Source organism: Pinus tabuliformis, chromosome 8, assembly GCF_031772625.1.
Source record: "Pinus tabuliformis cultivar Carrire ecotype Pingquan chromosome 8, CPIR1, whole genome shotgun sequence".
Taxonomy (NCBI): domain Eukaryota; kingdom Viridiplantae; phylum Streptophyta; class Pinopsida; order Pinales; family Pinaceae; genus Pinus; species Pinus tabuliformis.
In genome coordinates, this window is record NC_142294.1 from 1,018,028,734 (window position 1) to 1,018,100,822 (window position 72,089).

The 72,089-nt window shown below is 38.0% G+C and overlaps 1 protein-coding gene and 1 pseudogene across 1 annotated transcript; both read right to left on the reverse strand.

Moving 5' to 3' along the window:
• Nucleotides 1-8,474: 8,474 nt before the first annotated feature.
• On the reverse strand, nt 8,475-21,742 carry LOC149238847 (zinc finger CCCH domain-containing protein 17-like). Its single transcript, XM_089369681.1, has 3 exons — nt 21,530-21,742; nt 17,315-18,168; nt 8,475-8,535 (listed from the first exon to the last, which is right to left on the reverse strand). Exons 1-3 carry the CDS (start codon nt 21,740-21,742, stop codon nt 8,475-8,477), a joined length of 1,128 nt encoding a protein of 375 aa, XP_089225807.1.
• Nucleotides 21,743-23,120: 1,378 nt separating this feature from the next.
• LOC149238848 (zinc finger CCCH domain-containing protein 17 pseudogene) lies at nt 23,121-31,404 on the reverse strand (annotated as a pseudogene).
• Between the last annotated feature and the right edge of the window lie 40,685 nt (nt 31,405-72,089).

Below are 72,089 nucleotides of genomic sequence, written 5' to 3' on the forward strand. Positions count from 1 at the left end.
TTAGATATGGCACAGGTAGTGCACGATCTAATGTACTTCCCAAGATCCTGACAAAGTTTCAGGCAATAAAAATACTTCTACAATATCGCCACTATTTTCTCTACTCCTAAATGTCCAGTGACCTGACTGTATTGTGCCTCCCAAAGAATCTTGGCACACTCAATTGAAGGAACGTAGATGTGTCCCAAGTGGCATAATAGTGCATCCTGAAGATGAAAATTTGGAACTTCCTTCCCTTCGAGGAGTGTCTGGTATATTCTGTGAAATTCTCGATCGCTCTTCTAAATATGTGGCCACCCCGATGTCTCGTGCCCACAGGAGTCGAGCACAGTGATCAGCGCAATGACCAGTGGTCGGTTGAGGAAATCAACATAATTATTGGTGTTGTCCTTCTTATACTTAATGTTCAATTGAACTGTTCCAAATAGGTGGATCATTTATGATGGTGATCGTTCTACAACTTCCCCTGTGTTTGTATGAACTATAGAGGTTGGTGGTTTTTGTGGATGACCGTTTCCTTCCCCATAATGTAATGCTTCCATTGATGGCAGGCTTGCACAATGGAATAAATTTCTTTGTCGTAAGTGGGGTACTTTCGAACTATGTCTGAAAGTGTCTCACTATGGTAAGCCATTGGATGCCCATGTTGAGTAAAAACCAGACCAATAGCATAGTCGAAGGAATCTGTCTCAATCTCAAATGGTTGTTGCAGGTCTGGTAGTGTGAGCACTGGTGCACAACAAAGCTGATTCTTCAACTTGGAGAATGATTTTTGTTGGGTTTCCGACCAAAAAAAAAAATCTTTCACTCCTCCCTTGGTGACTTGACTTAAAGTCCAATGGTAGAAATTGGCAAGACCAAAAAAGCTACGAAAATCTATTAGAGTGGTTGGGGCTAGCCAATCCCAAATGACTTGTATCTTGGATGGGTCCACATGTACACCCTACTCATCAATGATGTACCCCAGATATTGAACTTGGGTTAGGCCAAAGGTGTATTTCTCCAAGTTAGGACATAACTTGTGTTGGTGCAGGGTTTGAAGGACCTGTCGAATATGGTGGAGGTGCTCTTCCCAGCTCTGGATTAAGATCAAGATGCCATCTAAATACACCACCACGAATTAATTGGTGAAGGGTCACAAGATGTATTTCGTAAATCTCATGAAGGTTGCAGGGGTGTTCATAAATACGAATGGCATGACCAACCATTAGAAAAGGCCCTCCTTGGATTTGAAGGTAGTCTTCCACACATCGAAGGGTTCGATAGGTACCTAGTGATAACCTGACTTTAAGTCAATCTTGCTGAAATATTTGGCCCCCTTGAGCTGGTACAAAAGGTCATTAATCCGAGAGATTGGGTACCTATTCCAGACAGTGATCTTGTTCAGTGCTCGATGGTCAATACAGAGCCTCCAGGTTCCATCCTTCTTCTATACCAATACAATCGGGCTCCCACAAGGTGATGACCTTGGCCTGATGTGCCCTTTATGTAATAGTACCTGAATCTGCCTCTTGATCTCATCATTCTCCAGAACAAATCGTCGATAGATTGGTCCATCGGACAGTGGCGCTCTCAAGATCAGATCGATGGAGTACTTCACCTAACAGTACAAAGGTACCCTTGTGAGTGAGGCGAAAATATCCTTGTACTCCTCCACGACGTTGTCCATCTACTATTATTGTGTAGAGGAGCCCTACCTGGAAGACGTGGCCACAAACTTCTTCTTTCCCTGGGGGCTAATCTTAAGGAAAATAAATTTCTTGGTCTAGGAAATGATCTAATTGCATTTCTTTACAGTGATCAAAGAGATGGAAGTAGGCGACGCTACCTCCGGTATCTTGCACAACTTATTAGCCAAAGTAATAATCACAGAGCGAGGTCTAGACTCATATACAACATGTTGCTTCCATAAGTATGGTTGTCTTAACAATACATCACAAACTTCAAGAGGAGCATCGTCACATAGTACCTCATTTGTGAATGGCTTCATGTTGTAGGGAAGGTGACACTGTTGGCTAGCACAAAGATCGCGTCCTTGGTGAAGCCACCCGATAGTGTACAGTTGTGGATGTGCTATAGTATTTAGGCCCAACCACTTCATGACCTCTACTGAAATGAGGTTCTTTTGGCTCCCGCTGTCGACAATGAACTGCAGTGGAGAACCCTTCACCCACATCTGTGAGTGGAAGAGGCGTTCCTCCTCCTCTTGATCTGCAAGTTCAATCTTCTGGATATTCGTGGTGGCCACGGTGGCACTGGGCTATGCATCAATGATCTGCTTCTCTTTGTCAGCTCCCTTATCGGGTTCTAATTCAGAGTCTAAACCTGCGTCTGATTCAGAAACCTTCAGCTCGGTCACTAGTGACTACTTGGCCCGACACTCACTGGTATTGTCAGTGGAGGTCTTATGGAATTCACGCCATTTTCCCGTGTCCTTCTTCATCTTTGGGGTCTTATTCTTTGCTTGTGGCTTTGATGGTCTGTCTTGGGTAGCGTTGCTTTGGCTTGGTCCATTGTTTTGTGGTTTGGGGGTGCCTTTTCCTTGCTTTGGATTCACATATCCAAAGTCCCACTTCTTCCGTTTAAACTTCTGCTCAATCTTGACAGTGTATAGATACGTCATGCTGACTGAGGAAATGTCTAGGAACTCCATCTCATCCTAGATGTACTTGTGTAGATAGTTGGGATACTTGAGCACCAAATTCCACTTAGTATCCTTGATACCCAGCTTTGTGCGAAGCATATGGAAATTATTTATGAACTCTCGCACATCTTGGTCCCTTTCGTTTCGTAGCGTGGTCCACTTTATGTATTTTTCTTCATAGCTCCCAAAAGGGTAATATTGTTCCTTGATGGCATCACGGAAAGAATTCCAAGTGGGTGCAGCTGAAACCAGCGAGGGTTCACTCTCGTCCTTTTGTTCATAGTAGGTTTCCCACCAATCCTTGACGTGTGGGGCGGCTTTAAGAAGTGAAAAAATAATCGTTTCTGAATTGGAAAAGTCATGAACTGAAAAATATCCTTCCAATAGATTTAACCATTTATCTACGATGTTTACATCTATTAGGCTTTCGAATATGGGAATATCGAAATTAACTTGTACCTTAAAAGGAGTGGCACCTCTGGAGTGGCTTCTAGATGAATATGCATCACTTGTGGGTAGTCGTCAAAGGATCTGGGCAAATTTATCCATCATCTCATTCCTCTGTCACTCGAGGGCTTCCTCGAGCAACATATTTAAAGGATCTCCTTCCCCCTCGTCTTTATTTTCTTCCACCATGGGAGGTTGTAGTGTTTTGTGAGGCTGATCTTGAAATGGTTCAATGAGATCAAGCCCTAACTCCTTATAGCTTGATCTTGTTGGGGACATGCAAATAAAAACAAAGAAAGAGAAGACTGCTCTGATACCAATGATCTAAACTTAAACAGGAATGCAATAACTTACATATATAATCATAAACACATAGATGTAGTAGAAAAACACTTCATTTCATTAATAGAAAAATATTGTACTATGCTTACAAATAGAATGGAAATAAGATAGCTCGGGCGATGGAAGCTTATCTCTGAGAAGAGATGTGGCAGCTACATTCCTCTGCACTATGTTACAATGAGGCTCAAGGGCCTCTTTGTTATTGGAAAACATGAAAAAACCCTAAACAACCAAAACCCTAACCCCAGGAGATGTAACACCAAGAATTTGTGAGCTCCATTGGGGTTAGTTGGGTAGCCAAATTCCCAGGGTCGTAACTTGGTTATATTATCTCTATTTGGTGCGTATGATACCTTGTTGGAAAGATCTCTTTGAGTACTAAAAGTTTCACCATAGGCCCTTGCCTATGGCTATGGGCCTGCTGCGGACCCCAAAAAAATGTCACTTAGAGGGTCAAAACTGATCCGGAAGTTCAGGACCTGAAAAAATTGATAAAAATAGTAAATGTTGAAATGAACAAGAAAACAGATGAAACTGACTAGGGGGTCTAGATGGAATAGGTAGGTGGCCACCAATATCCACCCGGATCAACTCGTGCACCCCAAGGGGATACAGTGGGTCTGATGTATCCTTTGTCCAACATTTCCTTTAGTTGCAACTTCAACTCTACCAACTCAAGTGTGCTCATATTGTAAGGTGTTTTCGATGCTGGATTTTCCCCTGGCACTAACTCAATAGAATTCTACCTCCTTGTGAGGTGGAAACTCTGAAATTTCCTTGGGAAATACATCCTGAAATTGTTGCAATATTGAGTACCTTCTCAACACGTCAACATCATCAACCTCCTTACCCTTGTCACTATAAATGCGTACTATAAACTTAACACAACCTTTTCTGCAACTACACTTAGCCTGCATAGCAGTAACCATCCTCACTGATGTAGGCTTCTTCTTTCCCTGCAAGGTCCTCTTTTCCCCACTATCATCCACACACTCAATTGCCTTGTCGAAGAAATCCACTTTGGTTCTATGAAGGTATATCCAAACCATACCCAAAAGCATACTATATGATCCCAATGGTGATACATTCAAATGTGATGTTGTAGGCATACCATTTAACTCAAATGCACAAGCTATTACCCAATGGTGAACTCACTTCTTCGTCAACTGTACCAACCAAGATTTTGCATGCACTTATTTTCTCAAACCACACTTATCCACTAGGTCAAGATTAATATAACTATAGTTAGATCTAGGATCAATCAAAATAGAAACACCTTGATCACAAAGCTTACCGTCCATCTCAATCATCTATGCTTGATGATCCCTCTGCCTGGATTCCACAAATGCATAAATTTGAGGAATGTTATGACTAAAATCATCAACTATATGCACATCTTGATCACTATAGATTTTGGGTCTACCACCACTCTGATACTGTGGACAATCCCTCTTACTATGATCCTTACTGCATATCCAACACTGTAACGGCTCCTTACCGGCACCTCTATCCTTCTTCTCTCCATGTCCCTTCTTAGTCTTGTAAGGGCATTATCTTTCTCACTTGCATCTTGAGGTATTCCTCTCTTTGGTGGCCATTTTCCTTAGCTTTGTCATTTCTTTTCAAGTCATGTTTACGCTCAACTTTGCGCTTTGACTGCTCATAACAATGCTTCAACTTTTGGATGGCCTCCTCCAACAATCTAGGCTCATCGAACTCAATCTAATCTTTGTATGAAACTAGAAATCCATTGATGAATCTCTCAACCTTGGCCTCCTCCTCTCTGAGGTAAGGAAAATATCTCAACAACTCCAAAAATCTGCTAGTATACTCCTCAACTGTCATAGAACCCATCCCCAACTCATAAAACTCCTTAGCTCTACCATCATAGTACCTCTTAAACAAGTACTTTTCTTGAAGAGCCTTCCAAATTCATGCCAATTGAACTCATCCTCATGTATTTCCTTGGCATTCTTCACGTCTTCCCACCTTAATATTCGATTTACCTTTGAGACTGAAAAGGGCTATCCTTTCTTTCATGTTTTCTGAGTAATCATGCAATCTAAAGAATTTCTGCATGCCAAGAAACCAAGCATCCACATCCTGCAATTTCTTCATCTCTCCATCAAAGGTAGATGGCTTTTCCTTCTTGAACTCATTCGGAAAATATCCCCTGTCATTCCTCATGTACGGATGATAATGATGACGATCATGATGCCTATTAGAACCAAAACTAGAGTAATACGTGTGTCCAGTACCTCTCCTATCCGGAGTGTCCAACCACCTGCCATCTCTGATAGTGTCATATATGTATGACCTATATCTACTATGAGACCTACTTCCATATTCCCCATTAGTTCTATCCTTGTGTCCATGGCTGATATGAATAGGTCCCTGTCATTGCAAATTTGACAAACTCTGAAGTAATATCGCATTCACCTCTGCTTGTTTCTCTTGTGCCTGCATGATTTTTCCATTGTCTTCTTTTCAAATCCTTATTTCTTCCTTCATGCTTCTCAAGGTGTATGCTAAGCCTCTGCTTGTTTCTCTTGTGCTTGTTTCTCTTGTGCCTGCATGATTTTTCCATTGTCTTCTTTTCAACTCCTTATTTTTTCCTTCATGCTTCTCAAGGTGTATGCTAAGCCAGAAGAGAGCCCCACACCACACTGCCCATCTTATTCATAGGGAGATTCTATGTAGTCTACCACCTTGCTGGCCATTTGATCTCTTTCTTGCAAGGCATGCTATGTCAGCTAAACCAAATCACCATAAATCAAATGTACCTTAGCATACTTCAAGGAGGATACCTTGTCTACAAGATCATTAAATTAGCGTGATGCATGTACAACATAACAATAATAACATATAGACATATATCAATAAGTGCATCGACGCATAACCATCATACTAGCTAGGGTCTATTCATCAATGCAAGGCCATATCAACAATGCATGTTATTGCCTCATGCAACTGTCAACCTGCATAATAAATGCTTAATCAACTACACATACACATAATTGCATGTAGTCGAGAATAAGCGATGAACTCTTGTAATCAGCCTACAAGACTGATGAATGTAGTTAAATAACCAAGAATGCAACCAAACATACAAGAATGTAATCAAGCTGCATATAATTGTATAACCATTCATATACCCATGACGATGCATTCCATAAAATCGACATCAAGTTACTCATGATAACCTTACTTGTACCATGATCAATATGATGCAATGCAATAGGCATATGGAATGCAAGTGTAAGAGCCACACACGTAAAAGAAATGCATGCATGACCAACACATTCACCATATCTCTAGCACCAGATATGACCCAAAGAGAGTGTAACCATTCTCTAATACTAATTTGTAACACCCCCTCCCAGGGCTACCTAAAGTAACCATGTCAATCAGGGTAGACATGAGGAGAGATGCTAGTACAATCATATTTGACCTCCTATGTCACCTTAAGGAAGTGGAAACGATGAAACATCACATACAGTCATCCAACATCATCAACAGACCCCTCAAGAGACAAGTCAGCCACTCAAACACCATGTTCCTGGGTCCCACCGCTATTTTGTAGCTCTTAACCCTCAGACACTCTCATGCTATGGGCAAGGGAGTGATCAACAAATCAAAGTCACTCTCATTGGCCTGCCTGCCAATGACTATGGTCCAGAATTTCTAGTTTTGTGCTAGTAACCCCAGGATTTAAGCCACTTTTCTAGCCCAGAATCCTAGCCTCTGCCCAGAACTTGTTATAACTTTTAGAAATCATTAAAAACATGATAAAAATGTCGATCAATCAAAAATCAACCTCAGGAATAAGCCTGAGCATCCCCAACCGAGACTGGCATTCTGTCAAAAACTTGGCGTCAATTCAACCTACAGGTCTAGGATACAAGAAAGAGTATAAATGACTGAAAAAACTTATGAAACATCATCAAAATGATCACCTCCTTCTCCATTTAGCTACTATATCATCAATTAGGTCTTGCATCCATCCATTTAATAGTTACAATTAAATACATGAAATAACCATGACATCAACTAGTCACATAACCATGCTTATAACCAACATTAAACCATGTAAATAGTAGAGCTAGTACAACCATTAGATCCATATATAAATCAGTGCAAAAGTAAGAGAACTTATCTTTTATTATTCATAGGAAAATCTTACTAAGTTTGAGACATCCACATACCACCCGACCATAGACATGGCTGAACCAATTCTCTTTTTCATCCAGTCACCCTCGTGCCACATTCCAAGTATGAATTTGGGATCTCAGAGAACAATCAATCCAAGAAAAACCAAGGGAATCCAGAGGTTAAACCACCTCCACCCTCATCCAACCATCGTCACACCAAAATCAATGCTCTGATCACAATTGAATAGAACTTGGATTGCCATCCAGAAACCATCACTATCCTTGAGGAATTTTTCGTCTCCTTGTCTCTCAGGATTTACTGCAATCCAAACCCAAATCACTAGGCCCTAAACCGAGACTGCTCCCTCAGGCTTTACTATGTATCCCGCCAAAACTAGTCAAGGTACTCCTAGGCCTTTGGGAGTGAACCTTGATACCACCTCTGCCCTAGATTCCAAAATCCATCCTACAATACCAAAGTTCCAAAACCAAAATCAACATCCCAACATACCATGGCATCCGGAAAAAGGATAGGCTAGGCTAGAAACCATTGTCCTAACCTGAAAAGACCATTCCACTAACAACAAGAGAACCATACACCAACATGCAAAGCCATGCATGTCCAAACCAGCTAGGAAATCACACTTGAAAAAGGTTACCTGCAAGTATTCCTGCTAAATTTGCTTGATCATGCTTTCCTTTCCTTGTTCCTTGCTTGATTTCCTTTCCTTTCCTTTCTTTTTCCTTTCCTTGCTCCAAACTAGAGTGCTCCAAGAAAACTCTGAGTGACCAAGAGAGTGAGAGAGAGAGAGAGAGCTCCAAACTTGAACTTGACAAAAGCCATGAACTGATCCTCAGAAGCATTTTTATGCATGAGGCCTCTAATTTCTTCATTTTCCATTATTTTCCTTCAATTTCCTCCTCACATGCAACCTGTGACCTTTTACCTTCCTTTTCTCCTAATTTCCTTTATTTTCATAAATAAATGTGTCAAAAATGACTTTTTTCCTTTTAATGTCTTTGCCTTAGCCTTTGCCAATTTCCTTAGCCAAAACACACATCTAGTTATTCCCACTAGGATATATTTGCCCAACTTTCAGCTTCGAATAAGTGTCCTTTAACCGTGGTCTTATTTTGCCTTTATTAACTTTTATTACATGAACTTTTCGCCAGGGATGTTACAAAAGTTATATATGGATAATTATTAATGATAAAATCCTTTAGATTAGATATTATGTTGACATCTTGTAGGAGTGTGAAAAGGAGATAACATCCAATGTAGATTTGTACATCAAGACCATGAATGCCACTCTGCAAGAAAGATTAAAGGATTTTGACTTAAGCATTGATCATCTCAGTTCACTTAAAGATGAAGCATTGAAAGGTTCAATTTTTCCATAAAGAGACGAATGTATTTTAAGTGTTTCATGACTCAAAGAAATATAAAGCTTTGTGTAGCATATGAATAACCAAATTTCCAAGTTTAAGGAAGTCATTGATAAGTTCTGAATGGAATGGAATGTCGATTTGGTATTCCTTCTCTTTGGACTAATAATGGTTGGCTACTAGGAGAATAGGTTTATGAAGAGGACTTAAAGAAAACAAAGGGATATTTTGGAGGCCCTCCTTCTACTGGGGAAGAAGTTGTTTCAAGTGAGATGGCAGTGGATTCCCTACTTAGAGAGTTCAATATTTTGTCACTTCCTAACAAGATAATTCAACAAATACCCACTCCCAAGTATAAAGTCAAGTCATAGGTTATATTGGCTCGAACAAAACATTAAAATATGCAATGGTTATCGAATTCTGAATAGGAGAAATTTGTTAAGCTTAAAGGTGTTTCCCAACAATTGAACCTTACTACAACCACTCAAGGATCGGTGGTGATTTCACCTTTGCAAGTCAATGGTTGAGCAGTTCAACGAAATTGATAATGAGGTTGAAGTCACTATGGTGTTTCCAAAGCCTAAAAAGAGGAACATGCATATTCCTCAAACTCAAGTGCTAGATGTCATGCTACATTATTAATTTTATGGTTATGAAGACAATTATTAAGATATTTACTAATTTTTTTGTATAAAACGATCTCGTTTCTCAAATTAATGGGTTGATTTTCAAGGGGACAAGAAACTTATATTTTTACGATCTCAATGCATTTGATGGATTAACCAGATCATGAAGGTTTTATGATTTTTTCTACGCAGTTCAATATATATAGCATGCTTTCAATATCTTCTTAATTATCTTGTGTTGTCGTTGCTGAAATAAATAGCATTTCATTCTATTGGCATGATCAATAGCTTGATTTGCTATTATACATTTAGTTTGTATTACTTCTAGAGGTTATATTGTTTGGTGGACCAAACTAAATATCACCAATCTATTACTAAATAATGTAGGTGCTTGAAACTATTGATTGTTGTGGTATTTTACTCTATCATTAATTTCAGTAACATTTTTGTCATTTCTTTTGTGTTATATACTTTTACGTTAATATCACGATTTTGTTAACAATATTATATTTGAATTGATTAACATTATCTTATTACAATCATTAATGAACTTGTATGTTATTTTGTATTCATATTATCGAAGGCTATATGTTCATAGGTTTATCTTTGCTTAGTAATTGGAATACAACAGTACATGATATTTTGTCTTCTGGGTCCTTTACTTGGATGATAAATCTCTATTTAATGGTATAAATAGAACTATATCAGTTGATTTTTGAAATTATTTTTATTAACGTATAGTTAATCTTCCTTTGTGTTTATGTTATGTGATATTTATCTGAACTTATGCATAAATTATATATGACTTATTGGTCTTTTAATCGCCTGTGAGTTTCCTCCACCTGGAACCCAAATTTAAACACTTTTTCTACATGTTACCTATAATCACTTGCTAAATATCTCTACCAATGAAGACCTAGTATAGGCTTGATTGAAAAGTTTGATATCAAATTTTTGAAGATTGATGAAATATTCAATGGCGTTTGTGAAAAATGTTAGATATTGATCTATAATATGAAAGTCCTATAGATATTTCAAGTGGAAATGACATCATAAGCCTTGAATTTGGATAACTAAGTGCCAAGAATATTCGACTTCTTGAAGGATAATAAAAGAGGATAACTAATTCTTCTAAAATTTGATAATCTTATGATGTGAATCCAAGAGTGGTGCAAAACTTGATGTAATATAAACATGAACCTTATGGAAAAATGAAGACAAGAAGTCACACTCTTATCTTGTACAAGTTATTGTGAGATTAATATCAGGGTCAAAACTGATTCAAGGAATCTCACTAACAACTCTATTGCATGGGTAAGATCTAATTAAGGAATATGTAGTATTGGTTCAGGACTCGAGATCTAGATAAAGGATCTCATTCAAGCCTATTTGTACAAGAATGAAAGACTGTTCATATGAAGTTCAACAACCATACAAGACAAGGAGGTTTTGATTATCAATAAAGAAGCAGATGAAACATTCCTTGAAAACAACCTTATCACATATACAGAAGCATGGAACCACATGGCACATTTTTATGGTTTGGATGATCTATCCCATCTACATTAGCACTTGACAAATTCGATGACCTGTATTGTAGGAAAATGATGTAAGTTTACTACTTCTCACACATGAAGACACAGTAGCATGCAAGTTGTATTTCAAGAAGGATATTCTTTGAGTATGTATTGAAGAAGCAGAGATATAAAGTCTCTAGAATACTAATACCAGATGTTGTACTACTGTGAAAATACCTAAGGAAGGGTTTTTGTTAAAATATGTCTTTCTTTGTACTGATCATAATTATATTGGTTGAGATATGATGCAATGTCATATGATTATCTGAATTTTTTCTAGGAGTTGTAGCTAATCCATAGGTCGATAAAGCTTGAAGAAATCCCCTTTCTCAAAATGTATCTTAGGTAACTACACATGAATGCTAATCAAGCATGTTAGGAATGAGCTATGTGAAATTCTCATACCTATGCCAAAATTATTTGGAAAACTGAAGTGTTATACATTGGATTGAAGTTTTTTGGACTTATATTTCTTCTGGAAATGTTTCATTTCATTTCAGAATGTGTTTCAAGTAGGATATTTTATTAATGACGTGAACCTTGAAAGATGCCCCGCATATGCTGCTAGTTGAGATATGTTTCCCTATAAAATATTGATAAGAAATCCCTACGGTTTGTGGATAAAACCCTAGATCTATACCTAAATCCATGTTTCCTCTAAAACAAGTAAAACCTAGCTTATGCAAATAAGGAATAACATCATGTTGATCGAAGAACACGTAACTAGTCATCGATAGAGTAGTTATGGTTAAACCTAAAAACATGTTCAAGAAGAAGTTCTAGATCCAAAAACTCAATCTGTCATTCCAAGAATAAAAACAACATGATTCAAGAAAAGGATAGCTTCTCTTAATGTGAGTTTGTTTCGTAAATGCGAGTTTACAAGGAGCATGACTAGAAATATCAATGTAGAAAAAAGTATTGGCTACATTAAACAAGAGAAGGTAATTGAGGTAGAAGACTCATATGAGCAACTTAGATGAAAAAACAATAAACTTATTAACTTGATTTATATAATATACTTGAAATGCACTAGTAAATCTCCATCCCAACTTATTTGATGTCAAACATGGGATGACAACAAATAAATTGAGAATAAAAATACATGTAATTCACATAAATAGAGTTAAAGGTAGACAAATAATCATCAATATAATAAAATAAATTAAAAAACATTTATATGAGTAAATATTAATTAAAAATACTCTAGTTCATGAATACCTTAGTGAAATCCTCTTGGTTTCAATAATAATTTATTAGAGTAGTATAATCTTGGAGCAAGAGTCCCTTGATTTGACATAGCAACAATGAACTCCACATTGACTTTATTGTTGCTTTGTTGGAATGAGGGAGGTTTGCTCCAAGATTATCCAGATCATGTTTTTTCTCTATTGAACAGGGCCAACCACATGAAGGTGGATTCCCTTATGCCACCCACCCCCCCCCCTCCCCCACATCACTCTCAATTCCCCAGTACCCAATATATATACTAGAAAATAGTTGAAATAAACAAACTAGGATTCATGCAGAGACGCTAGCAAAAAAAAAAATTCATGAAGAAACATATGTGGTTTTGTACATAAATAAACATATAACAATAATTCATTAACCTATAACATTCATTCATTCATTAATCATAGACACAAAACACTTATCTCAATAAATTGTATCATAAAAATATGTTTTCATAACATGGTATGTGATGTTGTTGGAAATAATACTGAGAGGGGGGGGGGGGGGGGGGTGTGAATCAGTATTATCAGATCAATAAAACTTTCTCCAATTTTCATGCTCAGAAACATATACGCGACTTTAGTTAAGTGAACCCGCGTGTACACGCGACTGTGTCTAAAGCAACTAGCATATATTCAGAGATCTTATGATTCAGTTAGCTTATCTTCAGTAAATGCATCAGAACATTATTAACCATATTAACAGTAAACAGGTGCAGTATAACAGAGCAGATCATCACACATAAGGCACACACATGAACACATAACACCATGATATAAGGTGGAAACCCAATGTGGGTGAAAACCACCTGCTGCTGCCATTTGTTTCTATCTTCCTTTAATAAAGACTTCTTTTACAATGTACTGGTGCAGTCCTTTACCAGCACGCAGGCTACAACCTGCAGCAGAGGCTACAACCCTCATAGATCTTGTACTAGACTACCGATCCATTTACTAGTACGTAGGTGCCTACCTACAAGAATGCTCCAACCTTACTACTAGTTCCAACTTTACTCGTTTTAGCTGCTCCTAGAAGGGAGCTACAACCCCCGGCTCTTGTACTGGCTGATATGTTTACCAGTACGTAGGTGCCGCCTACGATCTTCCCGGGACCACGTTTCATACATTTTCATACTGGATCCATGAAACTATCACCATTGTAGAACAACCTGCATCATCAATCTCTGAATCACCCAATACTGAATCACTGAAACCCTATCAAGAAACACAGATAACATAACAACAACCAGATCCAACTCCATCTTCATACTTCACATTGTATACGCCACTTCGACGAACCCAACCTTGCGTGTATAGCTCGCTCTTTTACCAAAGCCAACCCGCGTACAGATCTGCAAATTCAGACTTAAAACTCCGCAGCTATATCAGATGTTATCACAAAATCAAGCACTGAAGGGCTGCTGATCAGGTAGACTCTGTGTAACTATTTCAGACCAAGCTTTTGACTAAGGATTAGCCTCCCTAGCCTGAGAGGGCTCTCTCAAGAAAAAGTTATTGATTTTGAATGTTGATAAGAGGGCTAACTCTTGTATAATAGATTTAATGAACTTGCTGGCTGGACAAATATACAAATACATCCATTGGGCTTATTATGGAGTCAAACATGCTACAATAAACAATGATATTTCCTCTACATAGAAGTCAGGGCAATGTGACATTTAAATGTTCAAAATATAAACTCTTAATAAAACCACAGTTCATAGAAGAGTACAGGAAGTCAGAGCAACATATGTGAATTCTGAGTGATTACTCCTCTAAAGCAACTGAAAAAAGACATGAAGGACAAAGTAAAACAATACATCTTGAACATGGAAATGCTGTATGAATCCTGAGAAGAAAGGCATATATCTTATATTACTGCAAACTGTTCTTTACACAAGCCAAAATAGCACTCTGTTTTCATAAAATATCCAACCCTTTCTACATCTAACCTTGGCCCATATATAGGCAAGCAAACTAAAACACCTCGAGCTTCCTCCTCCAGCATGAGGGGAGCCTCGAAGGTGGCTATTAACTATTCCTATATGCTACTAACTAATGCATTAATTACAAACATGCTGAACTATAATTACACACAATCCTAATCAAACTAAAATACTAATTTCATTCTCCTCGCAGGCTTGATGCTTTCTTGGATGCTGGACAGCTGTATGATTTCCATTATGGCTAAGATATGTTAAGGGAGCATTCACCGAGCAAGCTGGTCTCGGATGCTAGCTGTAAGACAGCCTATTAATTGATAAAATTAATCATCCTATATTCACGGTCCCCTGTCTTCCATTCCTCTTCATCATTTAAAAACAAGTCTGATGTTCTTTAGTTCTTCCCAAACACCGCATATCACCACACCTTTCAAATGAGCTGGAAACTTTATGAGCTGAAAAGGTGTCTGCAGTTGCTTGTTGGCCCTTAACATAATATGTTTTCCATCGCCCTGAAATATAGGGAGCTGTTCCTGTTTGTCGGCCTTTTGTCTCCCAACATTCTCCTAAAATATAGCAGCCTGCTCCCAAATCCTTTAATGACCCCAAGTATGGAGTGATGCCAGGTTTCTGATGTGCTGTAGGTGGTCTTTGATAGACATCTGTTCCTTTCCCTCAAACCCCCGCTCACCGTGTCACACTAGCTGCTCTGCGCTTTTAAAATCATCACCTACAGCAGTTTCGTAGCGCGCTACGAAACTGCTGTGTGATTAAAAGAAAACACAATCTCCATCAATAAATTTAGCTGTCTTTGATTAACCAGGAAGAAAAGATGTATACCAATTATTGGTAATGAAGACAAAATCTTTCCCAAAAGATTCACTAAAGTGTTTACTGTTTGAAAGATTCAGAATCCTTGAAGCTTCAATGGCTGTCTCCATTCAATGCCATCATTCTTCTGTTCACATTTCTGGTCTTCACTCTGCCCCAACTAGATTGCTTGTCACTGCAGCATTATAACTAGAGCTATCTGTTTTCCTGAAAGTACTTGTGACCCAAGAAAAACAAAAACTTGCTAATTAAATGGCTCAAACAACCTTGATGAATGCCTCCAAACTTAATTTCTGAAATCTTTTCACTATATCAATAATACGCATTCCTCAAATATAAAACCTTGGAAAAGTCTGTATAGCAGCTCCACATGATCATTCCTAATTCTCACCATGCTTCTCTCACAATGAGGTTTCTTGTAATTATTTTGCTCTTCTCTCACAGCTTGGTTTTTCTTATAGAAATCCAAATCTTTTCCAGCACCTTCACAAAAACTATCCTTCTAAGCGGATGGTTTTTTCAATTGAACTTCCATATTATCAAATTTAGAAGTGTCCTCCTGAGAAATACTCTTTCTCTTCAAAGGACTAACCCGTTGACTATTGATGCTTGTTTGCATTCCATCCCCAGGATCATAAGGCTTTATTGCCTCTTTATGCAATAGTCGAGCTTTCCTATTTCCTCATGAGATACCCTCAGAACCTGCTCCAATGTAAAATTTAGATCCTGGACAATCTTGACACAGTCCTTAAATCGCCTATACTTCTTGGAGATCATCATTTGCAACACATTTGAGTAACTCTGAATATTTGCCTCACCAGTAAATGTTAGTTGAGACATACAAGGAAATCCTTTGAGTTTTTTGAAAAGCTATAAACCAAAACTGAACAGAGCATTTGAATTATGCCAGTATTCTAAATGAGGTCGCGCGCATTTCTTTCAGAAGTAATAGGAATAAAGATCGATCCCTAAGAACCGAGCAAAAGAACATAATTCTCCCACAGGATTTTGAAGAGAAGTGCCACTGAGAGTACCATGCTCTTTCTTAACTTGATGTGTTCCTTGAGACCATGTGGACTGCCTTGCAGACATCTTTCTGCTTCGAACCCTTCTATCCTTCAAAACGCTGTCTCATTCAGCAAAATTTTCATCTTCCATACAAAACAAGTCTTCTAGCTCTGCCATGGTATAACGATACAGAGAATATTGCTAATCTGGATTGCATTCACAAAGTCATTTTTGCATGTTGTAGACAGACACAAGCACCTGGTGTTAACTGTACACAACAACAGAAAGATGTAAAAATATCAACATATAATACATTCTGGATCCTCCTCAGTACCGCCAACATGTTCAGGATACTTTTAAATTCACATCTTCTGCGCAATTCAATCTACAATTGAAACCCTTGCTGTTGTAATTTGAACTCTGAGATATACTCTGAACCTTCTCCTTCCGGGCACTATTATGCAAATCTGACATTGATGCTCTCTGCGCGCCTCAGGCAACCCAAAAACACAATAACAGAAACTGAAACATGATAATGGAAACAGAAATCTTCATATCCCCCGTTGTTTTCGAATCACGCATAAATACTAGCCCTTGAATGTCTCCTTTCACTCCATCCGCTATTAAAATCTACTTTATAATCTCCCTTTCCAGTTGTCGTTGTGATTCTGGTGATTTTGCTAATGTATATGGCCATCTGAAGCGCCACATCTCAATCCGGGTGTCAATAATAGTGGCGACCTTGTGGCAATCAAACCCTCATAAAAGCCACTTGACATTTGGCGGTTAATCACTACATTTCGATAAAGAAAACTCTAAGACTGAAATTGTCAAACAGTTAATGCGCATTCCCCGTGGCAATATAGAGCATCCAACAGCACCTCATGATCAAATGCGCCGCCTTCTAAGAGACCACGAATTCTGTATTTCTGAATATCGACAATAATGCCAAACTGGATTTGATTCGGGCTCCAACTTCAATAACCGTCTTATGGTGCTCTCGACCTCCCTCATTCACCGGTACCATGATATGCTCCATTCCATTACCAGTGAAAAATAATCCACCAGGTCCAATCCGAAGTGCTCGCACTTCATTTCTTGAGAATACTCTACCTCGTTCATGAAACGATGGCAAGTCATAAAGGCGCACACTCTTATCATTGCATGAACAAAGCAAAATAGGTTTGGCTTGTTCATCATTCATTATGCACAGCGCAAGAACACCATGTTCTTCAATACGAGTGTAAATCTCTTCAAGAGCTATAGTTGATGTAGCAGCCCAAACCTTCACTGTGCCATCCAAAGAACACGACAAGAGAAATTGGTCCCAACAAAGAAGAGACATTACAACTGATGTGTGATTTCTCAAGGTTTGGATACATTGAAAAGTTTCCAGGTCCCAAACTTTTATTGTGTGGTCCATAGAGGCAGAGTAAAGTTTGTCTTTCTGTGAGACTAATGAGACAACAGGCAACATATGCCCTGTGAGGGAAGTTGCAGGGTCAAATGTATTGGTTGTAGGATTAAACTTCCATGCTAAAATGGTGCCATCATGTGTTCCAGCCAAAATCATTTGATCAGCGATCGCCAGAGCATGCACTTGTCCATTAGGGCTGTCTAATAATAGCTCTGTCAAGTTGACGGTATTCAAAGCCTTGACAGCATTACGAAGGCCGACAAAAAGCCACGGACCTTCACTTAGAAGGCATCCAACTCCACTGTCGTCGCCTAAGGGGATATTTGTTCCCTGTCCTGTATGGCAGTCCCAGGCTATAAGCTTATTATGTCGGCCAACAGAATAGAGTTTGGCAGAGCCTAAATGCGAAAGAAAAGCAATTCCTCGAATAGGCTTGTTATCGTGGCCAACCAGCTTAGTCATGAAAGTGACATCGGAACCTCCAATAAAATGGGAGTGCAGATATCTGCAGTTGTCTTTTGCATACTTGCAATTGCCTGCAAGCCAATAACGGCATGCTTTATCCTTTTTGTTACAGGTGCACAAAGAAATCAATAGTCCACTTCAAATATCAGTTCGAGCCACATAAAGACAAGACTATCATATAAAGAAAAACAGATTCACATTGCATCCTTGGAGTGTCTGGCATAGCATCAACCTGTGTGTGAATTGTGTCCTCCTTGGACATACTATCATTGCTCTCATCAACATTCCTGGAGGGAAGCAAAACTCTATACAATAAGCATGCTAGGATTTGGACCTTCGCTGAAAACTCGAACCAATTCCCAATTTCGTAGCACGCTACGAAACCACGCAAACAGGTAGCGCTGCGAAAGTGCTAAAAATAATTCTGGCGTTGCGAAAACACCCACTCTTTAAGCCAGGCTAAAAAATTTTTTACTACACTATTTTCAGTGATAACGTGGCTCCACTTGGGATAGTGTGCCCTTGTGGTGCGCTAAGAACATGCAGCTCCAGTGCCTCGTCCATTTGTAACAAACAGAAATTTGCTTGACCAACATGACTGTAGGAGAAAAAAACTAATGCTACTGAAAAATAAATGCTCAGCCAACCTTGAGCTTATTTGCAATTTACCTACCTACCTACCCTAACCATTTAAACTTTCCTCAGCTCAATCAATATGAAACTTCCAATGCAGCCAGTCATTTGCTTTATCTGACATTTGACTTCTTTGCCTGTCCCGAAGTTCAACGCCAATGTGATAGAGAGATGACAGCTGCCACTGAAAATGTCTCTGATCTTCATAGGTAAGCTGAAACACTGGAGAATAAAACTCTTCCATGTAATCAGCTATAGGATCCCAAAACACATGATCAGCTTGTCCTTCCACGACACTTTCCAGCTGTGCAAACTGATCTTCAACCACAGTGTTCAGTTCCTCAAACGTAAAAGAGAGGGGAACCAGCATAGTCTCCTTGCGCTCAGCCATAAAATATTTCTGAGAATAATGATCATGATCATGAAAATTATATTCCTGAATTTGTCCTTCTAAACCGTCAATTTCTTTCTCAATGTCTTTGGAAAATTCATCAAAAAAATTCATCTTATCCTCTGACTTGCAGTCAAAAGATTCCAGATATGAGGACAGGGACAAAGAAAAAGATTCATTTGTTTCTTCTTTATTATGATCATCATTCCACTGTTTAAAACCTTCAACTGAAGGAGATTTTACTTCCACCTCTGGCCTATCTATCCATTCCTCCAAGAACAAAAGCCAAAAGTCTGGCAATGACTTAATGGACTTGGCAGGCAAGCATTCAACCCACTGTTTGCATTTCCCTTGGAAAGAATCATAAAATAACCTTATGCAAATATCTTCATGTTTAATTCTAAGAACCTCAGCAAAATGACACAAATCTGAGATATGATCCAAGGTTAAACTCAAATCTTCTCCGTTGTATTTTGGACCATTCCTTAGAAAATATTCATCCTTGGGAAAATGGTTTGGAAAACCATGAATTCCTGAGAAATCTATGCATGCATACCTTGAACAAAGAATGTCAGCTTCTGGGTCTTTCATAACTCCAGTGGAATCACCATGAATATATAAACCTTGAATTCTTCAACAATGGAGTCGCCAAGGTAGTTTTGCAGCCTTGAAAATCATTTGAACTCCTGCTACCTTCAGAAATTCAATCTTAAGATCCCGGCAGACGCACCAAAATGTTATCACAAAATCAAGCACTGAAGGGCTGCTGATCAGGTAGACTCTGTGTAACTATTTCAGACCAAGCTTTTGACTAAGGATTAGCCTCCCTAGCCTGAGAGGGCTCTCTCAAGAAAAAGTTATTGATTTTGAATGTTGATAAGAGGGCTAACTCTTGTATAATAGATTTAATGAACTTGCTGGCTGGACAAATATACAAATACATCCATTGGGCTTATGGAGTCAAACATGCTACAATAAACAATGATATTTCCTCTACATAGAAGTCAGGGCATGTGACATTTAAATGTTCAAAATATAACTCTTATAAAACCACAGTTCATAGAAGAGTACAGGAAGTCAGAGCAACATATGTGAATTCTGAGTGATTACTCCTCTAAGCAACTGAAAAAAGACATGAAGGACAAAGTAAAACAATACATCTTGAACATGGAAATGTTGTATGAATCCTGAGAAGAAAGGCATATATCTTATATTACTGCAAACTGTTCTTTACACAAGCCAAAATAGCACTCTGTTTTCATAAAATATCCAACCCTTTCTACATCTAACCTTGGCCCATATATAGGCAAGCAAACTAAAACACCTCGAGCTTCCTCCTCCAGCATGAGGGGAGCCTCGAAGGTGGCTATTAACTATTCCTATATGCTACTAACTAATGCATTAATTACAAACATGCTGAACTATAATTACACACAATCCTAATCAAACTAAAAATACTAATTTCATTCTCCTCGCAGGCTTGATGCTTTCTTGGATGCTGGACAGCTGTATGATTTCCATTATGGCTAAGATATGTTAAGGGAGCATTCACCGAGCAAGCTGGTCTCGGATGCTAGCTGTAAGACAGCCTATTAATTGATAAAATTAATCATCCTATATCCACGGTCCCCTGTCTTCCATTCCTCTTCATCATTTAAAAACAAGTCTGCTGTTCTTTAGTTCTTCCCAAACACCGCATATCACCACACCTTTCAAATGAGCTGGAAACTTTATGAGCTGAAAAGGTGTCTGCAGTTGTTTGTTGGCCCTTAACATAATATGTTTTCCATCGCCCTGAAATATAGGGAGCTGTTCCTGTTTGTCGGCCTTTTGTATCCCAACATTCTCCTAAAATATAGCAGCCTGCTCCCAAATCCTTTAATGACCCCAAGTATGGAGTGATGCCAGGTTTCTGATGTGCTGTAGGTGGTCTTTGATAGACATCTGTTCCTTTCCCTCAAACCCCCGCTCACCGTGTCACACTAGCTGCTCTGCGCTTTTAAAATCATCACCTACAGCAGTTTCGTAGCGCGCTACGAAACTGCTGTGTGATTAAAAGAAAACACAATCTCCATCAATAAATTTAGCTGTCTTTGATTAACCAGGAAGAAAAGATGTATACCAATTATTGGTAATGAAGACAAAATATTTCCCAAAAGATTCACTAAAGTGTTTACTGTTTGAAAGATTCAGAATCCTTGAAGCTTCAATGGCTGTCTCCATTCAATGCCATCATTCTTCTGTTCACATTTCTGGTCTTCACTCTGCCCCAACTAGATGTGCTTGTCACTGCAGCATTATAACTAGAGCTATCTGTTTTCCTGAAAGTACTTGTGACCCAAGAAAAACAAAAACTTGCTAATTAAATGGCTCAAACAACCTTGATGAATGCCTCCAAACTTAATTTCTGAAATCTTTTCACTATATCAATAATACGCATTCCTCAAATATAAAACCTTGGAAAAGTCTGTATAGCAGCTCCACATGATCATTCCTAATTCTCACCATGCTTCTCTCACAATGAGGTTTCTTGTAATTATTTTGCTCTTCTCTCACAGCTTGGTTTTTCTTATAGAAATCCAAATCTTTTCCAGCACCTTCACAAAAACTATCCTTCTGAGCGGATGGTTTTTTCAATTGAACTTCCATATTATCAAATTTAGAAGTGTCCTCCTGAGAAAGACTCTTTCTCTTCAAAGGACTAACCCGTTGACTATTGATGCTTGTTTGCATTCCATCCCCAGGATCATAAGGCTTTATTGCCTCTTTATGCAATAGTCGAGCTTTCCTATTTCCTCATGAGATACCCTCAGAACCTGCTCCAATGTAAAATTTAGATCCTGGACAATCTTGACACAGTCCTTAAATCGCCTATACTTCTTGGAGATCATCATTTGCAACACATTTGAGTAACTCTGAATATTTGCCTCACCAGTAAATGTTAGTTGAGACATACAAGGAAATCCTTTGAGTTTTTTGAAAAGCTATAAACCAAAACTGAACAGAGCATTTGAATTATGCCAGTATTCTAAATGAGGTCGCGCGCATTTCTTTCAGAAGTAATAGGAATAAAGATCGATCCCTAAGAACCGAGCAAAAGAACATAATTCTCCCACAGGATTTTGAAGAGAAGTGCCACTGAGAGTACACCATGCTCTTTCTTAACTTGATGTGTTCCTTGAGACCATGTGGACTGCCTTGCAGACATCTTTCTGCTTCGAACCCTTCTATCCTTCAAAACGCTGTCTCATTCAGCAAAATTTTCATCTTCCATACAAAACAAGTCTTCTAGCTCTGCCATGGTATAACGATACAGAGAATATTGCTAATCTGGATTGCATTCACAAAGTCATTTTTGCATGTTGTAGACAGACAAAAGCACCTGGTGTTAACTGTACACAACAACAGAAAGATGTAAAAATATCAACATATAATACATTCTGGATCCTCCTCAGTACCGCCAACATGTTCAGGATACTTTTAAATTCACATCTTCTGCGCAATTCAATCTACAATTGAAACCCTTGCTGTTGTAATTTGAACTCTGAGATATACTCTGAACCTTCTCCTTCCGGGCACTATTATGCAAATCTGACATTGATGCTCTCTGCGCGCCTCAGGCAACCCAAAAACACAATAACAGAAACCGAAACATGATAATGGAAAAAGAAATCTTCATATCCCCGTTGTTTTCGAATCACGCATAAATACTAGCCCTTGAATGTCTCCTTTCACTCCATCCGCTATTAAAATCTACTTTATAATCTCCCTTTCCAGTTGTCGTTGTGATTCTGGTGATTTTGCTAATGTATATGGCCATCTGAAGCGCCACATCTCAATCCGGGTGTCAATAATAGTGGCGACCTTGTGGCAATCAAACCCTCATAAAAGCCACTTGACATTTGGCGGTTAATCACTACATTTCGATAAAGAAAACTCTAAGACTGAAATTGTCAAACAGTTAATGCGCATTCCCCGTGGCAATATAGAGCATCCAACAGCACCTCATGATCAAATGCGCCGCCTTCTAAGAGACCACGAATTCTGTATTTCTGAATATCGACAATAATGCCAAACTGGATTTGATTCGGGCTCCAACTTCAATAACCGTCTTATGGTGCTCTCGACCTCCCTCATTCACCGGTACCATGATATGCTCCATTCCATTACCAGTGAAAAATAATCCACCAGGTCCAATCCGAAGTGCTCGCACTTCATTTCTTGAGAATACTCTACCTCGTTCATGAAACGATGGCAAGTCATAAAGGCGCACACTCTTATCATTGCATGAACAAAGCAAAATAGGTTTGGCTTGTTCATCATTCATTATGCACAGCGCAAGAACACCATGTTCTTCAATACGAGTGTAAATCTCTTCAAGAGCTATAGTTGATGTAGCAGCCCAAACCTTCACTGTGCCATCCAAAGAACACGACAAGAGAAATTGGTCCCAACAAAGAAGAGACATTACAACTGATGTGTGATTTCTCAAGGTTTGGATACATTGAAAAGTTTCCAGGTCCCAAACTTTTATTGTGTGGTCCATAGAGGCAGAGTAAAGTTTGTCTTTCTGTGAGACTAATGAGACAACAGGCAACATATGCCCTGTGAGGGAAGTTGCAGGGTCAAATGTATTGGTTGTAGGATTAAACTTCCATGCTAAAATGGTGCCATCATGTGTTCCAGCCAAAATCATTTGATCAGCGATCGCCAGAGCATGCACTTGTCCATTAGGGCTGTCTAATAATAGCTCTGTCAAGTTGACGGTATTCAAAGCCTTGACAGCATTACGAAGGCCGACAAAAAGCCACGGACCTTCACTTAGAAGGCATCCAACTCCACTGTCGTCGCCTAATGGGATATTTGTTCCCTGTCCTGTATGGCAGTCCCAGGCTATAAGCTTATTATGTCGGCCAACAGAATAGAGTTTGGCAGAGCCTAAATGCGAAAGAAAAGCAATTCCTCGAATAGGCTTGTTATCGTGGCCAACCAGCTTAGTCATGAAAGTGACATCGGAACCTCCAATAAAATGGGAGTGCAGATATCTGCAGTTGTCTTTTGCATACTTGCAATTGCCTGCAAGCCAATAACGGCATGATTTATCCTTTTTGTTACAGGTGCACAAAGAAATCAATAGTCCACTTCAAATATCAGTTCGAGCCACATAAAGACAAGACTATCATATAAAGAAAAACAGATTCACATTGCATCCTTGGAGTGTCTGGCATAGCATCAACCTGTGTGTGAATTGTGTCCTCCTTGGACATACTATCATTGCTCTCATCAACATTCCTGGAGGGAAGCAAAACTCTATACAATAAGCATGCTAGGATTTGGACCTTCGCTGAAAACTCGAACCAATTCCCAATTTCGTAGCACGATACGAAACCACGCAAACAGGTAGCGCTGCGAAAACACCCACTCTTTAAGGCAGGCTAAAAATTTTTGACTACACTATTTTCAGTGATAACATCAGACATCAAAACTTACCCAGATCATAACAATAAACCTGCGCCAATAGATCTAGTCTATCCACAGTCAAACCATAAGAAGATAATCATTCCAAGCCTTGAGATCTCGTTCCATCATTCATCATCCTCCGCATGAGTGAAACCTTGGTTCAGATCACCAACCCATAACCAGCATTTGGATCTCACACTTCCTCAGATCTGTATCACTCACATACACTCATACTTTGGCCTAATGATCTTTCTCCTTATATAGCTTTAGGCCCTTCACAATACCACGGACCAAAACCATAGTAACACAATACCATCAACCTCAAAAGTAGGTATCGGCACGCCCGTCGAGACACCATGGTCCAAAACCATAGGCACAACTTCCAAGGACTAACTGCCACGGACCAAAGGTACTTTTCACATGTACGCGCTTTTCCTGAAGCCAACCTGCGTGTACACGCTGGTTTTCCTTAATGAACATGCGTATATCTCTTTCTTGTCCTGCTGTACTGAGATCTGTCCTCTGATCAAGTTGCCATCACTTGTACCTGTCTCTGAGTGAGTTGCCATCAAGGACAACATTTGTATCATAATGCCAACAATCTCCCCCTTTGGACTTGATGGCAACCACCACACCAAGTCACTCTCCCCCTTTGACATCAAGGGCAAAGGGCGGACCAAGATATTCTCTTCTTTGGTATACCTTCTGCTGTCCATACTCCCCCTGAGTACCTGCTGAAATCTCCAAATGTGCTCCCCTTTGTGTATGCCAAAGTGTACCAATCTATCCATCCCGCTCTTGCTGAATTGTGTTGTTCATGCTCCCCTTGACTGTAGGCAAGATCTGCAAAAGATGTTCTTCAAGAAGAACAAAGACTTATACATCATAGAAGACCTTCCTATCACCAAAAGACTCAATACATACATTCATCACCCAACCTAGTGGGGATATACCAATATTGACTCATCCACCTAACCATGTGGAGATACATTAAGAGTTTACTCATGATAAGACATGATCATTACATCATTCATCCCAGGCATAGTGGGGAAACCAACATAGGCCGTTACATGACCTTGACATCATAAAAGAGATATCACAAAAGAGATACATGACATAGTGATGAAGTATCTAGACCAAGACTTATGAAAGCCACCAGCAGCATCATGATCTGTACCATAAGCATCAGCCTGCAATACCATTCCTTTGATCAAACAGCAAGATGTATCATTTAGCTTCATAGACTTTATCAACAACTTCTAACCATAATGCCAACAATGCATTATTTGAAGAATATGCTCCCCCTGAGCAAGTATCAAGACATTTCCAGACATCCTCAGCAGACTGTAACTGTTAACCAATAGAGCATATACTGGACTGGATCATATCAGACCCCTTTTCTGAGTCTGTCCCCACTGCTTTTTCACAAACTGACATATACGCGACTTTGCAGTGTGAAACTCGCGTATATACGCGGTTTTCCTTCATGAAACTTGCGTATGAGAATTAGAACACTGAAGTTTTACACCTTCAGCTCCCCCTGAGTCTGTTATGTCTGTGCTGTGCTGAGTACCCTGTGCTGTGCCACATCTTTCTGACTGAACTTCCTTCTTCTTCCATATCTTCAAGCATGTTGATGATTTCTTCTTATCATGAGCTTTGTTCCTGCAATCTCTTGCTTTATGTCCAAACTTGTTACATGCATAGCATCTTACATGTTTCATATTCCTCTTATAGCAATCAGCAGCTTTGTGACCAAACATATTGCTAGAAAAGAAATATCCATTAAAGTACCTTGAATGTGATGATCTTTCTGCATGATGGTCTTGAAACCTTCTTCTTCTACATATGGCTGCAACATGTCCAAGATTATGACATACATAACATTCAACATTATTCATAGGAGGAGTAAAAGATTTTCTTTGAGGAGTCTCTTTCCTTGATTGTTGATGGGGTTGTCCTTTCATCTCCTTGTAGAGTCTTTCAGATTTTGCATTAGAGATTCTTGTCTTACTTTGTGAACCAGATTCACCTTCAATAGACTCATGAAAACCAAGACCAGTTTTGATAGCAGGGGACCTTTGACTACTAAGAATATCATCCAAGATCTTAGTACTATCTTGAAATCGTAATAGTTTATCCTTTTCTTCTAATTTACTTTTCAAGATATTTACCTCAACTTGATGTTGTTCTTCTTTTTCCAGACATTGCTTCTTCAAGGTCTCTTCAGCTTTCCTTCCTTCATCCAACTGATGCCTTAGTTCGAGGATCTCGTTTTCTTGCTCTTTATTCAGCGCTAGCAGCATTTGTCGAATTCTGGATGCACATTCCAACTGATCTTTTAATATGATGATTTCTTCTTTGAGGGCATTCTCCCTTTTGCTAGGTAGATCTTGCTGATCTATGATTTGATCTGATGCTTCATTTGCTTGTCCATCTTCAATCTGAGGTGATTCAGGATCTGAATACTTGCTTCCACTCAACGGTAGGTTGTCATTGTTCCTTTGAGCTGTCTTCTTCTTCTGACGTGCTTTCTTCCCCATTGTTCTACGAATCTCCTTCAAGCGATCAAGCTTCTCTGAAGGACCTGCTCTGATACCAATTGTTGGAAATAATACTGAGAGGGGGGGGGGGTGAATCAGTATTATCAGATCAATAAAACTTTTCCAATTTTCATGCTCAGAAACATATACGTGACTTTAGTTAAGTGAACCCGCGTGTACACGCGACTGTGTCTAAAGCAACTAGCGTATATTCAGAGATTTTATGATTCAGTTAGCTTATCTTCAGTAAATGCATCAGAACATTATTAACCATATTAACAGTAAACAGGTGCAGTATAACAAAGTAGATCATCACACATAAGGCACACACATGAACACCATGATATAAGGTGGAAACCCAATGTGGGTGAAAACCACCTGCTGCAATTTGTTTCTATCTTCCTTTAATAAGAAACTTCTTTTACAATGTACTGGTGCAGTCCTTTACCAGCACGTAGTCTACAACCTGCAGAGGGCTACAACCCTCATAGCTCTTGTACTAGCCGATCCATTTACTAGTACGTAGGTGCCTACCTACAGAATGCTCCAACCTTTACTCGTTTTCCAGCTGCTCCTGGAAGGGAGCTACAACCCCCTGGCTCTTGTACTGGCTGATATGTTTACCAGTACGTAGGTGCCGGCCTACAATCTTCCCGGGACCACGTTTCATACATTTTCATACTGGATCCATGAAACTATCACCATTGTAGAACAACCTGCATCATCAATCTCTGAATCACCCAATACTGAATCACTGAAACCCTATCAAGAACACAGATAACATAACAACAACCAGATCCAACTCCATCTTCATACTTCACATTGTATACGCCACTTCGACGAACCCAACCTACGTGTATACGCTCTTTTACCAAAGCCAACCCGCGTACAGATCTGCAAATTCAGACTTAAAACTCCGCAGCTATATCAGACATCAAAACTTACCCAGATCATAACAATAAACCTACGCCAATAGATCTAGTCTATCCACAGTCAAACCATAAGAAGATAATCATTCCAAGCCTTGAGATCTCGTTCCATCATTCATCATCCTCCGCATGAGTGAAACCTTGGTTCAGATCACCAACCCATAACCAGCATTTGGATCTCACACTTCCTCAGATCTGCATCACTCACATACACTCATACTTTGGCCTAATGATCTTTCTCCTTATATAGCTTTAGGCCCTTCACAATACCACGGACCAAAACCATAGTAACACAATACCATCAACCTCAAAAGTAGGTATCGGCACGCCCGTCGAGACACCATGGTCCAAAACCATAGGCACAACTTCCAAGGACGAACTGCCATGGACCAAAGGTACTTTTCACATGTACGCACTTTTCCTGAAGCCAACCTGCGTGTACACGCTGGTTTTCCTTAATGAACCTGCGTATATCTCTTTCTTGTCCTGCTGTACTGAGATCTGTCCTCTGATCAAGTTGCCATCACTTGTACCTGTCTCTGAGTGAGTTGCCATCAAGGACAACACTTGTATCATAATGCCAACAGATGTTTCTAATGATATAACTATTAAATCATTTATTTTTCTTTTTCTTCACTTGTGAATAGAATTCAGAGATGAATTCATCAATTTCTTATTCTTCCCCTTTGGTTCTTATGGTCTTGTAGTTCCCATTGGCGACCTAATCGTGTACTCACGACATTGACGATGTTGTTGCAAGAGGGGCATATCATCAACGACAAAAAGAAAGAAATTTCGAATTGATATTTTTGTTATTTTTATTACGAGTGTTTAATTACTAGAAAGAGAATTAGAGTGTTCTTTACCCATTTCAATAGCAGGGGAAAGCAAAGTAGTTTTCGATGCGGCCATATGTTCCTCTTCTTGTGTATTTGCGTCATGTATGTGCTTTGGAGTTGAAACAAGAAGGGTTATAATTAATACACCAATTTCAATTAATTTTTTTGATTGTAATACATACTAAATTATTCATATCACATGAAATACGTCCATTACCAAGTTGCACACCACCTTCATTGGGTGCCACTCCATTGACACTAGGTTTTGTTTATTCATTACTTGCATGCTTAAAACACTTAAACACATTAGTTTATGCCAAAAAATAATAATCAATAGATTGTATAACTAATAAATTATAGGTATTCTTAACTGTTTTTATTTACCTGTCTGTCGATAGGAGTGTTGGAAGATTTTGTTTGCCCCCATCTTCCTTTGCGTTCAACCACAATTTGATAATTTTTCTTGTAAGCAAGCTTGAAGTCTTCCTCAATTGGAAATTTGTTGAAATCAAACCCATAGAATTTTGCATAAAAACATGAATTTGGGTTCTGTTGATGCCTCTAAAATCGCTGCATCAACATCGGGGAAAACCACCCGGTCCGGACCTTAGTGTAGCTCATTTTCCGTTTAGTATGGTGGCTCCGACTGGATATAATGGGACCAGTTTCCCAGTGATGTATGAGTTGATGGGTGATTGTTTTATAATGTGTAACGAAAGTGATAAGAGTTTTATCCTACTATTCAAAAATATACAAATATGCTAATCGAACCCAGGTATCCTGTTAAAAATGCAATTTCTGATTATTTCTAATAGACAAATAATCATAAAGATGACTTATTCGTAACTAGAAAGATGTATTCATATAATGATTACTTTTTTTAAGAAATTAAACAAAGTAATTATAGAAAAATTATCACATTCGTCACAATATATATCACTGACATATATATTCAAATGATAACAATTCTAAAACCTTCAGAAATGATATGCTAAAGAATTGTCTGAAAAACATACATATATCAATAATAGCAAGTTTTAAGAAATGTTCATTCACATAAAGAAATAAGACAAAAACAATAATAATAGTATCGTATGCATTTGAATTCTTCTTATGTAAACAAAAATTCGATTCCACTTTCCTATTTGAGAAAACCTCCAGAAGATGCAAAAGTACAAGTCTTGAAAAAGCTTCTTTCACAAAAATGCAGAATCTTGATCCACTTTTGATAAAAAAATATTTAGGAGTACAGAAGTGTAACTTCTTAAGTCAAATCTTATACAAATTGAGGACCCTTTCTAAATACATGAAAGGGTCTTAAATAATAAAAATAAAAACAAACTATCAACAAAAATCACTATGACCTGTTCTAACTGTAGAAATGAAAATCTGGGATTTGCTATAAAAAATAGCAGTGCGATAGTGATTGAACTAATTCATTGCATCATCTTCCTTTCTTATGCTTGTAGCTGACAGATTGCGAGTATTGGCTGGATTTCTGGAGGTTGACTCATCTTGGAATGTAGCTAGGCTGTGTAGGTGGCATCAGAGAATTCGGGAATCATGCAGTTGACCACGTCGGAAAGGAATTTCATGGCCATCTGCTAGTTATGTGGCTTGACTAGATTAAACCAGAATGTATACCATGTCAAGTTTTGCACTTCCCCGATCTATTTTTCTCTGCTTGCTAGCTCCTATTTCCAATGATGTTCCAGTGCCTTTGCTTTTTGGAGTTTACTTTATAGAGCAATCAGAGATCAAATTACACATATGCAAACTATTATTTATTAATTCGATTACACCATTCATTGCAGTTATGGATCTAGAAGTTGTTCTTTTAGCTTTCATTAGCTGGGACTCTCATTCCGAAAACAGGATTTCCTTGTGTGATTCTTGTATTTTTGGCAAATTGGCAGCTCTTCCTTCTACAGAATCTTGCCAAGAAATAAAATTAGTTATCCTTTCATCTGCTTTTTCCAATTCCAGTCTGGCATCAACTACCTTCTCAATTAGTGATGCAGAGATATCGTACAATGGGTCATCCAATGATATATTATGGCAAAGGATGTACGACTGTCGAGATAAGGCTTTGGTTATCTCCAAGGCTTCTTTTCTAAATTCACTAACCTGTGGATAACCCCTGTACTTTTCTATCTGTAATTGCATTTGTGCAATTTGATCTTCCTTGGCCTTCTTTTCCAGTTCAATTGTCATATGAAGCATGCTTAGTTATTGAGACAATTTCTGTTGTTTCTATAGAGTTTGCTCATCAATCTTCTGTTTCTCCAGTTTCAACTGCTCTCTTAGTCACTCATTTTGTTGTCTCTTCTTTGCTAGCTGACTTCAAGCTGACTAATCCTTTGTTGTTCCTCTACAGATTGCACTTCAAGTTGAGTGATCCTTTGATCCTTTTCCCTTATTAGTTGGCTGACATTTGAAGCTTTTTCCATTGTTGCAACTGTATAAGCCCCTGCATACTGAGATAATTTAGTTAAATCCTCATAAGGATTGACTTCTGCCTTCCATACCACATTCATCATTTCTTCCTGAGGAGTCAGAAGAGGTCCTTGATCAATTTTCCTCTTTTTCCTCTGTCTTTTAACCACAACCCTTTGCTTCGAACTATAGAATACATCTAGGGGTGGTATTTCTTCTGTTTTTAGTACAATCTCCTCTGTAGGATTTTCAGAAATGATTTCTATATCCTGCTAAATCTTGGGTAGGCCACTTGTCCCTTCAATCGGAACACTAATAACCTCAGGCTTTTGTGTTGCGCACGAATTTGGTGTAGTGAGCTCTTGGGAGTCATTTGGGTTCTTGATGATTAGATCGAACTGCTCCCATTCCTTGATTAAAGCAGGATCAATATTTATATCAGTATCAAGGATCTCACTAGTTCCTTCCTTTGTCTGCTCCCTTTTCTTCTTCAATCTCTTCTGGATCTTCGGCTTCCAATAAATTGTATATGCTTTCCCATGAAGCCTTGCCAAGACCAAGGCAGGTAGTATCAACTATTAAGACCTTTTTTACTAGTTCCTCTTTGGTTATGATGCGAGCCTTTGTTTTCTTTGATTTCTTCGTCATTTTCGCTGGATTCATAAATTCAAACTTGCTCTACACAACGAAACATAAGAAAGTAATAGAGGAAATATTTGCTCAATGCTAATACACAGTATACAAGATTAACGACAGTTAAGCGCAATGTTATGGATTTGATATATTACACTACCATGGATGAAATCCTTGAAAGATTCAACCATAACTGCTAAATTAATGATTTCCGTAACTGCCAACATGACACTAAAATGCCATAAATATGTGTCGTATTGTGAATCTTGATAACAGTTTTTTAAAAATAAATATCGTAACTTCCCGATCAGTGATAAGTGATTAATCGCATATCACGGATCGGGAGGTATAACCGTTATGCTTAATTGTTTCCTTTGTAAAGTTTGATTGCGATAAGTCGCATCGGCAGATTCCAAATGGGCATTTGTTTTACGTTTCGTGCTTTCAGCGATGGCTGATTATGTTGGGTCCCTATAATACTAGTCATTACCCCATTATTATTTTAGTTGTATCCCTTATTAATATTGTTGTGCCCCCTATTTTCCCCATATTTTTATTACTATGCCCCATAGAATCCTTCTATTGTTATTTTTGTGGCTTTATATTATTATTGTTAGGTCGGTTGGGTTATATTGTGACTCCTTAGACTCCTATATATAGAAAGGAGGTTTTGTCATTTGAATAATCTAAGAATTGTTCATTTATGTATTGTAAAGGAGGTTTCTCCCTCGAAGAGGCTAAATTCTAAGGCGTTGATCTATCTTTTCTATCTTTTCTTGAGTTGGTTTCATAACATTTGGTATCAGAGCTTTGGATTCTAGGGTTTCGCTGCTCCAAACAGGTCATCATGGAATTTTCGCTATAACTTTTTTTCTGCAATGTTTCAAAAGCTAAAAAAAACCCATTTGAGAAGAAATTGCGCTAAATCTCGGGTCCAAATTTCAGAACTTTTTGCTCTATATTTGCGGAGATATCATCTGAGGAAGTTGGTCTTTTTGCAGACTCTTGAATTACATTCCAAACAGGTGACCTGGGGAAAATCGTCATAACATTCTCTCTAAGCCTCGGATTGAAATTTGGTAAGAAGGTACAGAAAGAGGACAGACTTTAGTTTCTTGTGTATATTTTTCAGAGCCAAAGGTCAAAACAATTACTCGTGGCACGTCGCACAAGTTCGCTCCACTGAACTAGTCTATAATCAGGTCATCTTGGGAGATTGTTCATAACTCTTCCTTGGAGAATCCAATTTGGATCAGACTGGTGGCATTGGAAAGAGGACACAGAGGGCTACTATAGGTCGCAATTTTAGAACTGGATGATTCGAAATTGCATAGATACATCAGATTCAATATCAAGCTTCTACAAAGTGAAAAAAGGTGTGTAGTTTTTTTTAAATTTTTGCAAAAGATTGGTTTGAAAAATTAGTTTGAATCAGTAATTGATGCCTCGATGAAAAAAAATGCAAACACCTAGTAAGCAACCTGAAAGCTATAGCATGACTCATGAAGAAGAGGAAGAAATGCAACATGATATATCAAAATTACGAGACCAAGTGCAACAAGTGTCACTTGCACAAAAAGCAACAAAATCTAAGATGGATGGTTTAAGGAAAGACGTAGAAGCTAAGATGGAGGGTTTAAAGAAAGGTGTAGAAGCTAAGATGGATTGTTTAAAGAAAGGCGTAGAAGCTAAGATGGATGGCATGGAAGCTAAGATGAATTCCATGGACGCTAAAATTGATGGCATGGATGATAAGATGGAAGAATTGAAGATAAATATTAATAAGTTGCTACACGAAATGGTCACTAATGGTGAAAGGGTAGTAAAGGAAACTCGTGATGAGAACAAAAGAAATGTTAATCATGATTCCATAGACTCTAATGTGGGATCAAAGACCCACCATATTCCAAAAATCGATATGAGGAAGTTTGATGGCAAGGATCCCGCAACATGGATATTACAGATGGAGCAATTTTTCGATCTCAATAATGTGCAAAACACACAAAAGGTATGTATTGCAACTTTATATTTGGAACCAAATCAGTTTATATGGTATCAATGGCTTTGCTCTCGTAAAAAAATTATCACTTGGGCAATTTGTACGGAAGAATTGATAGCACATTATGAGGATACAAAATGCAACATTTTTTTTAGCCAATTGATAAGTCTCAAACAAAAGGGTTCAATAATGGAGCACATTGAGGAGTTCCAAAAATTGAACATAAGGGTAAAAAATATTCCAGAGGAGCATAGGATTGATGTGTTCATAGGGATTTTAAAGGATAATATCCAACATGATGTTCGCCTTTGGGAACCTGATTCATTAGAGAAGGCATTCAGGTTAGCAAGAAAAATGGAAAGCAAAGTTATGGCAACCAGGAAGCATACCACTCACAACTATAAAGATGGAAGTGTTGTTGCCCCTAGTCTTCCACAACCTATAAGGTTGACACCACAAAAATTGGAAGAAAAAAGAGCAAAAGGGATTTGTTACAGTTGTGATAGCAAATACACTAAAGGTCATAAGTGTGCTAAGAAGAAATTATTCTACATAGATTGCAAAGAGGAAGAAGAAAAGGAGTAAGAAACGTCAAAAGAAGAGGATATACTCCAGGAACAAAGCCTGGATAAAGAAGAAATGAATCCGACCATATCTTGTAATGCATTGGCGGGAATTACCACTCCTCAAACCATCAAGATAGAAGGACAAATCAAGAAGAAAAAGGTAATAGTGTTGATTGATTCAAGAAGTACCCAAAATTTTATTCATTGTAAGAAAGCAAAGAATTGAATTGCTTCTTATATCTAGCACCAGAGTGTCAAGTGATGGTCGCAAATGGAGGAACAATAAATTACTCTGGAAAGTGCCATAATATCAAGCTATCCAAGGGAGAATATGTATTGATTAGCCCAATGCCTTCCATTCCAATGGGAGGTGCTGATGTTGTACTAGGAGTCCAATGGCTACAATCCTTAGGTACAATAGCTTTTAATTTTCAATAACTTTTCATGAAATTTTTTGTGGAAGGAAAGGAAGTTGAATTAAGGGGTATTGCAGGGAAACCAGGAAATATAATCAGCTCTAATGGTATGACAAAGCTTCTAAAAAGGGAACAAAGAGGTGTAATTGCACAATTATGTTCGCTAAATGTTTCCACATTCGAATCATCTATTTCTCCAGATCTCCAAAAAGTCTTGGAAAATCATTCCAAGGTATTTGAGACTCCAAAAGGTCTCCCACCTATTCGTGATCATGATCATGTTATTCATCTGATTCCAGGAAGCGTTCCTCCAAACATCAGGCCATACATATATCCCTATGCTCAAAAGAGTGAAATTGAACGTATGGTTGCAGAAATGCTAGAGGCTGGTATAATTCAACCAAGTCAAAGTTCTTTCTTTGGTCCAGTAGTATTGGTGCATAAGGATGGATCATGCCGCATGTGTCCGGATTATAGGGAGCTCAACAAGCTCACTATTAAAGATAAGTTTCCCATTCTTATCATTGATGAATTACTGGATAAATTGCATGGATCAAATTACTTCACCAAGTTGGATCTTCGTTCAGGATATCATCAAATCAGAATGAAGACTGAAGACATTCTGAAAACAACATTTAGAACTCATGAGGGTCATTATGAATTTTTGGTCATGCCTTTTGGCCTTACCAATGCACCTTCAACATTTCAAGGTTTGATGAACTCCATTTTCAAACCATTCCTTAGAAAATTTATGTTAGTATTTTTTGATGATATACTAATCTACAGCAAGTCTTGGAAGGATCATGTTGAACATGTTGACAGGGTGCTACAACTATTGGAGGAGAAACAATTATATGCAGAAAGATCCAAATGTTTCTTTGGAGTACAAGAGGTGGAATATTTGGGTCATATTGTATCTCATGAAGGAGTTAAGGTAGGCCCTAGCAAAATTAAAGCCATTAAGCAATGGAAAATCCCCACATCCATAAATCATCTGCAAGGATTTCTCAGGTTGACAGGGTATTATCACAAGTTTGTTAAGAATTATGGGAGAATAACAGCACCTCTAACAACATTATTGAAGAAAGATGCATTTTCATGGACTTTGTTATCACTCAGGTTGTCCCTGAAGGTTAAGAAAGGGATACGGCCGAGGTAACCACAAACCAACTTTGGACTGTAGGTTCTAGCCAACCTGCAATCAGAGAGGGCTCTCTCTTTTAGATTTAGCTTTGTTTGAAAGGATTTTAGGCTAGGTCTTGGGTCCAGAGGGTTTTTGTTTTGATTTTCGGTGGGAAAATTGACTTTTTTCAGGTAGAGAGGCAGAACATAGTCTGAATGTTTCAAACCATTGGGCGTGGAGTCGAGGAGGGGAACTGCTGGTGTGTTTCCTTAATAACAGTGAGGGAACATGGAGCAAGATAACTGAGCTTGAAGCAATTTTCAGGTTCAAAGGATGGAATGAATGCTAAAGAAAGAGAGGCAATTAAGAATCTCTCCAACAGATTAGCAAAGAAGGTAACAGGGCACTACCTAGGGGCAGTTAAGAATCCCTAGATAATTGGCCAACACAGGTGAATTGGGGTAAACATGAGCCAAAAGGAATTCAATATTCAAAACCAATTCATTCAGAGGAAAACAACAAGAAACAACAGAAATTGAGCATAGAGAGTATTTAAACTAATTCTACGCTATTCCTTTTTCCTGCTATTTAGATAATGATAAACACATAAACAGAGATAAGAGGCACTTATTGCTTCAAGCCGCAGCGCAGGAATTCCATCTTCAACTCTTAAAAACATTCATCAACAACAGACAATTTGCTCTCCAAGCTTTAAGCAATCTTTGATTACAGAAAAATTCAGGTATACACAACGAGTCTCTAGTGAAAATTCTCAATTAACCAACCCTTAAAACTATACAGAGGGTGGTATATATAGAGCAAAATTTTCTATCTACTGCTTTTATTACATCTTGACCTAATCAGGTCATAAAACATAATTTATTGACCTAACTCTATCCGGAATTAAATGCAAAAAATCTCTTGAGCGGCGCTGAGGGTCGCCGTATCAGAAATAAGTGAATGATGTGGTCCTTGGTGGCTTGCTGTAGTGTCTTCTGAAATAAATATGCATGGGTTCCTGCTCCTCGATGTCTGCCTGCATTTAAAGTTTAAGTTGTGATTTGAGTGCAGGAATGGGCTTTAGCTGCTTGATTTGACTTTCTGGGGGGCTCATTAATTCTTAGCTGCTTTGAGCCACTAAAATATCTTCGGCTGATACTCTTTGGCATTTTTTCCTTCTCTGATACTCTTTGACAAAATCTGGACTGCTGATCTGATGTGCTGCGGGTCTAATCACTAATAAATGGCCATTGTTCGGCCTCTGTATCTTCTGAAATTGTCTTCTGCTCCCTTTGGTATGTTCTGTGAAGAAAACGGATCATTTTTGCGCCTTTTCGGGCTTCCTGGGGCCGCATGGTGAGAAGATTCTTTAAAGATTCCCTGAAGATTCTCCATTTCGGCCTAAAAAATCCTGCGATGAGCGATTTGCTTCAGAATTGGATTTTGGGGCTCCGAAGTGCGACTTTTGTGCCTCTGCGCCCAAAAAAAGTGTTGATGACGTCAGCATGACGCCAGCATTGTACGGCGGGTGACATCAGCAGGGCGACGTGGCGGGATGATGTCAGCATGATGTCATCATGTACGGATGATGATGTGGCAGGTACAGTGGCGGGGACACGTGGCAGTGACGTGGCAGGAGGCCACGCAGGCAAGTGACTCATCGGGTGACTGGACAAGGGGTGACGTAAGCAGGGACTGTGCAGGGGGTGACGTGGGGTATGACGTCACAGGGCGGTAAGCGGTTTTGTGGCGCACCGCTTATGGGAAAAGGTGGTTTCGGGGGAAGGGGCTCCGCCACGCCCCAGAGCCTGACGTGTGGCGGGAGTACGGCAGCAAAACCGCCGAACTCCCGGATGTTAAAGGTCGGGCGTGTTGCATATAGGAAAGCCCTCCAGCCGTTGATCTGTGGGGCGGGCGATCCAACGGTTGCCGGCGATCGCGAGGTAATGGCGGGTTAGCGGGTGGGAATATTCGCAGGAATATTCCAAATTTGATACGTGCGGCGGATGGGTTTTAAACTTAGGTTTAGTGGGTTATGGGATTTAATAAAGGGCGCATTAATGTATTTACAGTCGGACTTAGGGATATGAGTGAAATATGGGTTTTTGACATGCGGGGTTGATATATTATGCACGGAACGAGGGAAAAAGGTGCAAAAAATGGGTTTTTTGAAGGTTTTTTAGGGGTTTTGGTTTAGGGAAGAGGTTATTATTCTGACCAGATGTCAGAGTAATCCCTGGACACGGATGGGCTAAAAACAGTCCCAGATGGACTGTGATTTCCCTAACTTAGTAAAAATATGGCTATATTGCCAGAGAGGGAATATTTACATAAGGGGATTTATATACATGATTTTAATAGGGGAAGGGAAAAACTGATAGGGAGTTATATAATAAAGTTTAAAGTTAATATGGAGATGAAAAGAGGGCGCTAAGGTATGAGACCTTAGGCTTTGTTGGGGAAGAGAAGGCTCACAGATGATGAGTGAGCAGTCCTTGAGTGAAGCAGATGTTCACCAAGGCACATGTCATGGAAATGATGAAACTGAGAGGCTCAAGCAGATCTTGACCTCTTGGGGGATGTTAGTAAGTGACCTGGGGGATGAGAAGAAAGGGGAGGTTAGTGAATCTCCAGCTTGAGTACCTCCTTTGAATGCAAAACTGCCTGATGACTGTGATCTGAAAAGATAAAACATTGTGAGATACAAAATTGATCACTAATCATCACTCTGCCACCGAACAGCTACCTACCCAGCCTACTATCCTAACATTTTTTCTTCTTTTTGTTTTGGGTGCACTTAGACTTGCAGACCCAGATTCACAATTTTTCTTTTGAATTTTCCTATCTAGATCTGCACTTATTTCTGCCAGGGCCCAGATTAAATAGTTGGGTCCCTTTGATTCTCTACCTATCTACAAATCTACCAAGATTAAACTGTTTGGACAGATGTCATTCTCTATATTCTAAAACAGGAAACTGAAACCTAGGGAGGCCAGGATTAGACTGTCTGGACCTCCCTTTAAGAAATTCTTCAAAACTGGAACAACTCATCAAAATTGGAAACAATAGTGGCATTTGAATTGGCACACTTTATTACTTCTACTCTGGTTTTCTTCTCTGGAAATATGGAACCTTGCTGCAAGAAAGATGACATATTTGGCATGTAAAAATGTCAATCATGAAAAATGAAACCTGTTGCAACAGGAGGCTAACAGTGGCTCCACTTGGGGATGGCTTTTCCTTGTGAAAAGTCAAGAACAGCAGGTCAGACTGCCTTGATCTCTGTTGTCACCGTAAATTGAAAAACTTATTTGCTCTGGCTGTTAGAAATATGAAACTCTGTGACAAAACAACCTTCTCCTCAAGTGAATCTTTGTGAACTGCTCAGCAACGCCTGCTTTCTTCTGCGTGCTGGATTATTATGTACAATGCTACCTGAGAATATATCTTTGAAAACATGGATTGCAAATTGATGTACTTCCTTCAGCATTGGTCTGAAACAATTTGCTAAAATTTTTCCTCTTCTGTTAACCCTTTCTTGCCTGAAAATTGCAAGTGCAAAACAGCTTCTCTTTGACCCAAATTGCTTTTATGCCATTGTTACTCTTGTTGCCTTGCTGAGATTGATACAGAGATAGGTCTTTAAAAACTGGACAATCAACACTGGCTGTGCCTCCATGAATTTATTGTTGTTCCTTCAATAATCGGCCTGCTTATCAAAAGGAATTAAAAACAATACTCATATATACACAATATAACTGTACAAAGATATTTATAGAACTTGCATTGTTTCAACAACAAGGATCGTGATAATGTTTCAACATCCTGCCATTCACAGGACCTTCTTCAACAGTGCTGTCCTCCATAGATCTGAGAAAATAGGTGTTGTTTCCTTGAACAGCAGAAATAATAAATGGGCCTTTCCATAGGAAATCAAACTTTGCATGCTTGCCCTTGTCTTCTCTTCTTGAGTCCCACTTCAAAACTTTGTCACCAATACTGAAATTTTCAGCTTTAGCCCTCTTATCAAACATCTTTTTGAGCTTTTCTTGTAAGATTTGTGCTCTGTCATAGACTTGTTCTCTGGTTTGCTGAAGATGAATTGTCTGATTAATTCTTCTTTGAATGTCATTTGGTTCAGCCTGAATTTCCTATAACAGCTTGATGGTGGGAATGCCTAGGGATGAAGGAAATCTAGCCTCCATGCCATATACTAGCTCATAAGGGCTCATTCCAATTGATCTTTTGCTTGAAACTCTGTCTGCCCATAGGGCATTCACCAGCTTTTTGTGCCAGTTTTTCTTGTTTTCTTCTAGCATTTTCTTTATGATGTTGATGAGGCTCTTGTTAGATGATTCGGCCAATCCATTGCCTTGAGGGTAATATGTTGTAGAGTGGCCCAGGGTGATATGAAACTTATGGCAGAAAGTGATCATCTTTTTGGACTTAAAGGCAGCGGCATTGTCAGTGATGATTTTCTCAGGGCAGCCAAATCTGGAAAGGATGTTGCATTCAAGGAATTGGATAATGATGGTATTGTCTACAGGGAATAGCTTCAACCCACTTGGTGAAATAATCGGTGGCTGTTAGGATCCATTTGTGCTGGCCTAAGGAAGAAGGATGGATTTCTCCAATGAAGTCAAGACCCCATTGTTGAAAAGGTTTTTCAGTGGAGATGGGTTTAAGGGGCATGGGCAACAATTTTCTCTTGCCTTCAAAAATTTGGCACTTGTGACATGTCGTGGAAAACTTTTTTACATCTGCAAAGAGAGTGGGCCAGTAGAAACCAGCCCTCAGGATTTTGTCTACTGTGGACTTCCAGTAGAGATGTCCTCCACAATCACCTGCATGGAATTCTTTCATGACATTGTTAGTTTCATGCATGGTTAAACAATTTAACAATATACCTTCATGATTTCTCCAAAATAATGCACCATCAATAACACAAAATCTCAAAGCCTTCATTTTCAAAAATCTTTTCTTTGTCCTGGACAATCCTAGGGGAGCACACATGTTTAACAATACAAAGCAAATATCAATGTACCATGGGCATTGCAGAAATATTTCACTGATCTGTGGAGTCGCCAGCTCCGGTTCATTGTCCAGCTGGTTAATGTCTATGGCTTGAAAATTTGTTTCGGACATCAATTTAGCTAAACCTTTTCCCTTTATCAACTTGGTTGGTTTTATTTCAATGTCGTATTCGAGGATACTTGCGATCCACTTTCCTCTTTTTCCTTCTAATCCGTCTTGAGTTAGTATGTCTTTTACAGCGGTGTGTGGGACGTAGGCAATCACGTGGGAATATAGTATGTACACTCTAAAATCCTTGATGGCCTTGACAAGTGCGTAGGCCTGTTTTTCCATTATCGGGTACTTCAATGGGGCGTCTCTTAAGGCTCGGTTGAAAAAAGCAATTGGCTTTTCAGCTCCCTGTTCATCCTTCTGCAGCAGGACAACAGCTATCATATGCTCAGATGCAAATGAAAATATGATGAAATCTTTATTGAACTGTGGACTAGTTAGGACAGGGGTTTGAGTTAAGGCAGATTTGATACTCTCAAATGCTTGCTTAGCTTCCAGGGACCATCTTACCTTGGCATCTTTCTTTAACATGTTGCTTAACAATCTTATTAATTCAGCCAGATTTGGAATGAATCTTCTCAAAAAATTGATTTTTCCAAGGAATGCGTGTAGCTCTTTTATGTTTCGGGGGTATGGAATTTGGAGGATGGCCTGTATTCTCTCAGGGTCAATTCTGATCCCATCCTTTGATATAATGTGGCCAAGCAATTTTCCTTCTTCAAGGCCAAATAAGGATTTCTTAGGATTCAACGAAATCCCATATTTCCTGCATGTCATGAAAATTTTCCTGAGGTGCTTGAGATGTTCATCAGATTTGGAAAATGGGGTTAAATCATCAAGGTACACAACCAGGAAGTCATGTATTTCTTTGGCGAAAGCAATATCCATTGCTCGTTGAAAAGTAGCACCAGCGTTTTTAAGTCCAAATGGCATCTTTACATACTTAAATGTTCCCCAGGGCGTGGTAAAAGCTATTTTGTCTTGGTCATCTGGGTGAACAAGTATCTGGTTAAAACCTGAAAATCCATCTAGTAAAGAGATTCTAGATGATCCCACTACTCTCTGCAATATGTGGTCCATTTTGGGCAAAGGATAGTGGTCTTTTAAGGAGACTTGGTTTAAGTTTCTGAGGTCTACACAAAGTCTGATTTCACCTGTCTTTTTTCTTGTAGGAACAAGATTGGACACCCACTCAAAGAATCTGATAGGGGCTATTATGCCTGCTTCCCACATCCTTTTTACTTCTTTTTCAATCGGGGGAAGCAGCACATGGTTGATTCTTCTCAATTTCTGTTTGAAGGGCTTCTGATTGAGCTTCAATGGGATTGTGTGTTGAATCACTGATGTATCATAGGACTTCAAATCCTCATAGCTCCAAGCAAATACATCTTGAAATTCTTTGAATAAATTATGTACTTGGGCTTTTGATCGGGTGGCAATTTTTTGGACAGTTTGATCATTTTTGGATTCTCTAGTGTCCCAATGTTGTGTTCTTCAATTTCCGTGTTTATTGGTTGCAGTTTTGGTTTTCTGGGAACGTCATTAGAGTCAAACATGTCTTCTAGCGGAGTTAGTCCAGCAGGCAAAAAATTATCCTTTAGGTCAATGATTTCTACCTCTGTTCTGTCTGCTTCTTCTGCCTGTGTTTGTTTCAACTGTTCAATGTTTTCATTGTCAAAAACGGTTGGCTTCAGAATCAGTTTGGTTGTTGCAGCATCTAGAGCTTGCTGACTTTCATTTCTCTGCTGTTCAGAATCTGTATGGCATCCGTGTCAATGTGAATATTTGAAAATTCATGCGCCAGGGTAAGGAAATTATTGATCTGGGCATCATTCTCGAATACTTTCCAATATCTGACATTATTTGGGATGGTGGGCCTATGTGAAACGATGATTCGGGTCAAAAGGAAGCTTGCATGTGCTTGCGAAGGTGGCTAGGCTGTGTGCATGAATGTTGTGATTTCTGGAAATCTTGTCAAGCTTGAATTCAGTGAATGACTGGAGTATGTCAGTAGCAGCTATTCTGTAGGCTCTCATTCTATTGTCATTGGTAACAAAATTACCTTTCATCTGTTGTATAACTAGATCAGAGTCCCCTAGGATAGATATTTTAACAGCTCCTAGAGTTTTTAACAGTTTAAGGCCTAAAAGCAGAGCCTCATACTCTGCCATGTTATTTGTGCATTTGAAATTCAGTCTATAGGCATGTCCTTCTGCATGATTATCATATGTATTGTGAATCCAGACACCTGCCCCTGCTCCTAACTTGTTAACAGAGCCATCAAACTCTAGAAACCATGTGATTTCTTGCTCGTGATCAGTATCAAGAGATTGAGCTGTTTTAGGATTGGGTAGATTTAAAATTTCTGTTTGGGGAGGTTCTTGTAACATGATGGTTGCATTTATTGTTTTGATGATTTCTCTATTGTGGGCAACCGTTTCTTCACTGATGTGCACTTGTTGTTTTAGAGCCAAATGCTCCTTATTGGTGGGCAGATTTGAATCATCATTGAATAAAATGAAAGAATCCTTATCGGAATGAATTGAATAAATGGGAAAATTTTCAGGCTTGCTTTCACTACTCACTACATATTTCATGAGCGTTTCTCTGTACAATCTCTTTGGTTGCCCAAAAACTAAAATAGTAGCGTAGGAGAGGTCTAATTGAAGGGATCCTTGGAGCTTTGCTCCCCATGATCTCGACAGGAGCATACCGTATTTTGGTGGAATATCAGCCACCACTACATCCATGAGAATGGTCTTGTTAGGATATTGGACTAAGGAGACACAAAGATCTTTGATGAGGCCTAAACATTTCACTTGAATTGAGTCAAATGAGTATAAATCTTTGTAAGGTCTTGTGATGTCGAGATTCAGTTTTTCCATAACTGCTTTGGGCATAAGATTGTGCGATGCCCCTGAGTCAAACATAGCGTTGTGTAAAACTTTGTCATGTATATGCAGACTGACATAAAAGGGTGGGACAGGTCCGTGGGTAGATTTTCCATTAACTTCTGGTCCAAACAATAGCTCAGGGGAATCATCCAAAACATTTACATCATCTTTGTTTTCTGTAAATTGAAGTGACCTTTGAATTTGTTGCCTATACACATCGTGTTTAGCCAATTATGAAAGAGGAATGGCTATCTTGAGTTTTCCAATCTCTGTTTCTAAACTAAAAGGCTTCTCCAATGGAGTCTTGGTATTGGCATTGGCAGTTTTTCCCTTTTCATTTGAATTCTCAGTGACTTGCTCTTGTTTATCAATGCTATGGGAAGTATTTGCTTGCGGTTTGGCAACTCCAGGAGTACTTTTTGGGATGCTGTTTGAATTTTCTTTTGAGAAAGGCGGCGTCAAAGGCTGCTCAACAGCAGGCTGCGTGTCTGTTATGTCCTCTACAGTCACTTGACTTGAGTTTGAGGCAGTCGTATCAGCTGGTTGGGTTATGACAACTGTGTTTTTAATCTTGTTGGGCTGTTTGGTTTCCTTTGTCTTGCTAGGCTCAGAGATGTCAATGGTCCTAGTTCTGAGCTTATACTGTTTGTGTACTTCATACACAGCAGTATCATAACCCTGCTTGAAATCAAAAGACTCACCAGTTTTAGTCTGAAATTGACTGCAATCATGTTCGTTTTGGTCTTCTTGTGTCAGGAAAGTTTGATGCTCACCCTTTAGGTCCATTAAATTCATGTGATCGTCTTCTATGGGTTGACTAGAAGTAGATCCTTCTACATAGTTATCTTGAAAAGGGGGTCTGATGTCTTGGTCTTGGTTAGACCTACCAGCATTTATGTTCTGTGTTTTCCTGAAATTTGGATTTCTTATGGTGTTGGACTGCTGTCCTTCCCATGATGCTTTTCTCTCAACATTTTCTACTCTTTCCCCTAGTCTTTGCAGGCCATTAATGATAGCATCAAGCTTCTGGTCAAAGGCTGAGGGCTCTTCTTTAAAGGTGGTTCTCTTTTCCATTCTCGCTCTGTTTCTCTTGGCAATTAAGTTAGCTTCTACGGTAACAGCAACCTTTTGGGCGTCTTCAAGAGTTGTAGGGGCTCTTTCTTTCAACTGATATGCCATATCCGGGTCAAAACCGTCAGGAAATTTGTACAAGGCCAGATCGGGTGGAGGCCTTAAATTCTGTGGTATCGCATTATATACATTATTGAATCTTGCACAGTATTCTAAAACGGTCTCTTGAGGACCTCGTTTAATTGTATCATATTCAGCTAGTATGTGCAAGGGATCTTTCTTTTTCTCCCATCTGTTGGTAAAGGATAGGTAAAGCTCATCAGGAGTGGTTATGGAATTTGCAGCAAGTGATCTGAACCAAGTTCTTACATCACCTGTTAGACTCTGAACAAAAATTCTCATTCTTACACTATCATCGTCTATTTCATAGTTTTCGAAATAGTCTTGCATCTTTTTGGCATGCTGAATAGCTGTGAAAGGGCCAGTGGAATCAAAATATGTGATTTTGGATTGGTAATCTTGAGGTAAAGCTGCAGCGTTAGCAGGCAATTGCAGGGGTGCATATCTATTAGCCATATTGGTGGGGATAAGAGGAACAACAGGGATTACATGGACAATAGGAGTAACTGGAACAGTAGAAACAACAGTAGTGGTAATGGGAATATGTGCAGTGAATGAAGGTGTGAAGGGAGGGCTTTGAGATGTAGATGATGAACTAGGGGAAGCAGGGGTAGACCGGAATAAAACCTTGAAAGGAGTTGGAACAGAGCTAGGATAAGCTGTTTCAGGACTCAAATCAACAAAATTTCCCTGTCTTTGTTACTTCCTAAGGTTTTTAGGGATTATGTTAGGGTTTTCAAAAACAGTTGGAGGATCTGGGTCTGGGTTTGACCTTGTATATCGCAGATTTTTCTTGGGAGCCAGCTTCCGAGCTTGTTGTTCTTTTTATTTTTATTTTTATTTTTTTTGTGTTTTTTGTATTCACAAGGGCCAGATAAGATTTTGGAATGGCTGTATATATATTAAAACTAGCATGAAGATTGACTGAAGCAGCTTTTATCTAAACCTGTTAATGTAAAACAAAAACAGTTTCAAAGGCTTCCTGGCTGACATTCAGGCTTCATCTGTGGTTTTAGGAAATATACAGCAATTAGAAAATCAATTTCTACAGGGGGCTTTTAACCTTCTTCGTGAAACTTTGTAAAATTAACTGAGGAAATTCCCCAGTGGATTCGCCATTATGTTATCACTCAGGTTGTCCCTGAAGGTTAAGAAAGGGATACGGCCGAGGTAACCACAAACCAACTTTGGACTGCAGGTTCTAGCCAACCTGCAATTAGAGAGGGCTCTCTCTTTTAGATTTAGCTTTGTTTGAAAGGATTTTAGGCTAGGTCTTGGGTCCAGAGGGTTTTTGTTTTGATTTTCGGTGGGAAAATTGACTTTTTTCAGGTAGAGAGGCAGAACATAGTCTGAATGTTTCAAACCATTGGGTGTGGAGTCGAGGAGGGGGACTGTTGGTGTGTCTCCTTAATAACAGTGAGGGAACATGGAGCAAGATAACTGAGCTTGAAGCAATTTTCAAGTTCAAAGGATGGAATGAATGCTAAATAAAGAGAGGCAATTAAGAATCTCTCCAACAGATTAGCAAAGAAGGTAACAGGGCGCTACCTAGGGGCAGTTAAGAATCCCTAGATAATTGGCCAACACAGGTGAATTGGGGTAAACATGAGCCAGAAGGAATTCAATATTCATAACCAATTCATTCAGAGGAAAACAACAAGAAACAACAGAAATTGAGCATAGAGAGTATTTAAACTAATTCTAGGCTATTCCTTTTTCCTGCTATTTAGATAATGATAAACACATAAACAGAGATAAGAGGCACTTATTGCTTCAGGCCGCAGCGCAGGAATTCCATCTTCAACTCTTCAAAACATTCATCAACAACAGACAGTTCGCTCTCCAAGCTTTAAGCAATCTTTGATTACAGAAAAATTCAGGTATACACAGCGAGTCTCTAGTGAAAATTCTCAATTAACCAACCCTTAAAACTATACAGAGGGTGGTATATATAGGGAAAAACTTTCTATCTACTGCTTTTATTACATCTTGACCTAATCAGGTCATAAAACATAATTTATTGACCTAACTCTATCTGGAATTAAATGCAAAAAATCTCTTGAGCGGCGCTGAGGGTCGCCGTATCAGAAATAAGTGAATGATGTGGTCCTTGGTGGCTTGCTGTAGTGTCTTCTGAAATAAATATGCATGGGTTCCTGCTCCTCGATGTCTGCCTGCATTTAAAGTTTAAGCTGTGATTTGAGTGCAGGAATGGGCTTTAGCTGCTTGATTTGACTTTCTGGGGGGCTCATTAATTCTTAGCTGCTTCGAGCCACTAAAATATCTTCGGCTGATACTCTTTGGCATTTTTTCCTTCTCTGATACTCTTTGACAAAATCTGGACTGCTGATCTGATGTGCTGCGGGTCTAATCACTAATAAATGGCCGTTGTTCGGCCTCTGTATCTTCTGAAATTGTCTTCTACTCCTTTTGGTATGTTCTGTGAAGAAAACGGATCATTTTTGCGCCTTTTCGGGCTTCCTGGGGCCGCATGGTGAGAAGATTCTTTAAAGATTCCCTGAAGATTCTCCATTTAAGTCGAAAAAATCCTGCGATGAGTGATTTGCTTCAGAATTGGATTCCGAGGCTCCGAAGTGCGACTTTTGCGCCTCTGCGCCCAAAAAAAGTGCTGATGACGTCAGCATTGTACGGCGGGTGACGTCAGCAGGGCGACATGGCGGGATGACGTCAGCATGATGTCATCATGTACGGATGATGACGTGGAAGGTACGGTGGCGGGGACACGTGGTAGTGATGTGGCAGGAGGCCACGCAGGCAGGTGACTCATCGAGTGACTGGACAAGGGGTGACATAAGCAGGGACTGTGCAGGGGGTGACGTGGGGTATGACGTCACAGGGCAGTAAGCAGTTTTGTGGCTTACCGCTTATGGGCAAAGGTGGTTTCGGGGGAAGGGGCTCCGCCATGCCCCAAAGCCTGACGCGTGGTGGGAGTACGACAGCAAAACCGTCGAACTCCCGGACGTTAAAGGCCGGGCGTGTTGCATATAGGAAAGCCCGCCAGCCATTGATCTGTGGGGCGGGCGATCCAACGGTTGGCGGCGATCGCGAGGTAACGACGGGTTAGCAGGTGGGAATATTCGCAGGAATATTCCAAATTTGATACGCGCGGCGGATGGGTTTTAGACTTAGGTTTAGTGGGTTATGGGGTTTAATAAAGGGCGCATTAATGTATTTACAGTCGGACTTAGGGATATGAGTGTAATATGGGTTTTTGACATGCGGGGTTGATATATTATGCACGGAACGAGGAAAAAAGGTGAAAAAAATGGGTTTTTTGAAGGTTTTTTAGGGGTTTTGGTTTAGGGAAGAGGTTATTATTTTGACCAGATGTCAGAGTAATCCCTGGACACGGATGGGCTAAAAACAGTCCCAAATGGACTGTGATTTCCCTGACTTAGTAAAAATATGGCTATATTGCCAAGGAGGGGATATCTACATAGGAGTTTTATATACATGATTTTAATAAGGGAAGGGAAAAACTGATAGGGAGTTATATAATAAAGTTTAAAGTTAATATGGAGATGAAAAGAGGGCGCTAAGGTATGAGACCTTAGGCTTTGTTGGGGAAGAGAAGGCTCACAGATGATGAGTGAGCAGTCCTTGAGTGAAGCAGGTGTTCACCAAGGCACATGTCATGGAAATGATGAAACTGAGAGGCTCAAGCAGATCTTGACCTCTTGGGGGATGTTAGTAAGTGACCTGGGGGATGAGAAGAAAGGGGAGGTTAGTGAATCTCCAGCTTGAGTACCTCCTTTGAATGCAAAACTGCCTGATGACTGTGATCTGAAAAGATAAAACATTGTGAGATAAAAAATTGATCACTAATCATCACTCTGCCACCGAACAACTACCTACCCAGCCTACTATCCTAACATTTTTTCTTCTTTTTGTTTTGGGTGCACTTAGACTTGGAGACCCAGATTCATAATTTTTCTTTTGAATATTCCTATCTAGATCTGCACTTATTTCTGTCAGGGCCCAAATTAAACAGTTGGGTCCCTTTGATTCTCTACCTATCTACAAATCTACCAAGATTAAACTGTTTGGACAGATGTCATTCTCTATATTCTAAAACAGGAAATTGAAACCTAGGGAGGCCAGGATTAGACTGTCTTGACCTCCCTTTAAGAAATTCTTCAAAACTAGAACAACTCATCAAAATTGGAAACAGCAGTGGCATTTGAATTGGCACACTTTATTACTTCTACTCTGGTTTTCTTCTCTGGAAATATGGAACCTTGCTGCAAGAAAGATGACATATTTGGCATGTAAAAATGTCAATCATGAAAAATGAAACCTGTTGCAACAGGAGGCTAACAGACTCCAGAAGCAACAAAGGCCTTCGAGAATCTTAAAGAGGCAATGTGCCAAGCACCGGTCTTAGCTACACCAAACTTCACAAAAACCTTTATTGTGGAATGTGATGCTTCAGGAAATGGAATTGGTGTTGTTTTAATGCAAGATGAAAGACCCATTGCTTTTGAAAGTCATCCAATCAAGGGAAAGTTTTTACACAAAGCTATTTATGAGAAGGAAATGTTGGCAATACTCCATGCACTTAAGAAATGGAGACCCTACCTAATTGGAAGACACTTCAAGGTAAAAACGGATCATGATAGCCTTAAATACTTTTTAGAACAAAGATTATCCTCTGAAGAGCAACAAAAGTGGGTCACAAAGATGTTGGGTTATGACTTTGAAATCATCTACAAAAAAGGGAAGCAAAATGTGGTGGCAGATGCACTCTCAAGAAAGGATGAGGATGTGGAAGCATTGTTGTACGCCATTTATATTATCCAACTAGATTGGATAAACGAAGCAAGGGAGGAATGGAAGAATGACGAAGAAGTGTGGGCACTTATTCGTAAGTTACAACAAGACTCCAGTACGTCTGATACATTTAGCTGGAAAAATGATTCGTTATGGTACAAAGATCACTTATACCTCTGTAAGAATTCCCAGCTAAAACAAAAGAATCTTATGGAATTGCACACTTCTCCCTTAGGAGGGAACTCAGGATTTTTAAAAACATACCATAGGGTTAAGAAGGAATTTTTTTGGGAGGGCCTTAAATCATATATTCAAAAGTTTGTGGCGGAATGTTTGGTTTGCCAACAAAATAAAGTTGAAACAATTAAGACACCGGGTCTATTACAACCTTTATCCATTCCAAGCCAACGTTGGGAGGAGGTTTCAATGGATTTTATCACAGGTTTACCCAAGTCTGAGGGAAAGAGTGTCATCATGGTGGTAGTTGACAGACTTACCAAGTATGCATAATTTTGTGCATTATCACATCCATTTAAAGCTAGTACAGTTTCTACTGCATTTATGGAAACAATTCAAAAGTTACATGGAAACCCAAAGATTATTGTAAGATTATTGTAAGATGTATTGTAAAAGAGGTTGCCCCCTCGAAGACGCTGAATTCTAAGGCATTGATCTATCTTTTCTATCTTTTCTTGAGCTGGTTTCATAACAAATTATGATCAGCTTATCGCATCAAAAGATTTATATGACCCCTTAGAATGATTCCTTGATAGGTTGTGATCTGCGCTTTCAGATGGCGTTATCGCATCGACGATTTCCAATCGAAACCTTAAGTTCGTCTTTTAAACAAAGGATGTGACACATTCATTTATATTTGTTTTATGACAAGGTCTTGTTTAATATTTAAATATGATGGAACCTTTTCATGAGGGTTTTCATCTATTGTATAGTTTTGCAAAGTTGAGATTGTTATTGAACTTAAACTAAAAGCAAAAGACTTGTCACAACTATTGATTTTATCTAAGTTCTAAAAAGGGGGCCCATTTCTTGTTAAAGTTTTTAGATAAAAATTTTCAAATGGGGAGGGTTGTTGTATAACACAACAATTGGCGATTCACTGGGAGAAACAACTATCTCTGAGAAAACAATGCAATATCTATAACTTTCTTAATTTGGAAACCATTGAGGATAAAGAAAACCATCTAAGAATAGTTAAATAAAAATTAACTCTGAATATCATAACATTTTTTGTAATTTATTTTCCAATCTTAAAAATAAAAACATTTTGGGCTTCTTCAAGTGTTGATTGGTTGATATAGATAAAGCAGGGGGCTTCTCCAACTTAGCTTTTAAGTTTACTCTATTGTCATAGGTAGTGCCTCTGCTGCTAGCAGACATTCATAGTCTCGACAGGGTTACCTTTTAACCACTTAATCATTCATTGTCCCATCCATCTAAGAGTATGTTATGAAACCAGCTCAAGAAAAGATAGAAAAGATAGATCAACGCCTTAGAATTTAGCCTCTTCGAGGGGGAAACCTCATTTACATTACATAAATGAACAATTCTTGGATGATACAAATGAACAGACCTCCTTTCTATATATAGGAGTCTAAGGGGTCATAACATAATCAGAGCCGACATAACAATAATAATGTAAGGGCACAATAATAACAATAGTGGGCTTCTATGGGCACAATAGTAACAATATGGGCACTACATGGGTACATCAATATAATAAGTGGGTTATACTAATAACAATAAGGGGCTACACTAGTAGTATAGGGGCCTAACATGCCCCTCTCCTTCAAAAAACATTGTCCTCAACACTTAAGTAGTTCTTGATGCTTCTGTATAAAATTCTTGTCCTCCCATGTGGAATCTTCAGTGAGTAAGTTCTTCCACTTGATGAGATACTCTGAAATTGATCGATTTTGTAGATGTCGGGTTCTTGTTTCTGTGACTGCTCCAGGTTCCAATATGATTTTTCCTTCCTCTTCAATTTCTGGTAATATTGTTTGAATTAGGATCTTTTGCAACTTTTGAATAAGTGGCCATACTTCTTCGTCCTTCTTCCATTCATCCCTTGCTTCATTTATCCAATGTGTTTGGATAATATAAATAGCACAAAACAATGCTTCCACATCCTCATCCTTAAAGAGTCCTCCCATTCGGTAAGGTCGCCATTTTTTAAGTGCATGTAGTATTGCCAACATTTCCTTATCATAAATAGCTTGCTTGAGATGTAGCAGTATTAAAAATACCAATCACCTACATCAAAACATTTTTCACTACAATGTTTATCAACTGTTGTTATCGTTTGATTTTGCACCAAAGTGGCGTTATCTTTTAAAAGTTGGAGAACTTGTTGTTGATGCTCGATGTGATCTTTCACTGCTTGAACCTTTTTCTTCTTGATATGCCCTTCTATCTCTAGAGTTTGAGGAGTGGTAATTTCTTCCAATCCTTTACAAGATATGGTCGGATTCATTTCTTGATGCTCGATGTGATCTTTCACTTCTTGAACATTTTTCTTCTTGATATGTCCTTCTATCTTGATAGTTTGAGGAGTGGTAATTTCGGACAATGAATTACAAGATATGGTTGGATTCATTTCTTCTTTCTCGATGTGATCTTTCACTTCTTGCACATTTTTCTTCTTGATATGTTCTTCTATCTTGAGAGTTTGAGGAGTGGTAATTCTTGCCAATGCTTTACAAGATATGGTCTGATTCATTTCTTCTTTCTCTGGGGTGGGTCCTGGCGTATATCTTCTTCTTTTGATGTTTCTTGATCCTTTTCTTCCTCCTCTTCATATTCTATGTAAAATAATTTCTTCTCAGCACACTTATGACCTTTAGTGCATTTGCTATCACAATTGTAACAAAGCCCTTTTTCTCTTTTTTCTTCCAATTGTTGTGGTGTAACCCTTGTAGGTTGTGGAAGGCTAGGAGAAACAACACTTCCATCTTTATAGTTGTGAGGGGTACGCTTCCTGGTTTCCATAATTTTCTTTCCACTATGTCACAAAGCCCTTTTACTCTTTCCAATTGTTGTGGTGTTGCTCTAAAGAAGGTGTTGCTCTTTGTATCCTCATAATGTGCTATCATTTCCTCCGTGAAAATTGACCACGTAACAAGTTGTTTATGAGAACAAAGCCCTTCGTACCATAAAAATTGATCTGGTTGTAAATATGAAGATGCAATACATACCTTTTGTAATAGTTGTACACCATGTAGATCAAAATATTGCTCCATCTGAAGTATCCAATTTACCGGATCCTTGCCATCAAACTTCCTCATCTTTATATTTCTTAATTTTATGAGCTTGACCTTGAAACGACTGTAACTCTGTACTTTCAGATCTTTAAGTTCTGAAATTGTGACCTATAGTAGCCCTCTATGTCCTCTTTCCAATGCCACCAGTCTGATCCAAATTGGATTCTCTAAGAAAGAATTATGCACATTCTCCCAAGATGACCTGATTATAGACTTCCAGAAGAGCAAACTTGTATGAAGTGCCATGTGTCACTGTTTTGACCTTTGGATCTAACAAAGATATACAAAAGACTACAGTCTGTCCTCTTTCTGTACCTTCTTACCTAATTTCAATCCGATCGCCAGAGAGAAAGTTATGACGATTTCCCCAGGTCACCTGTTTGGAATGTAATTCAGGAGTCTGCAAAAAGAACAACTTCCTTAGATCATATCTCCGCAAATATAGCGCTAAAATCTCTGAAATTCGGACCTGAGGTTCAGTGCAATTTCTTCTCAAATGGGTTTTTTTTTAAACGTCTGAAACGTCGTAGAATATAAGTTATAGCGAAAATGCCACGATGACCTGTTTGGAGCAGCGAAACCCTAGAATCCAAAGCTCTGATACCAAATGTTATGAAACCAGCTCAAGAAAAGATAGATCAACGCCTTAGAATTCAGCCTCTTCGAGGGGGCAACCTCCTTTACATTACATAAATGAAAAATTCTTGGATGATACAAATTAAAATACCTCCTTTCTATATATAGGAGTCTAAGGGGTCATAACATAATCAGAGCCGACATAACAATAATAATGTAAGGGCACAATAATAACAATAGTGGGCTTCTATGGGGCACAATAGTAACAATATGGGCACTACATGGGTACATCAATATAATAAGTGGGTTAACTAATAACAATAAGGGGTTACACTAGTAGTATAGGGGCCTAACAGAGTATAACTTTTGAAAGATAAATTCAAAAAGATATGTTTACACATGTTTTTTCCTTTTTTGATTTTTTATTCTTTCAAATTTTTAAAAGATAAAAAGCCATTATCCTAGTTTGGTGGCCAATTTTTGACAATGCCATTCATTGGTTTTAATTGAACTGAACAAGCTGGCTCGTGATGAGACCCCTTGTCTTATGATTATAAGCCATTACCTTGTTTTGATATGTAGTATTGTAATGTCAATTTAATTAGTTCCCTATGATCATGGTAAGCAGGCTCATGATGAGACCCCTTATCTTTTATATCACACATATTTTAGAATTACACTCTGAAAAATCATAAACTTAGTGGATGAGGTGAATGACTTTCTCCTTAAGAGTTTATGGATGACAATTTTAGAGTTGTAGATACTAAGTCTGGAAAAGTATTTACTTCTTACAAATAACCTCTCTCGGCTCTTAAAAACTTGGAATGATTTACAGTATTTTCAAGGCTTGTGAAGATTTTATAAATTTAAAAGAGGTTCTCAGAGTTTTATTTTTTTATCTATCTTTCTAAAACTGTAGTCTTTTCCTTAAAGGTTTCCATCTATTGAAAGCAAGTATTTACAATATTTTCTTAAAGAACTTTCCAATAGTAAAAGGTCAATGGAGGACTATTTACAACCTTACTATCTACAAAAATTTAAAATAAACAAACTTGCATAATGAATATTACAAGTAAGAAGGGGTTACCTCCTTAAGTAAAGATTTTATTCAATATCACAGATCGGGAGGTATAACCGTTATGCTTAATTGTTTCCTTTGTAAAGTTCTGATTGCAATAAATCGCATTGGCGGATTCCAAATGGGCATTTGTTTTGCGTTTCATGCTTTTAGCAATGGCTAATTACGATCGGCTTATCTCATCAGAAGATTTATATGGCCCCTTGGAATGATTCCTTGATAGGTTACGATCTGCGCTTTCGGATGGCGTTATCGCATCGGCGATTGCCAATGTAAACCTTAAGTCCATCTTTTAAACAAAGGACACAACACATTCATTTATATATGTTTTATGACAAGGTCTTGTTTAATATTTAAATCTGATCAGACCTTTTCATAAGGATGTTCATGTGTTGTATAGTTTTGCAAAGTTGCAGTTGTTATTGAACTTAACCTAAAAGCAAAAGACTTGTCACAACTATTGATTTTATCTAAGTTCTAAAAAGGGAACCCATTTCTTGTTAAAGTTTTTAGATAAAAAAATTTAAATGAGGAGGGTTGTCGTATAGCACAAAAGGTTCTTATTGGCATTTAAATTAAAATTGTTAACAATTTATTATTTGGATGCAATTGATTTTTTTATACTTGCAATTTGTGTGGCTAGTTTGGAGCCACCACCCAAGCCAAGTTTGTTTTTCCCTTGTTTTTCAACTTTGGATTTTGCGGCATTGGATGTTTTTGGGATATTATATTGAAAATTTTCAAGTACATAATTAGATGTTTCAATGACGATAAAGCATCATAATTCCATTATTAGAAGTGTCACCTACCTTCCTAAGTTAGGTGGTATCTTTCCTTCTTTTCGGTCTCGCTTATTCATAGATCATCCGAGAGAGCCTTCAGCTCCCTCTTTTGAATAATTGGAGGACGCTCATACTTAGGGTTATTTACAAGATTAACCTTATATTGGTCTTGCATATATTTTAAATATTTTCTTGCTTTTGAGGTGACTTCAAACTTGTTGAAGGAACCATCATCGAACAAGGCAAACAACTCGCTAATGAGCTTATATTTTAACTTGGAACTTTTGGAATTCCACCCTGAGCATCAGGTGGGTCCAAATATATCTAGAGTCGGGTCATTCAAGTGTTTATAAAATGTATCATTTCTTGCAAGACGATATTATCATTAGTTTACTAAAATAATTGTGCATTATATGTAAATTTCAACTAGATTGTACATAATAATTAGAGCACTTCTTAAATACCTAGAACCTTTTCTATTTTCCTAGGGATGTGCTCATCATTTACCAAAAAAGTAATCGGTAGTGATCTCGTGCTAGTGACATGGGTAGATCCAGGAAATCATGCTTCAAATTGTGCAATTTTATTGTCAACATCCCATGCACGTTCCGACATGTGCTGCTCAGAGGGTGTAGTACTAACATCGACCTTGTGAGGTGTACCGGCATGAGTAACTAGCATGTCACTCATAGGCGGAGAATGAAAATGTGTACTAGTATGATGTTGCGTAATGTAAGAACATCGTTGGTGCCAACACCAACCTACATAGGCCTATGCTGATGATCAAACTCATTTAAAAAATCTTGTAAAAAATAGAGAGTTTTTTTATAAAGGAATTGTAAGAGTATAAAAACTAAAACCATAAATAAATAAATTGGATAATTAAATATACTCGTTCTTACACCATAGTGATGAATCTTCTCCATCAATATTTTAATTCTTTCCTTTGTCGATTGTGTCTTTTGACGAATGTCAACCAAATAAGTGAGCTTGTTTTTTAATCTTATCATAATCTTCCTTATTATTTGCATTGGGTTTGTAGATGAAAATATATCTTCATTTTTAATCTCTTCCTCAAGATGATCGTGGACTACTCTAATGTTGGTTCCTTCCCCTTACCACCCTAGGACAATGGTGTTGCCAACAACGCAATGTCATATTACTGTTCATAAGCATTTTTTTACATGAATACATTATAATTTCATAAACATATCTTTTATATGAATGCATTATAGAAAGTTACAAATACAACTAGGGACATAAAAATGAGGACATGTTGGACCACCTATAAACATAAATAATAAGAAACATCAATGATAGGTTACAAACTCCCCCCATAATAGCAATGTATGTATCTATTTTATTCAAGTTGTACTTGATCAACAATTCTTTTCCTATAGATATTGATTTTATTACACATATGAATACATAGTTTCCTTCACGTCCCTCAAATATGCAATTAGGTTTCTTGTTTGTTGTCTCAAGTTGTGTACTATTTATAAGCCCTGCAATATTCTCAAATGTGTGTGTATATATATATATATATATAGATAGATAGATAGATAGATAGATATTCCTTTATTTTCATTGTTGTCTCTTAGTTGTGTATAATTCGTAGCCAATTTGTATCTCTGCATACCTCGTGTATATCGGACCCATTGTATCAAATCTTTATAATTGTAACAAGGTCTGATATACTCCATCAATTCAGTTAATCCATCGTAACAAATTTTATGTCGTCCATGGAAAATAGCCCCAAACCACGTAGCGATGATGGAATAGTACCATGTATCCTCGCGTTGTGAAAAAAATCAATGTTTAATTGAGGAAGGTCCTTGGGTATCCATCGTTTCATTATATGCTTGTACCTCAAGGGCACCTCGATGTCGTCTATGCTCTTAGCATCATAAGAGCATGACCCCCCTTCAACAAGAAAAAATTCCATGCATCTAAGGAATTTTCTTCTGATCTTTCCACCTCTAGTTGATGATCTATGTCTGTTATACATACTAGATCTCTAACTTTCCTCCACTCTACTTGAACTTCCCTTGCTCAATGAAGACATATTTGATAGGTACCTATTTGGTTGTACCTACATTCCTTTGGACGAGAGAAGCAGTTAGTAGATTGATGGCTTGCAAAAATCGATTAAGAAGAGTTGAATAATTGAATAAAAATCAATTAATCCTTAAATATAGTAATTGGTTATGGAAATGGGAATTCTCTGTTTGTTTTTATTTTGTTTTTTTTTGTTTTATTGCAAAGATTTATTCCTTATGCTTGATGAAAATTATGTTGAATTGCTTGTATTTTGGGTCAAAAATAATATTCTAGGGGGGCGAATAGATTGGTTGTTTGATGAGTGGCTTACACTTATTTTAGGTGAGCATGAAGATACAAATTGTCATAGGATGAGGGTGTGTGAGGGAAGTTTCCTTGCTCTAATGTGATTCATGAAGATTGAATGTTTGGCTTTTTGGCCCAGTGGATTAAAATTAATGAAATTATTTGTGTACTCTATTGATACTTGGATGAGATGAATTATTAAATATTTGTATTTTGTGGAAGAATTTGATGATAAGTTCATCATATAAATGTGAGCTCTGCATGATGGATCTCAGATCTATTCAAAGGCTTGTGCCTCAATTCAAGTTAGGAAAGAAATATGGCATCTAAAGTTTGTATTTGAGTTGTGAATTTTTCAAGAGTAAAACCCCTAAGACCTCATAAAAGTTCATCCTCATCACTAGGATAGGACCCTTATGCAACTCAAAAATCAATGTTTACTTAGTAATTAGTTATGGAAATGGGATTTTTCTGTTTTTTTTTTTTTTTTTTTTTTTTTTTTTTATTATTACAAATATTTATTTGTGATGCTTGATGCAAATTATGTTGAATTGCTTGTATTTTGGGTCAAAAATAATATTCTGGAGGGGGGGGGATAGATTGGTTTTTTGATGAGTTGCTTACACTTAGTTTAGGTGAGCATGAAGATACAAATTTTCATAGGATGAGGGTGTGTGAGGGAATTTTCCTTGCTCTAATGTGATTCATGATGATTGAATGTTTGGCTTGTTGGCCCAGTGGATTAACATTGATGAAATTGTTTGTGTACTCTATTGATACTTGAATGAGATGAATTATTAAATATTTGTATTTTGTGGAAGAATATGATGATAAGTTCATCATATGAATATGAGCTCTGCATGATGGATCTCAAAACTATTCAAAGGCTTGTGCCTCAATTCAAGTTAGGAAAGAAATATGGCATCTAAAGTTTGTATTTGAGTTGTGAATTTTTCAAGAGTAAAACCCTAAGACCTCATAAAAGTTCATCCTCATCACTAGGATAGGACCCTTATGCAACTCAAAAATCAATGTTTACTTAATAATTAGTTATGGGAATGGGATTTTTCTATTTGTTTTTATTTTGTTTTTTTTTATTGCAAAGATTTATTCCTAATGTTGGATGCAAATTATGTTGAATTGCTTGTATTTGGGGTCAAAAATAATATTCTAAGGGGGGGGGAATAGATTGGTTGTTTGATGAGTGGCTTACACTTAGTTTAGGTGAGCATGAAGATACAAATTGTCATAGGATGAGTGTGTGTGAGGGAAGTTTCCTTTCTCTAATGTGATTCATGAAGATTGAATGTTTGGCTTGTTGGACCAATCGATTAACATTGATGAAATTGTTTGTGTACTCTATTGATACTTGGATGAGATGAATTATTAAATATTTATATTTTGTGCAAGAATTTGATGATAATTTCATCATATGAATATGAGCTCTACATAATGGATCTCAGATCTATTCAAAGGCTTGTGCCTCAATTCAAGTTAGGAAAGAAATATGGCATTTAAAGTTTGTATTTGAGTTGTGAATTTATCAAGAGTAAACCCCTAAGACCTCATCAAAGTTCATCCTCATCACTAGGATATGACCCTTATGCAACTAAACCATATTCCTTTTGGGGTCAACTTCTTTTCCACCATATGAAATATAGCAATTCTACCACTCACCAAGGGAATAATTGATCACAAATTGTTGTATAATGTATCTTATTTTCCTTAATAACTTCATAATATACATGAAGGAGGGGCTTTGAGATATGTCTACTTAGGTTTACTCTCACGAAAAAAATGTAGTGTAGATTACATCCATGAGCTAGGAAGACATATATATTATAGGCAACACCACTAATTTGGATTTGGTTTTTTGCACCCTTTCAATCAATCCATTTAGGGAATGTGAAAGAATAACAACCCAATTGAACATGTGACTAATGGTAACCATGGTGTATGCCAATGGTAGCCAAGCATCCTTGAAATGTATGAAGTGCTTCTCACCATAGGGTTCCTTAAAATTATTAATGGAATATACACTACCAAATTTATAGAAAAACCTTTTGTCTTAAACCTACTAGCTAAAAAGAAAAAAATTTCTATCATGTTGCTTGTTAAACTATTAAAAAAAAATATTAGCCATATACACCTCATGTTGCAATAACTTATAGTATTTTTCCCTCTCATATGCCAAGTAGGAACCTATGCATTTTCCTTCTTCATTTAGGATGGTTTTGTCCTCTATGTGGTCATGGGAGATAATCCAATCAATGGCCTTTAAATAAAGTATGATTGGTGTTCTCATTGCAAGAGAATGCAGGAAATATTTTCTTATGTTAATAAAAACCATATCATTTTCTTCCTCGGGCTAAGGTATCATGGATTAAAAAAACCATTATCTTTGGTATTAACGTATATAAATGATATATGAATGTTGCTTAACGTCTATAAAAATACCCACGTACAAATAACCCAAGTTGGTAGAAAAATGTCACGTTATACCCTTGTTTTGATAAGAAATAATAGACTCGACAGTGGGGCCAACCCCTCCCATTAGATCGTTCAACCGTTGTTAACCCACTTGAACCTCCACATCTGGAATGGGCTTCCCATAGTTAATAGTTCTTATCCTTAATGATTCAGAGTGTTGTGGCCATGACCACCAATCTACACCCCACTTGTCGCTTACAACTCATTTTGTAGCCCATGGCTTGACGCCATCCCTCGGGCCTATGGTCCGTAACTCTGTGGAATTGCTATGAATATGCTTACTATGAACATCATATTGACAATTCCAATTTTTTTTGCACATCACTTTCAATGTTTCAATTTTTTTTAATTATCAAATGCATCTAAAAATCAAAGAAACATTTTGTGGAACGTCAAATTCCAAGCCTAGGTGGAACATGTTGAGGACCATGAATGGATATGGTATTAGCCATCAAAGGTAAGAAGAGGCATATTACTATGCACATAAATTTTAAAAAGAAATATCGCAATCAATGGGAATTTTGTCACAATTTTAAAGGAATGAGTGCTTGGATTCAATTTTCCCAAGATTAGGACCTCAAGGGGGGTTTTATGGACCAATATATCCAATGGGATGTTGGTTATTTTCCCATTGATTGTTGTTTCCACTTGAATCGTCAAAAAGGTAATTAACAGTAGCTTTGAAGTTCTAATAAATCATGCAGAGAAAGTCCAAAAAGGGTTGCACTTCTAGCTCAAGGGTGGCACTAAAATTACAAAGGAGGTTAAATATGATTTGCAACCAAATGAACATATTCTCTTCGTTGTACATGGCCAAAACACACATGGAAAGAGTTTCGACCAATGCTATGGATTTATGCGAGTTTGAATCCTAAAATTACTCAAACGTCAGCTGGAGAAATCTAATTACTTAAAAACTACTAAAAGTAGTCAAATTACAACTGGAAAAATCAAACAACCTACCGCCATGATCACTTCCAATTCCACCACTTGACACAAAGCTAGGTTGAGATACCAAAGAGCCTCTCTACCATGATGGTTTTTAAGCTTGTATTAATGGTTTCATTGAGAAAAAAACCCCAAATTCCCACGCCTTCGTCATGAAAAAAACCCAAATGATAATGCCTTCTACAAGAACAAAACCCCAAATTGTTCCTTCCTTCTTGTGATATGTCTGGAAAACCCCAAATTCACCTGTGTGATATGCCTATTATATTTGAAATTTAAATAAATATTATAATTTTTATTTTAAATATTTTTTCATTTATTTTTATAATTATAAGTTATCCTTAAATGGATATTATTAGGAGATACAATGGTTAGGAATGATGGGGAAGAGCGGAGGGTAGAGTCTATAATGTTACAAGGTTATAGATCCTATATGGATTACAGGGTAGGGTAATTATTATTAGACTTCGAGGTTATTTATAGTGATTAGATTGATACGGTATATAAGGTTTAAAGGTTATAAAAATTGTAAGGATGGGGTTATAAGGGTTATGGAAATTCTAAACTATATGTTATAAGGATTAGGATTTATATTTTTTGTTAGATAATTTTTCATATTGTAGGTGATAGGGTTTGATTTATATTCCTTAGGTTTTATGCTTTTGATTATGTCATCCAAGTTAGGGATTATATTAGACATATAAATGTTATGGGTTATATTGTTTATTTTCAGGTGTAAGTATAAGGGTTAAAATTAAAATGTTTTATAAGGATTATATGGATTACAAGTTATAAGTGTTAGAAATGTCAAGCAAATTAAGGTGCTTTTATGACATTTACTCGACCCATTGGATTTTATGGTATAAACTTAAATGAGGTTCTCTTGGTTCCAAGAATAATGTATTCTCTTCTTAACAAGGCCAACCATGTGAAGGTGGAAGCTCATATTCACCGCCCCCAACCCGCCTCTCAACATCACTATCAATTCCCCAATACCCAATTTATCTACTATAAAATATTTGAAAGCAACATACTCAGAATCAAGCATAGTTATAAACTAAGAAAACAAAAATTTAAGGTAAATGAAAGAGGACAAATAAAATATAAACATACACCTTCGCGTACATTTCAACATTTCAATATGATTAATTTTATTCTTCATACAAGTCACCATTTGTATTATCTGGTTCAGTATTGATGTTGAAAGGATTGGTCATGTTAACATCATTATCAATGTAATCATTTCCAATCATATAATTCTCCATATCAACATGTAGAACATTGTCCCCTACGTTTGGTCTGATTTGTTTGATTTCTTCATCTAACAGTACATTTTTAATATAATCTTCATCCAAAACATTGTCTCGATTAACATCTTATTGAACTTCCTTAATGTCTTCATCTAACAAATGAACTAAATTCTCCTCTAGATCATCTTCTTATTTAATATCATCTTCTTCCACTACATCATACTTTACTAGCCTTCCTCTTCGATCATATCTAACAACATATGACCAACCTACTCTACCTAGAACCTCTGAGTAAAATACTTGTTCACATTGACTTGGAAGACCATATGTCTCTAATATTGTCTTAATATCCTTTTTATTATCATGGTAAACCCACTAGCATGCGCAATAACAGTTCTATTAGGATCACATACATTCATTCGTAGCTTGTACCTTTTGGCATCCAACAAAACTATTTTGAAGGATTTAAAGTCACACTCAAGTATATCTTCCAAATACCCATAGTATCGATTTTCATATATTATTGGATGTCTATCACTTCTAGAGGAAACATTAGTAACTTGAAATATTGTAGTAATCCCACTATCAGAAGTTTCAATCTTTTCATCCAACCTTTTCTTGCGAAATTTGTTGCCAATGCACCACATAGCATTGTAGTGTTTCGACTGCAATATGTTAGGCACGTAAAAAATGCATTGTCAATTTATAAACATATTTACACTTAGAAATTATCCTAATCAAGAAAAGAAACATGCCATATACATCAATATAATATTGAAAAAAAACTAAATAGTATGGGTGGATATGCTTGCCTATTTATCTTTTAAACCATTTTCTAAATCAATCTCCCTCTTTGTAAGATTGGTATCTCTTTCACGGCATTGTTCTACTTCTTTAACCAATGTAGACACACCATCCCATGATAAGCTACCATAATTATATTGTTTACATCATTCAATCCATACCTTCATCCAATCAAGATTGTTTGCAATGTATAAATGTATTGCATCCCACTCTCATATAATTGTATTAAAATAAAACAATTCACATATAATTAGTTTCCATAGTATACCTTCATAATAATGGATTATGAAGGTGTTATAAATCTCCACCATCTACTTGCATGTCACTTTCAACATTCTATCAAGTTTCCCTAATAGGTGCTCTCCTTCAAATTTGTTGATGTAGTTGACATCCCAAATAAGATTGATGTAGTCAAATTGATACTTGCAGTGAATTTAAGAATATATTGAATAATATACACCATGGTTTGATATACCATATATCCCTCTACCATAGAACCTTCAGGACATACTCTTTTGCTAACCAGAGCCTTCAATGATTACAAGTGATTCTCAACCATCCACATCAACCTTGTTTGTATAGGTCCACACTTTTCAATCTCCTCAAGTAGGTGTATGAGGCAGTGTTTTTGTGCATTGAAAAAAATCGAAGGTAGATACATTTGTATTTCACACATTAGATGATAAATTTGTCTCCTCCAATACTTTATTTCTTCTTTATCAATTTCTTTATATGAAAACCATCTAGAATTGATGCAACCATAGGTTTCAACAAACAAGTATATTTAAGTAAATTACAAGTAAAACACATGCAATCAAATATAAGTTGCATGACAAATTAAGCAAATTAAATTACACTTTTCATATAAACCGCCACTTATCTCAATTATTTTCCAAGTTGATATATAACTTGTTCTAAAATGTTGTCAAAGTTGTTTGGGAGAGATATAGGTATAGCATATTGTATAAAAAAAATGAATATTCAGTATTTATTCCTAGATTAGTAGAAAAAAACACTAATAGATGTTTCACCAACATAAAAATATATACACCAAAATAATTACATTAATCAAGGTATGCCAAACATGAGTTTTTACCCCATCTAATTCATCTTTATTTCTTAGGATATTCTTTATGTTTGAAGAAAATCCAGTGGGAAATTTAATTTTTTTCAATGATCTCTTTTACATCCTTGCTTTGTTGCTTTGTCAATAACCGTGGAAGGGTGCTTAAATTTTGGTCCCCATTGCTATTTGAATGAATCACACTTTGCGTTGCATGATTGGCCTCAATAATGTCATTACAAATCTTGACAATTTTTTCTTGTCACTCCTTCCATCTAAGATTCACCATAATGTTTTTATTACATTCTTCCCAATGTGCATTGTATCAAACAAATGAACAATTTCTAGGTTCTCATAGTAGGGGAGCTTACTAAATTGTATGGGATAACTTTTCATTCCTCATGGAAGTGCCCCATTATTACTACCTTCATGATCACGACCTTCAAGGTGAAGCATAATTAAAGATATTACAACAATGCTTGTCAATTAGTACAATGAACATAATTCAAAAAAAAATATTAAATATTTTAAATATTTCATGTATGATACATAGACAATTTGTTGATCCATACCTTGACAATTAATTCTATTATATTGCAATTTCCATAGATGAGGTGTCATTCTTTGTGGTTTTAATCCAGTCTCTTCTTTCCCATTGAAAAGATGTTTTTCAATACTTCGATACCTATGGTTCTCAGAGAGGAAGTGTATATACTCATCAAACACCTCATTTCCTAAACTTCTAAAACGACGAGATTTCATCTTAGGACCAAAAATTGGACATGCAAATTTACCCTTTGTTTGAAGACCTGCAAGAGATGGATTAAATTATATACCAATTATTTGAAGTATGTTATTTAAAAATGATGCATGACATGAACTTCATAAAATTAAACACTATTAAAGTGCAATGTAATGTTATAACATACCATAGATATGTGTTATCCTGGGGCATTGCGAATTGTAGATACGAGCATTGCATGGAATTGAAATTCCCTTTGCACACCTATTGGTCTAGAGATATCATACATAGTGATGTCATTCCATAACTCTAGTAACTTGTCGATAAGAGGCTCGATATATACATTCATATATTTGACTTGGTACTTACCTAATCGATTGAACATATAATACATAATTACTACATATATCGGTAAATAAAAAAATATCAAACATATAAGACATATTTATGAAACAAACAAGACAAATGAGATGTTATCATGTTCAAAAAAATTATTCTAAACAAATAATTGGAACAATCTGATGCAGGAGCATCCAGCTGAGGGTACCATGACCGGGTATTTGGTCTCAGCTAAGGAGGACAAGTTCATTATCATTTGGTTTCCTTTATGTTTGTTGATCAAAACAGTGTTTAGAAACTTGTTTTTTTATTTCATTATTAGTTAAGGGATATTTAGGAAGAGTACAATTAGATTAGGGTCGTTACCACCACACTGTTTTGTCTTTTTGTTAATTTATCTTACAACTATCTTTTCATTTAAAAATATATATTGTAAATCTCACAGCACAAGAAAACCATAAATAGTTATCAATTATATAACTATAAGAGCAACTGAAGAATAATTGTGTACAGTTTGGGTAACTGTATGAAAATAATACAAAACCTAATGTAGTACATTTCTAAAGGGGTTCGAAAGACCAGCACAATAAGATAATACAGAAACAGACAATTTACAAAACCTGAGTATCTGAGTCCATCTGCAAACAATCTTCTATTATATTTATTTCTTTTTCCCTCTAATTACTGTATGTGTCAATTAAACAACACAGTGTGTTTCTATATATCCTTCCTAGCAAACAGAGATATAGTTCCTGAGTTCGAACAATGAAGCCATAACAGAGTATTTCCTAACACGGAGTTTCGGCAACAACAAAACTTCCCATACATATGAAAGCAACCAACGGCTATGAGACAGTTCTCAACAAAACGCAGGAGCAACTACTGTAAAACAAAATTATAACAGAGGTAACCCATTTACACAAAATATTCTTGTTACTTACTCCTTTATAAATATAATGTTGGAATACATAAAGAACAGTTCAAAGTGCTAGATAATAACAGAGTAAGGCAAGATAAAATCAAACCCCGAAGCTAGGGTTGAACCCTAGTCGGTCACCAGAGAGTAAGCAGAATAAGTTACATACGACCAGAGCCCAAAACGCAGGTGAAATTACATACAATCAGAGCCGAAGGTCACTCAACATCAAAGGACAAATAAACAGAGGAGCATCGGGACTTTCCCAATGTCATGACAGAGAAAAGAAGACTATAAACTAAGTAATAGCAGTAGAGAATGACCCTACTGGAGTCATTGGGTTTTAACTGTTTCGAATACTGAGCCTGGAGAAAACCCCAAGCTGCCACAGAAAACCAGTAGAACCGTATCAGTTAATTGTATGCCGAGAAAAACCTGAAAGTGAAAGTTGACAAGCAGAACAAGAAGAGTCGACTTACCTGAAGAGTTATAGTGTTGGAGGAACAAAACCCCAACTAAGTCACAGTCACAAGTAAAAACCCTACATACAAAGGAGCGACTACCATTAGTGTCGAAGAAAAACAACGAAGACTAGCTAAAGCATGGACGAGTAAGATTACCTTGCTAGGACCAAGCGAATCTGAGGAAGTCCATTGTGACTGAGACCTGCCAGGACCGAAAAACATTCATACATCAACCAAAGAACAAATAACCAGAAGCTTAACCAGAAAAACTGATGCAGAGCAAGATAAGGGAACGGTGGAAAGAATAGTAACCACAAAGAAGGTTAAAGAGCCAAAAAAGGAATGAAGTAAACCCTCTCACGAAGTCGACGAAGCCTCCAATACAATGCCCAGGAAACCAGGTAACGAAACAGCAAGTGTGAGCAAAGTTACCTTGCCACCAGGCGGAGGAAACCATAGCCAAGTGCATACAGAGCATTACTTCCGAGCTCGACGCAGTCGCAAGCATGCCAACGAGAGCACACAAACCCTCATTGTGACAGAGAGAAGTTGAAAAATGCCAAAGTGAAGTGAAATGAGGGTTTAGCAAAACCAAAGTGCGGGAAGGAGAAAATCGAGGCGAGTACAAAAGCCAGCGTACCAGCAATAACTCCACAATCAATGCCAACAGACAAATATCTTTGTTAATCAACTGATTAAGACTAATCATATGTGTTGACCCAAATCTTAAGCTAATCATTAGTTAAACTAGTTTAATCCACAAGTTAAAGGGCTAGTCCCATAATATTGTGGTATCAGAGCAGGTTTTGTAGTTTTCCTAAGAAATGGAAGTTGGAAGACAAGGTCGTGGAAGAGGTGCTCGGAGAGTAGCAGAGGAAGGATTTCGAGAGGAAATTAGGATCCTTACTACCCGTTTGGAGGCAGTTGAAGCAAGAAGGAGAAGGGATCCAGAGGTAGGAGATGATAGGAAAGAAGAAGCCATAGTTGTGACAGATGGATCGGATGAAGAAGGGCCGGAAATTAGATTTTTGAGGTCGGTCCTATTAGCTAGCAGCAAGCCTAAGCCAGAGATTCCAAATTACGATGGCAACTTGTCCACATAATTTCTGTTGGACTGGATTAGCAAATTAGACAAATATTTCGAGTGTGAAGAGGTCAGCGAAGATCAGAGAGTTAAGTTCACTGCAACAAAGCTGAAAGGACACGCAGCCCTGTGGTGGGACATTGTCCAGGCGGAAAGAAGAAGGATGAACAAGTTTCCAATAAAGAAATGGCCAAGCATGGTGGCCAAGTTGAAGGGCAGACTTTTGCCCAAAGATTACCAGATTGCACTGCATCGGCAAGTGCAGAATCTGAGGCAAAAAGGGATGACAGTGAGAGAATATACTGAAGAATTCTACCTGGTAAATTTAAGAGTTGGTTACACGGAGGACACCCCGGAAAAAACAGCAAGGTATGTAAATGGTTTGAGATTCGAAATATGGGATAAGATCAACATTCTTTCCCCAAAAAATATAGAGGAAGCCTACCAGAGTGCCATGAAGGCAAAGGAGAAGATCACAAGAAAACAAAATGCTAGGAGAGGATAGGGAACCAATAGAGGAAGAAGACAGTCCTATGGCAGAGTACAAACTGCCAATAATAGTGAAGAGGGTAGCAGTTCCAAAACTTCAAGGACAGCAGAAAAAGGAGACATCACTAGAGGCGAAAGGCCATATCAGATAGGAAGAGGAAATGGCTGAGGCATAGGAGCTGCCTATCAGTGCTATAGGTGCCACAAGTGAGGGCACAATTCTTTTGAGTGTCCTAAAGCAGAGCAAGCTGGTCAAAGAGGAGCATATGTTGCCCAGCCATAGGAAGCAAAGGCACCACCCTAGGAAGCAGAAAATGTGCCAGAAACAGGGGAAATTAGCCTTAGTTTTGAATAAAGTGTTGTTGAAACCAGCCAAGGAGACAGCTGAAAAAACTCAAAAGAAGGCATTTTTCCGAACAGTTTGTAAGGCGCACGGAAAATATTTCAAGTTGATTATTGACAGTGGGAGCACGATAATCTGGTTGCCACAGAGATGGTAGAGAAGTTGGGTTTGAAGTGGATGAAGCACCCCACTCCTTACAAGGTATCGTGGCTGCAGAAAGGCCATTAGCTATTGGTGGACGAATAGTGTGAAATTGAGTTCCATATTTGCAGGTATAAGGACAAGGTTGTTTGTGATATTATGCCAATGGACATATGTCATATACTGCTAGGAAGGCCATGGCAATATGACCGAAAGGTAGTGCATGATGGGAAGACAAACTGTTACAAGTTTGTCAAAGATAGGATTAAGCACACACTTTTTCCCATCAAGGAGGATGAGATAGCAGAAATAAGCGGGACAAAAGTGTTACTAATGATTGGAAAACAGTTTTTGAAGCAGATCGTAGATAGTGAAGTAAACTATGTTGTGGTGAGAAGGGCTAAAACAGTGCTGTTGCACACAGAAATGTCTGATTTACCTGCAGAAATTCAGAAAATGCTGCAAAAATTCAACGATATTGTAGTGGATGATTTACCAGATAAATTACCTCCTAAGAGAAGTATCAGTAATCATATTGACTTTATACCTGGAGCAAGTCTACCGAACAAGGTAGCATACCGGATGAGCCCCAAAGATAACGAGGAAATCAGAAAACAGGTGCAGGAATTGCTAGATAAAGTGTTAATAAGGGAGAGTTTGAGCCCCTGCGCAATTCCAAAAGTTCTCACTCCCAGGAAAGGAGGAGAATGGTGAATGTGCACGAATTCAAGGGCCATCAATAAGATTACCATCAAGTATAGATTTCCACTATCGCAGATGGATGATATGATGGACTACCTAAGTGGGGCAGCATACTTCTCGAAAATTGATCTGAAGAGTGGTTATCATTAGATTCGAATCAAGGAAGGGGATGTGTGGAAGACAGCCTTCAAGACTAATGAAGGGTTGTATGAGTGGCTAGTAATGTCATTCAAATTAAGTAATGCCCCTAGTACCTTTATGCGACTGATGAATGAAATGCTGAAAGAGTTCATTGGAAAGTTTGTAATAGTGTATCTTGATGATATATTAATTTTCAGCAAGACTAAGGAGGAACACTTTCGACATGTTCGAAGTGTGACGAAGAAATTGCAGCAAAATAAGCTGCTGATAAATCAAAAAAAATGTACTTTTCTTCAAATAGAACTGGCTTATCTAGGTTTTGTGATTGTAGAGAATGATTTGAAGATGGACCCAGAGAGGATTGCAGCGATCATTAACTGGCCATCCTCAAAAAGTCTGTTTGAGGTACATATTTTTCATGGGCTGGAAAGTTTTTATTGCAAATTTATAAGGAATTTCAGTGAGATCTACGCACTTATGTTGGATACTATAACAAAGGCAAGTCAGCCTTTTCATTGGACCGAGGCAACAAAGAAAATCTTTCAACTACTGAAGAAGAAGATTACAGATAGACCAATCCTAAGATTGCGAGATTTTAACAAGCTTTTTTAGGTTCGTTGTGATGCAAGCGGTACAGCCATTGGAGCTATAATTAGCCAAGAAGACAAATTTGTTGCGTTTTTCAGTGAGAAGTTGAATGAGAGCAGGCATAATTATTCATCTTATGACAAAGAATTATATGCTGTCGTCTAGGCACTGAAGCATTGGAGACACTATCTGCTGGGAAGTGAGTTTGTTTTATTTTCTGATAATTTTGCACTGCAATACATGATGCAATAACATAAGTTGAATCACAAGCATGCTAAGTGGGTTGAATATCTACAGAGTTTCAATTTTGTGTTGAAACACTTTAGCGGGCAAGCCAACAAGGTGGTAGATGCGTTGAGTAGAAGAGCTTTGCTCTTGCAGGAGAGTATGATACAAGTGTTGGGCTTTGGGCATTTGAAAGACTTGTATCAAACTAATGCAGATTTCAAAGAGGCTTATGAAGCCTGTCAGAATCCTTTGTTGAGAAACAATAGTCCATGGTTGGACTATAATTTACAGGAGAAGCTATTGTTTAAAGGAGGACAACTATGCATTCTCGATTGTTCGATGAGAGAGAATATCATTCGAGAGAAGCACAGTGGAGGTCTAGCCGGGAATTTCGGCATAGACAAAATATTAGATCAGCTCAGCCATTTTTATTATTGGCCAAGGCTGCGAACGGATGTGCAGAGATTTGTGACCAGATGTAAAGTGTGTTAGTTGGCGAAAGGACACAGTTGGAATATGGGACTCTACGCACCATTTCCCATTCCAAGTAGACCGTGGGACTTAGTCAGTTTGGACTTTGTCTTGGGTCTACCATGGACTCAACGGGGTTATGATTCTATGATGGTAGTAGTAGACTGGTTCTCGAAAATGGCACATTTCATCCCTTGTAAAAAACCAGCGATGCCACTCATGTGGCCCACTTATCTTTCACAGAGATCTTCAGGCTACATGGCCTGCCTAAGTCCATTATTTCTGATAGGGACATGAAATTTACAGGGCACTTCTGGCACACCTTGTGGAAAAAGATGGACACAAAATTAAGTTTTAGCTTTGCTTATCACGCGCAAACCAACAGGCAAACATAGGTGGTAAACAGAAGCTTGGGGAACCTACTACGAAGTTTGATCAAGGAAATTCACGAATGTGGGATCGTGTACTTGCCGAGGCAGAGTTCGCTTACAATGACTCACCCAATCGTAGCACAGGGTACAACCATTTTTAGATCTTATATGGCATGCATCCTCACGAAGTGCATGAGTTACGAGATCTAGGACAGCAGGAAAGACGAAGTGCTAATGGGGAAGATTTCACCAAAGCAATGAATGACCTACATGAGCAGGTAAAGATGAAGTTGCAAGATAGTAGGGAAAAGTATAAGCAGTGGGCAGATCTGAAATGGCGAGAGGTACAATTTAATGTGGAGGATGAAGTCCTCACGCATTTGCACAAGGAATGTTTTCCTAGAGGTGCATACAACAAACTGAAGTACAAAAATATTGGCCCTTGCAAAATTCTCCA

What these genes read in the sequence shown, in the direction of transcription:
- LOC149238847 (XM_089369681.1), bottom strand. Translation starts at nt 21,742, where the DNA reads ATGGAAGTTCAATTGAAAAAACCATCCGCTCAGAAGGATAGTTTTTGT. An exon ending in GTTTTATATTTGAGGAATGC is followed by an intron (nt 18,169 to 21,529) that starts GTATTATTGATA and finishes TGTAACAAAAAG; the next exon opens with GATAAAGCATGCCGTTATTG. An exon ending in CGCCTTTATGACTTGCCATC is followed by an intron (nt 8,536 to 17,314) that starts GTTTCATGAACG and finishes TTAGGAGAAAAG; the next exon opens with GAAGGTAAAAGGTCACAGGT.